Genomic DNA, 68,858 nt, shown 5'->3' on the forward strand with positions numbered 1-68,858 from the left:
TCAATTGGAATACGGAGAGGGGAGAAGCGGGAGATCGGATGAATTTGTACATCTGCACCGATCAATTAGTAGGCCGCTACAATTAGTTATTCAGAAGTTAATGCTGACTTGAGGTGCGCGAAGTGGGCTCTACAATCACCTAGTAAAGAAATCTCCCTCATGCCAGACCTGCAGTAGAGAAGTCAGTAACATGGTTCACTGTTACGTACGGTACGGCTCTTTGGGCTCGTCAAGCAGAGCCGGTCCTCAAGTAGCGAGGTCGTAGCGGTACTGCTAAAAGCTCTAGGATAGAGAGGTAGTGGCACACTTTTCCTTATTCAAAGTTTTTATACACTAGAGAATCCCTTGACTTTACCCGTAATGGATATGGGCTTTTACGATATCACCCTGATTCGGGAAGCGTCGGACTATGGGGTCTGTAGGCATGACATCCATCTACTTTGATCTCGCCTAATAAAAGGAACTCTTTGTTGGTACATACGTAAACAAAAAGGCTTCTCCGGAACCAGTAGGTACGACAGAAGCATTATGCAGTGAAGGACCCACTCACTTTCCTCTCTGACTGCCGCTTGATACTCTTGTGAGTCCTTACCTTCTACTAGCTCGGTGGCGTTGCCTTCTGCGTAGCCAACTATGAAATAAATTCCTAGCTTCCCATCTCGTTTGCTTCCAACGCAGAGCTCACCAGAATCCGTGCGAGTAAGTAAGTCGATTGGACAGAGGCGAGGCAATCCCTCGTTTGCGAGTATCTCGATTTTCGATTATCGACCACTCAATCTATCGTTTAAAATCAAAATAATACAACGACTTCTTCCCGACTCCAGGTCGGCAAAGGTTATGGGTCCCACCATTAGCTTTCTCACTGGGGCGGTGATCACAGGCCGTTTCGTCTATTGCTACTAAAGATGATGTCGTCCTTGATTTTGGCTAGAGCCGTCTCCTGGCCAGCCAAGCTATTCTGCACTTTCTGCACTTTCTGCACTTGCTGCACTTGCTGCACTTGCTGCACTTGCTGCGTAAGTGGGCGTGGAAAGAACCAAATCGGCGTCGGCACCACCAGGAGCAGCAGGAATTGATTTCATGTCTTCTCATACCAATCAGGGGGTATGCTGGCTTCATTTCAGGATTCTTGGAGTGCCAGTCGAGATGAGTGGGAAGCTTAACAATGCAATACCTAGGCACGTCTTGGGTTTGGAGACTGGAGGTGCAGTCTCCTCCGGCAGGTGCTGCTAGGGCCCGTTTGGTCCAACGTTGGTTTCGTAAAAATGGTCTGACTCAAATTGAAGAAGAATCGACATCTTTTTATCGACAGCTGCTTGGGAAGTGTCCATCCTTCCATTGCTAGAGTCTACGCATGTAGATAAATGCAATACTGCTACTTACAATATGCTGCATGCTTCATCCCCAACTTGAGTCAAGTTCCAGCCTGCTCTAGAGAGTCGCTTGATACCGGGCCCTGTGTTTTGGAAATCGATTGAAGCGTCATGGAGGCTAACCCATAGGGCACTCCGTCCATACGCTCCAGATAGGTAATAGTCTTTGGTAGAATGGTAGAAGAGAGGGTCTGTGCGCCTAGCTCACGCCTTGGTACAGTACTAGGTAACTGCTCATGCATAGAACCACTTTTCGTACCAAAACTAAGGGTCAACACTTCGAGAAAAAATCAACATCAGCCGGTACCTATTAATTCGATCTTCGGAGAAATACTTAGCTGAAACCGCCAAGCTTAATTCTGATTGTTTGATAGACCTAAATACAAAATATAAGGCTGAGACCCACGACAACCCTATTCTATCAATTCGAGGCTGGTGTTATCCTCAGAGACAACTCGACACTTAAAAGCTGCAGAAGCCGAAGATCAATCAATAGAAGGAGGGTATTTGAGAGATTGCTATCCAATCCAAGATCTCGAGTAATTATCGAGCGCAAGATAGCTACTGTTGAAAAAGTTTCCGACCTATACCACAGCACATATTACATATCGCATGATATCAGATGTAGACTTCTACAGCTACTCAATGGCCATGACATTTCTGAAAATGGATTGTTATGTACAAAAGTCGCTGAAATAATACTCATCGTTATAATAGGATGTGATTTCGGATAGTTGGCTGCTAGCGTGGCTGAGGATTACTACGCGTTAATCATCTGCAGGACCATGCAACATTCGCACCACGCACTCGCAATGGAAGACGAAACCAAGGATGATTGCGAGAGCTCTCAATGGGAGGAAATTGATCCTCTTGTCGCCGAGCTTTTAAGAAATAGGGGATGGGAAGGACGTCGCGAGCTCTATGAGAGTTCAGCCCCCGACGAGAAGCCACCAACGTGGGCACTGTTCCGCAACAATGCGCAAGAGAAGGGGAGGATTCAAAAACTAGCAGAGACGGCTACCTCATCGCCCTCGATCCTTGGGAAGAACGAGGACAGAGATCCAGCTGGTCCTCCTCTCTATGGATTAGACTCCTCGAGCAAGCAGCTTGTCTCATCCACTGCCCCCTCAGGGCCCGGTAGAACCTTCGGCAGCAAAGATGAAGATGGCAAGAAGGCGAAGAGCGATCCCTTCGGTCATCGTATCGGTCCTCCAGGCTCCACCAGTAGCCAGCGTGCTTCATCCAACATGGTATCAGGATCCCGCGCAAGTTCAGTTGGCAACGAGAGCTCATCCGGCAACCAGCATAACGCCTCGCAATTCCTCACACGATCCTTGGCATTCGGCAAAAACAAGACCATCTCCTCTGCCAGTCAGCGTATCTCGTCCCACAACGAACCGGAACAGGGTCCTAAGGCCAACGCCGATCCTACCCAGAAATCCCGACTTCGCGAACAACTCTCGCACGAGGGTAGTGCCGACGCAAGAAGAACTGATGATCTCAACGCGAGAATTGCCAAACAAAACGCAAAGGCTGCGGCGCGCATGTTGGCTTCTAGCAGCAGTGATGGAGAAAACGCTCTGAACAAGTTGATTGCCGAGCATAACGCTAGAACCGCGGCCAAAATTTTAGCTAAATCAAACACTCAATGACGGCTTTCGAGGGTAACCGGCTCGTGTCTTTCATCTGAAGACAACAGGAAAGTATGGGCTGATTCCTCCCTCCAGCTGCAGACCGGTTGCTGACTACCATGAGGCAGAACATTGATACATGCTTTGCAGAGATTTTGGGATCTGCTTGGATCGATTTACTTCCTGCTGAAGATGAAAGAACAGTAGTAACTCTACTCCCAAGCTTTGAGACTTGGGCTGACCGTTATACTGGAGAGACAGGCTTGCATAAACGAACCCTGGCAAAGTGTACAACAGAGAAAAAAACGGACAAAAAGGCTACAAGATCTGCGAATACAATAGTTCTGGTACAAACGAGAAAAAACAAGGGCGGTATGCAGTACGTAGACCAGGTCAGAAAAGATACAAATGCAACGCAGTACAGTCTCGCATCACCTTTCTTGTCGACTGTTTCCGCGCAGTCCTTTATTAAGACTATTCCCTCTCAAGGAGAGAGTAGCGGCGAAGATATCACTTGATAGGAGGTTCTTCTTCTGGCTTTATTATCGTCGTCTTATGTAGTGACGACATCTAAATCTACAGCTGAAAAAATTCCCGGAGGTTGTCATTTCGGCGGCGGTCGGAGAAACCAAAGCTCCGATATAAGATACGAGCTCCGATGGACTAGGTAGGTAGGTAGGTACCTACCTAGGTAGCTCACCACCTGAGAAATAAGTGGCCGATTGAGGCACGTAATGCAACCCACCAACTTCAAAAAAGTATTTCGGATTATTTTACTTCTAATCCTTAGTCGTTCGCCCCCCAAGTCGAATACAATCGTGCAATGTCTTCGTATACCAACAGAATTGATTATTAATCTTCTCTTGATCCGTGTCCTCACCGAATAGGTACCTTCCGAAAGCAAAGCTATTTGACGGGACTAAGCCCGTGCCTCAATCGCCCCTTTGTTTCTCCTGTGGAGAGACTAGGTAGTCAGTCAGCCTTTGAGGCTATAGTGGCCTCGTTAGTCTCAGGTATAGAGCTCTACAGGTGGTATCACAGGTAAAATTGAGGTCGAGTCTGGTCTGATTTGTAAACCCATAGGAAGAAGCTATCCATGATCAGGGTACTAACTAAATCATGATGACTGCATCCCATGAATCATCTCGCTAATACCACCCACCAAACTTAGCACCAAGTGGAAGGTGGGCAAAATCTCGATTTTGTATGCTATCAAGATCACGTCTCATCATTACTTCATGATAGCCACATCCCACTTCACTCTATCGCTCCCAGCCCATAACTCCGAGTGTAGCCTCATCGCCTCTACTTTTCCTTGAACTCCTGCGAAAAGATCTTATGCCAAACATCCAGCCATTTTTGCTGCTGTCCCGTAAGCTGCTTCCCAGGACTCTTGAACGACCTCGTCAAGATCTCACGCAGTTTCGCTCTTAAGGTCTTGATTACAAGCATTGTCTTCCAGTCAGAGACAGCAAATCGTGCGCGGTTACCATCGAGGATGAAGACGCCGGCGTACATCTGGTGTTGAATTAGTAATGAACTTCGTGAGAGGGATTGAACGGATTTACATCGCATCGAGCATCGCCACATAGGAGAACGATGGAAAATTCTTCGACTGCGGTTGTTTCGTGAGCGTTGTAGAACCTGTGTTGTATAAATAATATGTCTGAAGTACTACCGAGGCCAACTTACTGCTTTGCCTGCATGATATGGTAGTACGAAAGCCATTTAAGCTCATGGTGGCCTTTGTTGACAGAAGTGGGGTGCAGACTGATAGACTGATTGTTGGCCACGTTACGAAATCCTCGACCGTCTTTGATCAGCAGCTTTGGATAGAAACTCCATGCAATGACTGAGCTGGTTACGAGATCATTGTCGCTATTAGCATTTGCTCGTTGAGGTATATCGAAGAACTGACGGCGTCTATTGGAATACCGAGTTCTGATTCATGTTAGCGATTTCCAAAAATTAGCAGGTAGAACGCCGACCTATTCAATACAGCACGCTCCTCTCCCGTCAATGGTAAGAAGCCTGAGTCAACCAGACAAACCACGAGTTGGCCTTTGAGGTCCTCAATATTCAGTAACGTTTGCTGACTGAGGAAATTCTTTCGGCAGAATTGATACTCATTGTTTCCGGTGACACAAACTCGCTTCCAAGCTAAATACGCGTTGTAGACAGTGAGAAGATCTGAGTCGCCTCTGCGGAAGGCCAGTCGTACTGTATCGGCCTGAGCTCGGGCTCCGAACGGTGCAGAGAAGGGTGATTTCGAGGACAGTATAGCTGCGATGGTAATCGACGCATCGAGACACTTGAAAATGCTGCCGAAGAGAACCAACTTCCCAAGAAACACATCTAAGGGCAGTCTTGCGAGTTGAGTGCCTAGAGGTGTGAGATCCTCCCCCGGAGTCAGGGCTCTGACATCTATCAGAGCATCAACAGCCCGACGAATATTCTTAGAAGAGGGCGGGTCCAAGGCCTGAGACAGCGTCTCCTCAATGCCTCCAAGCTTACAAATCTTCACACGAATGGCAAGATCCTGCAGTGACAAGCGAAGAAGCTCTGGGGTCTGCTGGTCGGCCATGAGTTCGTCGTGTCGATACTTAGTGAAAAGATGAAAACACAGTCCCTCCTGCACTCGTCCAGCTCGTCCCCTTCTTTGCTTAGCGTTTGCTTTGCTGATGAATGTTTCCAGGAGTCTAGAGAGTTGCTTTCTCTCATCAAATCGCATCTCTCGGTGCTTTCCGGTATCAACAACACAAGTTACATCGGGAATAGTAATACCAGTCTCAGCGATATTGGTTGCGAGGACAATTTTTCTAGTACCTGGTGGAGGAACAAGAAAGGCAGCTTCCTGATCCTCACTCGCGATTGTTGAATGTAACGGATAGACATACCAGTTCGCAGCGAACACAGGATGGCCGATAAGCATATCGTTGAGGCTGCGAATCTCTCCAATACCTGGCAAAAAGACTAATATAGCCTTGCTGAAAATTTGCAGTTTGTCGTCCAAAGCAATTTTGGCGAGAAGTTGGGTGACCAATTCGAAGTCGATCTGATATTCGTCCAGCTGCGAGATTGTGTTTTTTGTTCTGCCACTGTAGCCCCTAAGAGCTTTCGTATGTTCTGCCTTATTCGCATCTGTGACGCTTGCCTCTATAGCATGAGCCTCGTCCTCGTCGTCTAGGTTCGTGAACTTTTCTTGATATGTGTTATCAAGGGTGTATCCAGTCAACTCTACAGCATCCTCGAGGTATTTGACTGTAACAGGAAATGTGCGCCCGGGGACAGTGAGTACCGGAGCACCATCCAAATACTTCGAGAAGCGTTCAGCATCAACTGTGGCCGACATCAGTACAACCTTGAGATCTCTACGCCTAACGAGGAGTTTTCGTAGAACAATCAACAGGAAGTCGCTGTCGATGGTACGCTCGTGGACTTCGTCGAGAACAATATGTGTGATATCCTTGAGATCATTGGACCCCTCAAGCATTCTCATAACAATACCCGTAGTTGCGTATACAAGTCGTGTTTCTTTTGAAGTGTTTGACTCAAGGCGGATCGCGTAGCCAACGAGAGATCGCGATGTTCCGAGATCATTCTTACGCTCTCCAAGCTCCTCGCTGACACGCCGAGCCAGGGAAATCGCCGATATACGTCTTGGTTCTGTGCAATAGATTTTGCAAGGCTTGCCTTGCGAAAGTTGGTGTTCTAATATGAAGGATGGCACCTGAGTACTCTTTCCGCATCCTGTCTCTCCGCAGATGATAACAACTTGCTCTCGATCGATAGCGGCAAGCACTTCATTCTTGAAGCCCCACATGGGTAGTTGCATACGCGAATTCTGAAGTACTGTTAGTGACGCCTCATCAATAGAGGAAAGGACTGACCAGCATAAATTGATAGCTCTGAGTGTTGCTCTTTTCGTACCAAATTCTTTTGTAAGCTTCTGGTTCGAACAGACTCTTGTTAGACTTGTCAGTACCAGAATCATCACTATTTTCAGGAGCCCGAGAAGCATTGCGGTTTCTGAACGCTCCCTGAATGAGAACACCATCTTCTAATTCCTGGTCTCTTTTCTCGCGGACCATGTCCCGAAAGACACGAATATTTGCCCGGTCTGTCTCGTCTGCTTTTTCCTTCTTTGTTTCTGCAAATTCTGTCCACAGATCTCTCCACGCAGGTGGTAAACGGAGAAAGACCTTATCCTCTTTCGCGGAAGAGCTGAACAGTAGGAACAATGCAACAGTAGCAATGTAGGCCTCGGACTGCTTGGAATCAGGAGTAGAAACAGAGATCATGGTGAAGGTTTGAGACTTCGGGGAAGAGGTGTAGTCCACAGGGGATGGTGCCACTGATGCTGGGATGTCCTGTGCCTTGGACCATATGATCCTGAGCGAATGTCGATTCGAGAAGCTTGAGTCAGAGATCAATGTAAAGTTTAATTTTACAGACGAATCGCTGTGAATGCATTAGTATTGAGGGACAACAATCTTCAGGAGGCAGGTAAAGTGGTACAAACATACCGAGCACGGCAAGCCTCTTCGAGCACTCTTGTCGGATTAATCCCAGACCATTTGCCAAATTCTCGAATAGTGACCTTGATACCATTTGGGCCGTTGACCACAGTAGTGCTCTTTCCAGTAAGAGGATCCACTTCATTGACTGGCAGGCTCGCAAACAGATCGGCTAGCACATCATCATCATCACTTCCGGCCTCTTCGAGCAATGCAGCTCCGATCTTCGCAGCTTCCTTACTGACTTCGTCATCGGAATCGACTAGAGTTTGTGACCCTTGGGAATTCGAATCATTGTTTTCCAAGCCAATTTCACCCAGTTTTCGAGCTGCCGCTGCTTCTTTCTCGAGCTCGATTCGCTTGGCCTCCCACTGCTGATCCGCAAGATATTTGTCGAATAAGACATCATCCTCGATCTTCTTGATCTTCCTCAACAACTTTACTGACTCAGGATCTGTGCTACCTGCAGCTGTCAGCGCACTTGCAACCTTGCTGCGAATTTTGCCGCGAGGAGTTTCTTTTCTGGGCGCGGATGGCTGGTTGAGAAACAACTTCGTCTTAGCATCTAGATAGGCCGGTAATAGGTCATCTGGATCGATATCACTGTCGTAATCCAACGCAGCCTGCTTCTTGGTGGGAGTGCGTTGGCTCTCTACTCTCAAAGTGCTGTTGTTAGGCCCGCCTATATGTCTCGTGTCAGGCTCAATACGAGGGGTAGTGGTCCCGGAGGGCAGAGGACTATCAGTGGGTGTTTCTAGGACACCGTTAGTTATTGGCATGGACAACATGTGCAGAAATTCTGACCTGCTTGCGATCGTGACAAAGCTCCTGCTTTTCGATGCCAATTATCATAATCTGGAAGCTGTTCTCTCGAGCACTCGCGCGCAAGCCAGTCTAAGGATTCCTCCATTCCCCAGATTGCGTCCTTGTTCCCTGTGCCTATCTTGTCCGATATATCCAAAACATGCCTTACAGCTTGGGATACCTTCTCCTCAATAAATCCTGCACCGGTGAGAGCTTGCTGTAAGGTCCATAGACGAATTATCAACTCCTCCTCTGATGCCTGCTTGACATTGCCCGAGTCGTTGGACTGTCCTGTGTAGCGCCCCTCCGCGTTAACCAAATCCATTATCTCCTCCATCAACTCGGTGGGCAGCCATTTTCTCGTATTGAGACTTTCGGCCTGACTCCTCAATACACGTCGATCGGTCTCCAGCCTGGTCTTCTGGCGGAGGGCATCTCTCTTGGATTTTTGAGAGTGTTTCTCGACCAGTATTTGGAGCTCTGAATCCTCGAGTTGTTTCTCGAATTCCTCCGCTGTCAAGGTCTTTTCTTGTACTACCGGAGCTTCTGTATGGTTCTCCGCGGCCAATATCTGATCCGTCTGTTGCGTCTCGAGAGTGTGCTCGGTGGCTGTCGTTTCCGACTCAGCAATTTCGGCTTTGGGCTTTGAAGCAACAGATGTAGTTGCGAAACCGCGCGCAGGATTTGTCGCGGGCTTCTTTTTCTTCTTTCCCCCAACCATAGCGCAAATCTTGATGTACCTACCGGTATGTCGTGAAAGCTCAGGTGCGGGGTGCTGTTGATGCGCGCGTTTACGTTTTGTAGTCGCTAAAATTCGCGTCAACGCGGACCCCGACTTTTACTGCACAATTCAATTATTCACTACAAGCACCTCCACCAGCATCCAACCACCACTCCTAAAATTTAAGCCCTTCTTCTCAACCCAGGTCATGACCATAGTCCCGAGACTTCAAAATGACTGAGGTGGAGGTAAACGGCATGAGCAGGGTCGATCTGGATCTCGGTGCCACAAAGGCAGCATTGACTTCCTCCTCTACTACCACTCGTCTGGGCAACCTGCATGCCCTTGAAGAAAGGCTCTCGAATAAGGGTAGGCCCTTTAGTATAAGTCACTGCTAAAGATCATATGCTGATTTTATTTGGTGCTAGAGATAAACCAGCAACTCTTTCTACCCTTACTGCAACTTCTATTCACTACATATCCCTTCTACCATGACAGAAATTCCCGGAGAGCTGTGCAGCAATGCCTACGGGCTGTTTTCAGTTCGGGATGTGCCCCCGAAGTACTGCTAGAATTTGTCAAGGCCGTCCAGATAGAGACTACAAAGCAGGGCCTTGCTCCCGGCAATGCATTTGTCCTGGTTGAATGGTGTAGCATTTTACTGCAAGAGAGTGCTGGCACAACATACTGGGAGAAATGGGGGCTACTGCTCATGGAAAGCAATGCCCGGGTACTTGAACTTTGTCTTGGCAAATCGATACGATCCAATCTGAAGCAGACGGCCCTCGTTATCACCAGACGCGGTTTGCGTAAGGTTTTCTCGAAGGGTGACGCTGGGACAAAAGCTATCGAAGAAGCTGTGCACATGCTATCTTCTAAAGGATCACAACCATCTGCCAACGCCGTCATGTTGGGAGTCGTTGCTGGGGTGTGTTCGAGGAAACCGGAGGCAAAGAAAGTACTGTCAACGAAGACATCCGAATATTATACTTTCTATATCCGAGAGATCATCGGGTCACGGACTCCATTGCCAGACTACATATCCAAGGCTATGGGGGACTTCTTTGAAGCTTTTACAACCTTAGAAGATGTGGAGAAATTGCTCGTTCCAGCTCTTGAGAAGGCCCTCCTTCGTGCACCTGAGGTTGTGCTGAATGATCTGCTCACTCCGCTTTTCAGTTCCATTCCGAACTCTGTTGACCTCTCGGGTGTCCTTCGAAACAGCCTTTTGAAGCCGCTACTGGCTAATACAAAGTCTACCAATGCTGCGGTACGCCAAGGCGCTTTCTCCGCTTTCAAAGCCGCGGTCCTCAAGTGCCATAACACGGATCTGATCACTCAGATTGCTCAAGAAGTCCTCAGTCCTCTGAAAGCTGGCAAATTGGCTTCGGCTGAACAGAGAGCTTATTACGCCGATATGCTCACCATTTTGCCTCCCTCGGAGGTTACAGTAACTCATGTCGCCCCTGCAATGGCTGTTATTGCCGGAAAAGAAGCCAACGAAGCTGCTCTTCACTCGGAGACTTTGACGCTTCTTCATTATGTTATCTGGGGACTCCTCAATGACCTAGATATTGACAAGCAAGTGATCGATGCCTTTGTCAAAGGGCTCTCCGATAAGAAGGTGCCTGTCAAAAAGCTCTGGGCTATCCGCCTTGGAGAACTATTTTGGTCTACCAGTGATGCAGATACCTGGAAGTTCAAGTTCTCTAAACTCGCAGAGTCAACAATACCAGCATTGATGACTACCTGGCAAGAGGTAACTGCGAATCCACTTGCAGCTGCACAATCGGGTCTAGTTACCAGTGCATACGTCCTCACAGCCATCTCGACTTCAAGACTCCATTTGTGCTCGAACGTAAAAGTAGAGACGGCACTTAAGAAGGCTCAAATTGAGCAGCATGCACTGACAGTGGAGCCGAAGCCATCATACTTACTAAATCAGCGTATCTATGCCAAGCTCTCCAGCGACGATGATTTCAAGTGGTTCATTCGAGCTCTATCCTCGGTATCGAAAGGTCTTGCTGGCGTTGAGTCAGATTCCGCAGTAGCAGCTGCCTGGTCTCAAGCTACGATATTCTGTGTTTGTTCATCTAGCATCAAACCCCGAACCCGAAAAGCTGCTTCGGGTATGTTGTCACAGCTCTATATCCGAGATCCCGCGCGCATTTCTTCGATAGTTGTTCATGGACTCTGGAAGTGGCGAAATTCCGTTGAATCGGGAGATAAAGACACAGCTGCCGCAGCTGCGAAGACCGACAATGAATATCTACATGTAGTCGTCAAGTCGATCTGCCTCTCAGCAGCAGATCTGACCATACTAGGTAGCCAAATTGTTTCCGAAGTTCGGAGACAACAAATGATATCTTTGTTGGTTCTTTCGCGGCCAGAATTATTACCGCAAGTTAGTTGGATTGAGCTTTGTCTGCGAGTCGACGTCGACCCTGGAGATTTGGCGCGAGAGTCAGGAGATGCTTTGCTGCAGCAGATTCTCGATTGCACCAGCTTCAGCGAATCGGTAAGTTAAGCTAGTAGCTTTCATGAAGCCTGTCAACTAATTGCCAAGCAGGAAAATCTTGAACGATCCGAGAAGGTCAAAATTGCAGCATTCAACGCAGCTGCTGAGTTGGCGTTCGTTGCACCCGACGTAATGACATCTCGGATTGTAAGCCTCATTGAACGTGATCTTGACCCATCCCAGTTAGCCAGCGTAGGCCCGACCGAGGCGGCTATCTTCCGGACCGAAGAGGGTACTGCTTTTGTTGATGTACTCGCTTCAAAGTCACAAAGTTATGTTCCGAATAAAAACACCAAAGACTACGATACCCTCAAGTGGGAAGAAGAGTTAAGGTCGCAGCTCGCGCAAAAGAAGGGCCAACAGAAAAAACTTACTCCGGAAGAAACTGCGAAGGTCAAGGCTCAACTGAAGAAGGAAGCCGACATCCGTCTCGAGATCGGATATGTTGTAGCGAAACTTTTGCGTGGGATTGGCATCATCAGGAGTTTGGCAATTGGTCCCCCAACAGAAGCAGGCCTGTGGATGGGTCCCGCAGTAAAAGCCCTGGTAAATATTATCACTGCCGGCGCTGGCTTGCTGACGGCAAATGCTGCTCCCGATGCGTACATTCTGTGTGCTGAACGATTACCAAGTCGAATTGGTGTGCTACGGCCCTTCATTGGTATTGCAACTCTGAGAGGATTAGATGTTCCCCACCTTCCAGAAAATCTCGTCCAAGAACCACTAGGTGCTCTCGTCACTCGAGTCCTATACCGCCTACGATTCTCTGGAGAACAACGTCCCTTTGATACCGTTTCCTTGACGTACATCCTTCCGCTAGTCTTTCTGGTGCTCCAGAAGGGTGGCTTTGGCGAAACTGACGATGCTGAAGCTCAGCTCGTACTCGCTCTAGAATTCCTCACATTTCATACGGATGCTTGCTCGGACATTCTCGTACCGCGTAAGGAAGTTCTGTCCAACCTGATATTCTCCATGCAAACCTACAATCAGCACTACAAGATCGTCAAGGATTGCTTGGCTGACCTTTGCCGTTGCCTGGCGCCAAATATCACCAACGAGGAGATCGCCATTCTTGCGCAAGGTGCCACTGTTCCCCAGGTTTCTGTTCGAACATCAGTCTTGCAGTCGATCAGCGCCGATATTGACATGAGCGAATTGGACTTCTCGGAGGAAATCTGGCTAGCATGCCACGACGATGTCCCTGAGAATGTTGAGATTGGGAAGGAGATATGGGACGAGAGTGACTTTGCAATATCGGATGACAAACCGTTCCGAATGCTGCGATATCTCGATAGTAAGGATAAACAACTCAGAAGGGCCGCAGCGCGATCTTTAACAGAGGCAGTCAAGATGCAACCATCGACATTCCGTGATGTTCTGTCAGGTTTAGAGTCTCGGTACCAGGATTTGGCAAAGCCCCGTGTTCCTCAGCTTGATGAGTATGGTATGCCCAAGAAAACGGATCTTTCAGACCCATGGGAGGCCAGAAATGGTATCGCTCTTTCTTTCAAGGAGCTTGCGTCAGTTTTTGAGGAGAGCCTGCTGGACGACTTCTTACGTTTCCTGATTGAACAAGGACCTCTAGGCGACCGAGACCCCAACGTGAGGGAAGAGATGGTCGAGGCTGCCGTTACCATCATCGCACTTCATGGCAAAGACAAGGTCGAAGCTCTCATGACGACCTTTGAGCATACTCTTGAAGCTCCGGACAAAGGTTCCGAATTCGCGGATCGAGTGAACGAAGCTGTCATTATTATGTATGGTGCCCTAGCTCGGCATTTGAAGTCAGGCGACCCTCGCGTCCCCAAGGTTGTCCAGAGGTTGTTAGATACACTGAGTACACCCTCCGAAGCTGTGCAGTATGCAGTTGCCGAATGCTTACCACCTCTCGTTCGAGCATCGAGCGACAATACCCACGAATACGTACAACACGTTCTCGACCGTCTATACAACTCTAAGAAGTATGCTGGTCGACGTGGTGCAGCATACGGTCTTGCTGGAATTGTGCATGGTAAAGGAATCTCTGCTCTAAGAGAATTCAGAGTCATGTCAACATTGAAGAGTGGCATCGAAAACAAGAAGGATGTCAATCATCGCGAGGGTGCCTTGCTTGCATATGAACTTCTATCAACTATCTTGGGGCGTATCTTTGAGCCCTACGTCATTCAAATCGTACCTCAACTGCTCCAGAGCTTTGGTGACGCCAGTGCCGACGTTCGGGATGGTTGTCTGGCAGCTGCCAAAGCTTGCTTTGCCAGCCTGAGCTCGTACGGCGTGAAGCGAATACTACCTACTTTACTGGACGGTCTTGATGACCAGCAGTGGAGAAGCAAGAAGGGTGCCTGCGATCTTCTCGGTGCCATGGCTTACCTCGACCCACAACAACTCGCCCAAAGTCTTCCCGTGATCATCCCGCCTTTGACTGGAGTTCTGAACGACAGTCACAAGGAAGTTCGACTTGCGGCAAATAGGAGTTTGAAACGCTTCGGTGAGGTTATCAATAACCCGGAAATCAAGGGCTTGGTCAGTGTTCTTCTTAAAGCTCTGAGTGATCCTACCAAGTACACCGATGATGCTTTGGACGCCCTTATCAAAGTGTCTTTTATTCATTACCTCGACGCTCCATCTCTTGCCCTTGTGGCTCGCATTTTAGAAAGAGGTTTGGGAGACCGCTCAGCGACGAAGCGAAAATCTGCGCAAGTCATTGGCAGTTTGGCACATCTAACCGAACGGAAAGACCTTATCGCCCATCTGCCAATATTGGTTGCAGGTCTCAAGATCGCTGTGGTTGACCCGGTTCCTACGACTCGCGCTACCGCGTCCAAAGCTTTGGGTTCTCTAATCGAGAAATTGGGCGAGGATGCGCTACCAGACCTGATTCCAGGTCTTATGCAGACTTTGAAGTCAGACACTGGTGCCGGAGACCGTCTTGGATCTGCCCAAGCTCTCAGTGAAGTACTCGCAGGTCTTGGAACTGGACGTCTTGAGGAGACACTGCCCACTATCCTTCAAAACGTTGCCTCCGCCAAGCCTTCCGTTCGCGAGGGATTCATGTCACTTTTCATCTTCTTGCCCGTCTGTTTCGGAAACAGCTTCGCCAGCTACCTGAGCAGAATTATTCCTCCTATTCTGTCTGGTCTTGCAGACGAAGTTGAGTCGATTCGCGACATCTCCCTCCGCGCCGGACGCCTGCTTGTCAAGAACTTTGCAACGAAATCCATCGATCTTCTACTTCCAGAACTTGAGCGTGGTCTTGCTGATGACAGCTACAGAATTCGTCTCAGTTCTGTCGAGCTGGTTGGTGATCTTCTATTCAATCTCACCGGCATTAGCGCCACGAATGAAGCTGAAGATATCGAAGAGGGTGCACAAGAAGCAGGAGTGTCACTCCTGGAAGTTCTCGGCGAAGAGAAGAGGAACAAGGTGCTCTCATCACTCTATGTCTGTCGCTGCGATACTTCTGGATTGGTCCGTACTGCTGCTGTGAACGTGTGGAAGGTTAGCATATTTCCCCTTTATTTTGTTGGTGTCTTGGTATCGGGATCGTGTCTTAGGATCATAATTTTGATACCTTTGAATCACTTGAAGCTAACACGCAGAATAGGCACTTGTTGCCAGTCCAAGAACACTGAAGGAACTTATCCCCACATTGTCACAACTCATCATCCGAAGACTGGGCAGTTCCAACATGGAGCAGAAGGTTATCGCGGGTAATGCACTTGGAGAGCTTATTCGAAAGGCTGGTGATGGTATCCTGTCAACCTTACTACCAACTCTGGAAGAGGGTCTGCAAAAATCCACCGATACAGACGCTAAGCAAGGTATCTGCATTGCTTTGCGCGAGTTGATCTCTTCGGCCTCCCCAGATGCATTAGAGGATCACGAAAAGACCCTCATCTCAGTCGTGCGAACGGCTTTGACCGATTCGGACGAGGATGTCCGAGAAGCAGCAGCTGAAGCTTTCGACTCGTTGCAACAAATCTTGGGCAAGCGTGCTGTGGACCAGGTCCTGCCTTATCTTTTGAACCTATTACGAACCGAAGACGAGGCCGACAACGCATTATCTGCTCTGTTGACGCTGCTCACGGAGACCACTCGATCCAACATAATCCTTCCAAACTTGATACCAACGCTCACCACATCCCCAATATCGTCCTTCAATGCCAAGGCGCTTGCTTCCCTATCTACCGTCGCTGGATCAGCTATGACACGACGCCTGTCAAGTATCCTGAATTCTCTCATGGACAACATCGTTTCTTGCAAAGACGAGGATCTCCTTGCAGACCTCAACGCATCGTTTGACACCGTTGTCCTATCTATTGACGAGTTTGATGGGTTAAATACTGCTATGAGTGTTTTACTTGCATTGGTGAAGCATGACGACCACCGACGCAGAGCTGCGACTGACTACCATCTTGCCAAGTTCTTCGCTTCCTCTACAGTGGACTACTCTCGCTACAATCAAGATATCATTCGGGCGCTGCTTATCTCGTTCGACGACAGCGATAATGAGGTTGTGAAGGCTGCTTGGACTGCTCTATCAGAGTTCACCAAACGCTTGAAGAAAGAGGAGATGGAGGCACTGGTCTATTCTACTCGGCAAATTCTGCAACACGTCGGTGTTGCAGGTGCTAATCTTCCCGGCTTCTCGTTACCGAAGGGTATCAACGCTATTCTGCCCATCTTCTTGCAAGGTCTGATGAATGGTACTCCCGAGCAAAGAACTCAGTCCGCTCTTGGTATCTCTGATATCGTTGATCGAACAAGTGGAGAAGCCCTAAAGCCATTTGTTACCCAGATCACTGGACCTCTCATTCGTGTTGTGTCTGAGCGTTCAGTCGATGTCAAGGCTGCAATTCTGCTGACCTTGAACAACCTGCTTGAAAAGATCCCGACGTTCCTTAAGCCTTTCTTGCCGCAACTTCAAAGAACGTTTGCCAAATCATTGGCTGATACATCGAGCGAGGTCTTGAGAACAAGAGCAGCGAAGGCCCTTGGTACTCTGATTACACTGACACCTCGTATTGATCCATTGATAGCCGAACTTGTCACCGGATCGAGAACTTCGGATATCGGAGTTCACAATGCTATGCTGAAAGCACTCTACGAAGTCATCAGCAAGGCAGGGGCTAATATGAGCGAGGCATCAAGAGGTGCGGTGCTCAGTCTTATTGATACGGACTCTGAGGACAGCGATGTTTCAATGAGCATCACCAACGCCAAGTTACTTGGTGCTCTGATCAAGAATGTGCCTGTAGAGAGTGCCACCAGTCTCATCAAGAATCGGGTATTGCCGAATCACTTCAATCAATCGTCTATTCTCGCTCTGAACGCTGTGCTTCTGGAAGCTCCGACCTCTCTGACCGAGACTGCCTTTGCAGATGACCTTCCTCCGGCCATCTGCCGAGGTATGACAAGCAGGAATGTAAGTCGTGCTCTATCTAATTGATTTCCACGACTAACGTGCATAGAATTTCATCTCCGACAACTGTGTTCTTGCAGCAGGCAAGTATCTTCTTTTGGACAGCCGCAGCACTGATTACGAGACCTTAAAACCATTGTTTGAAACATTAGCGACTCTGATCCAACCTGGCAACTCTGTAGACACACGCCGTCTCTCCCTGGTAGTCATTCGCACAATTTGTCGCCACCACATGGAGGTTATCCGACCACATTTGCCTCTACTGACGCTTCCTGTGTTCGCCAGTGTACGAGATCCTGTCATCCCCGTCAAGCTAGCTGCTGAGGCAGCATTCATGGCTCTCTTCAACGTTGTCGATGACGAGAGCAAAGTGTTCGAGAAGTACATTTCTACCCAAGACTTGCCTGCAAATCAAAAGAGAAGCATGCAGGATTACTTCAAGCGGGTGGCATTAAGACTTGGCAATACGGCACGAGAGCGGAAGGAGGCTGAGGGTGGACAGGGAGGACTGGGATTGTCAAATGACGAAGTGGATGATGAGAGAGAGATATGGAGTGTTGGAAAGGTTGATCTCGGGGAGAGAGCATTTGATGAGTGAAATGACTTTATGAGAAAAGTTTATTAGCAGAGCAAGAGCGGCTGTTGCATTGCATTGCGTGGCTACGAGGGTACATGTTGCATTCGGCGATTTGGTACGGCACTTTGAATGCCCATCAACAATTTCGGATTTAAAAGTGTCTTCTTGACAAGAGAACAGATAGACTATTCATCTTATGAGGCTGGATTGGATCATCGTTGGGCTGACTAGGAGACTTTTTCCTTAGATGATAAAACTCTGCAAAGATCAAATAAATTAGAAGCCCTATGCGTCTTTCTCTCCTCCTTTCTTCCCTTCCCAAGCTATGTACCTACACCTAATAGTGGGACTTGAAGTCGCAACTTTAAGGGCCCTTAAAGTAGGCGAAAACAATCATGTCCAGCGAGACAATTAGTAGTATGTCCCGCGTCAAATGCTACCAATATCAAGCGAAAATTTAATAAAATTTACGATTTCAATCGCGTGCATCTCAACGAATATTGAAGCTATAATAATACAAATAATAAAATAAAACCGAGACATTCATAAAGTGCCGATATCTAAGAGATTTATATTTTAACTTACGTTGTTGGCTTCGAAATAAAAGAAAATATAGATTTTCAAAAGGTTTATTGATCAATTTTTAAAGATTTAATCCGCTTGCATTTAGACAAATTTAAAGCTATAATAATAATAATTATATAACTAAATTAGCATACTCGTAGAGTATCGATACATCAAGATTTCATATGTTAATTTACACTGTTAAGCGTAGAATTGACAGAAATAAAAGTTTTAACGCTTTTTACCGATTTTAACGATACGAATCTAGCAAATCAAGCGAATCTTTTATCAAATAATAATATATTGGAATCCGAATAATACGATAACCAATGATATTAAAGTATTAAAAACTAAATCAATAGATCCGTATTATCGTAGTCTAACAGAACATCAATTTTTTGTTAAGAAGCTATCAATATGCATAAAGAAATAAATAATAATTTCATTTTCGATGCGGGACATAATTATTTCGCCCACTTTAGGGAAAGGCCCTTGAAGTTTGCGACGTCAAGTCCCACTATGACCTGTTGGTCACTTTTCGACTTCAGCTTGCTTACATAAGCTCGGGAGCTAGCACGTGATCATCACACAAATCGGGTTTCGGAAATTCAAGCGAGCGGAACGCTATAACTCCTCACGACAAAATATCCCTCGTCAACGACAACCACGACGACCATCCACCGACGACAACAACGCCACTGTCAAGATGTAAGCACATCCATCTCCGCGTATGCCATTACGAATCGGGGTCCTTTAGATACTCCAATGCCACGTCCCGCTCAATCTCGAGATGCGTCATAGACCCCTCAATAGCAGATGCTGACATTCTCTTCTTACGATAGGGTCAACCTCACCACCCAAAAGCGCCTGGCGGCCTCAGTCGTCGGCTGCGGAAAGCGCAAGATTTGGCTCGATCCCAATGAGACCAGCGAGATATCGAACGCCAACTCCCGCCAAACCATCCGCAAGCTCGTTGCAGATGGCCTTATCATCAAGAAACCCGTCACCATGCACTCCCGTTCCCGCGCGCGCGATCTCACAGCTGCCCGAAGAATCGGTAGACACCGTGGTTTCGGAAAAAGAAAGGGTACCGCGGACGCCCGCATGCCTAGGTATGCTGCAATCTTGGATGGAAGGATTGAGGGGCAACTTCTGATGTTCTCACAGCCAAGTTGTCTGGATGCGCCGTCTCCGAGTCCTCCGTCGTCTTCTCGTCAAGTACCGTGCCAGCGGCAAGATCGACAAGCACCTCTACCACGAGCTCTACCACTTGAGCAAGGGTAACACCTTCAAGCACAAGCGAGCATTGGTTGAGCACGTAAGTTGACATACTGGGAGGAGGGAATTGAGGTTCACAGGCTGACGATTCAACAGATCCACCGTGCCAAAGCTGAGAAGGCCCGCGAGAGAGTCCTGAAGGAGGAGATGGACGCCAAGCGTGCGAAGACCAAGGCTGCCCGTGAGCGTAAGATGGAGAGAGCTGAGGCCAAGCACCGTGCACAATTCGGCGACGAAGAGGAGACCGAGAAGAAATAAGGGATTGCTTTTCTGGTGGATGGTAGCATACGGAGTGTATCTGGCAGGCAGTGGCTTACTTCTCGGGCCGGCTGCTTTTACTAGTCTTTCTTGCATCTGCACGGAATGGAATCACGATCTTCACACAAGGATGGATACGATGGTGTGTGGCTCTCTACAAATGATGTGAAGCCAGGAATCTCCTTTATTGTCCTCTGCAAACGCACTCAGCAAAGGCCGATGTGATAAGTGTCAACACGTTTGAGTGGCCGCTTGGCCAGCTAAACGTCTGTTCACTGCAAAGTCCGTAGAATCCAATCCGCCCAAGTATCAGCCTCGTGGGTGAAATGGAACAATAAGAACGGAGATGGATACCCCTTAAATAAAGATGGATCGGATATGTAAACCCATATTCTCCCTGGAGAGACCCCTCCGATGTTGCTGTAGGGCGCCACCTGCGCTAGCCGATTGTTCACTTGGCGCATTTACGCGTGGCGGGGCAAGACTTTCAGTTGAAAAGTTTTGGGATCTGGCGGTGAATTCGACTTTGAACTCGAGAGCCCGTTCCAAGCACAGGAGAGGTGAGCACTCAATTTACATTATTTTTCACTATGTCGCTCTTCAGGGGAACTTCGAGGTCTTTCGTTAGAGTTGCTGCTCGCAGAACAGTGCCACTATGTGGTTCGAGGCGAGCTGCATCGTCTACGACCGCAGAGTCCCAGCAGAAGGTACGACCAGACTGCTCTTCGAAGCTTCTGTAGCTAAAAATCGCAACAGCTGCTCTCCGCGGACCTTGAACATGCCGACCCAGCTATCTACGATATCCTCCAGAAAGTACGCCTGCCCATGAGTTCAAAGTCTGGTGGCGGTTGATATTGATATTAAGCGCAGGAGAAAAAAAGGCAGAAGCACTTCATCAACCTCATTCCCTCCGAGAACTTCACCTCGCAGGCAGTGCTGGATGCTCTAGGAAGTGTTATGCAAAGTACGTTTTGGTTCGAAGCAGGGTAAACATAGTCTGACTATCAACAGACAAATACTCGGAGGGATACCCAGGCGCAAGATATTATGGCGGAAACGAATTTATCGACCAGGCAGAGCTTCTATGCCAATCGCGTGCCTTGCAGACGTTTGGAGTTAAGGATTCAGAATGGGGTGTTAACGTTCAACGTACATTCCCAAACTCTTCCCTCCCGTGTTGATCTGGACTAATTGCCATAGCTCTGTCCGGATCTCCTGCGAACCTCTACACATACTCCGCTCTCCTCAACACACATGACCGGATAATGGGCTTGGACTTACCGCACGGCGGACATCTCTCTCATGGATACCAAACCCCTACCAAGAAGATCTCAGCCATTTCTAAATACTTCGAAACCGTCCCCTACCGTCTGGACGAATCCACAGGTCTCATTGACTACACCAAGTTGGAGGAACTAGCCACCCTATACAGACCGAAGATTATCATCGCTGGTACATCTGCATACAGTAGACTTATTGAGTATGACCGTATGCGGGATATTGCCGACAAGGTTGGCGCATACTTATTGGCCGATATGGCCCATATCTCAGGTCTGGTAGCAGCCAAGGTCGTCCCATCTCCGTTCGAATACGCTGATGTCGTTACAACAACCACCCACAAGTCCCTCCGCGGCCCCAGGGGTGCAATGATCTTCTTCAGAAGAGGAGTGCGACGGGTCAATCCTAAGACCAAGGCACAAGAGATGTGGAATCTGGAGGACCCAATTAATGCTTCCGTATTTCCGGGACATCAAGGTGGGCCTCACAATCATACTATTACAGCGCTGGCAGTAGCTCTCAAACAAGCCCAAAGCCCCGAATTTAGAGCCTACCAGGAAACCGTCCTCCGTAACGCTCAAGCATTTGCCAAGCGCCTCGGCGATTCTAAAGACAAGGGCGGACTCGGCTACTCTATTGTCTCAGGTGGTACCGACAACCACCTAGTGCTCGTAGACCTCAAGCCTCAAGGCATAGACGGCGCGCGCGTCGAGCGAGTGCTTGAGCTCGTCGGCGTCGCCTCTAACAAGAACACTGTACCAGGTGACGTCTCCGCGCTCAAGCCGGGTGGCCTCCGTATGGGCACGCCCGCAATGACAACACGGGGGTTCCAGCCTGAGGATTTCGTGAGGGTGGCAGATGTGGTTAATAGAGCTGTGACGATCACGCAGCGGTTGGCCAAGACGGCAAAGGAGGCGGCGGAAGCCAAAGGGAGGAAGAATCCCGGGAGTGCGAAGGCCTTTTTGGAGTATCTTGGTGAGGGGGAGAACGAGAGAGAGATTGTTCAGTTACGGAGCGAGGTTGAGGAGTGGGTTGCGACCTTCTCGTTACCGTGGGAGAGCGATAGGTAGGTATAATATGACGGGTCAAATAACTCGAATGGATTTGGCGTTTGCTTCTTTTGGTGTCCTTGCAGTTGAATTTTCTGAAAACTTGGTATGATTTTCCCTGATTAAGATTTGCTGTAAGAGCTGCCATTTTGATGTTCATATTGCCTAGCTTTGTTGACATTGCCATGATGTTTTCCGAGTCCTGGCGCAACTCACGCGGGCGACATGGTGCCCTCAAGACCCGCGCGCGTCAACAGCCTACCTAGCATATTCAAGTAAGCAATTAAGGAACAGACCCCGTCATCTCATTGAAATGCATGCACATGATTACCATACAATATACCGGTACATACCTCCCTGCTTGAAAGTCAGTGACTGTCTGTTGTGTCTGTCTGTCTAGCTGATACTCCTCCTACCCCTTCCCTCTCCTCTCCTCTCCTCTCATATCCTCCCCTCCTTATCGAATTTTCTAATTCTATTCGATACCTTTTTTAGAATCGGTCAGTCAATTTTTTTGGGTAGGTTTTTTTTTTTTTTTGGAGAGAGGAGAGGGGGGGAGAGCTCCAGAGTTGGAGTGCATTCAGACAAAGCTTGATTAGGCTAGGCCAAGCGTATGTATGTATGGCTTCTTCTGAGACTCGTAGGCTACTGCGCTGGTACGGATGTAGCTGAGCCGACGACCGGTCGAGGGAGTACTGTAAAGTAAGTATCGGAATTTGTAGAGCTGGGGTTAATCATTGACTAATGTAATATTTCAGAATGCTGTTTATGGATGGGTGTGCGTGGTTGGTTGAGTATGTAGCTGTGGGTTTTCGATGGACTAGGTATGTATAGACAGGTATAGGCCTAGGGCTTTACATTTGTTCGCGAGAGGAGAATTGTAACCTACTTTTAAGAGGGGGGTTGTTGGATTTGAGACTTGAGGCTATCAGATAGGTGGCGGCGAGGTGGGTGGGGTGGTGACAAATCGGCCAGGATTGCATCGATGCCTTGCAGAAGATGACTATTGTAAATTGAGAAAGAGACACCTTTTTTTTTTTTCTTTTTTTTTTCCCCAAATCCGCAGGTGTTTCGAGTATCGTGCTATTTTATCTAGATAGCATTGAAGCTCTTGCTCTTTCACAGCTATGTGGTACGGCATGGGCGAGCTGTCATATCGCTAAAATGCCTACGCTATGTATATACATGCCCTCCTCCTCCCTCCGACCGCCAGTCGTCTGGCTAGTGATAGCGCTCGCTAAGAAGGGAAAGAAGGAAAGAAAAAAGTGCTCAGAGCCGTCAAGCCTGAGAGATTCAACCTGAAACTGGGAATGTAAACTTACCGATCGGTCTCTTATCTTGCTGTTTTTGTGTTTTCGTGCGTGTTTTTGGCTTTTCTAGGCTCCTTTTTTTTTTTTTTTTTTTTTTTTTTTTTTTTTCGTTACTCGCTTAGTTCTGTTCAGTTTTTTTTGTTTTCTTGCTTTTGATCGAAGGGAAGGGAAGGGAAGGGGGCAAGGGAGGGGTGAACCTATAACCAAAGAATATGAAAGGAGAGTAGAGGAAGCTTAAGAGACATTTTTTTTTTCCTTTTTCTCCGTGACGATAGCTGGGAGTTCGGAAAGCGCTATTGCACGAGTTGATCTGTGTATATTTATCATTTGTCAGTAGATGTTTTAAATTAGGAGAGGGCGAAGAGCTCCCTGGAGTCTGGGATGGGCTTGACGGCTCTGCTATAGAGGATTTTTTCTTCTTCTTGGTTATCTTGTTTTGAATTATTGGATTAGATATTGATAGATGGATGAGGATAGAAAAAGAGGAGACAAAGGAGGCAGGGCCTGAGATAATTCTCGTCTCGCTTAAGGGTTGGTCTTTGTTATATCGGTGTTGATACGCTTTAGTGGTTTGTAGGCCTCGTGGTTTGGCTTCAGCATTATATGTGATTCTGGTGATCTATATCTCACTTCAACTTCTGATCCATGGCCACGCGCCACTTCGGTCCAAACTTTCTCATGGAGTACACCACCCCAAAAGCGCTCAGCCAGCAGATAACTCCGAGACCCGTGAACAACCATCCATCGCCAATCGCGTTGATTATCGGTTCAGCAATGGCACCTCCAACGCAGCTCAAGAAGTTCCTGACGAAGTTGTTCACGGCGACGCCCGAACTACTGCGCTTGGGCATGAATTCAGTGAGCATGGTCGTCGCTATACCGAAGATAAGCATGCTCCCCACGCCAAAGAAGAAGTTGGCTATCATCGGGACTATCCATATGATGCCCTTGTCCGCAGTCCACCCGTACCAGACTAGAGCCCCTGGGAACACGACGGCGGAAATCCAAGCGTTCTCTTTCATCCGATCCTCGGGCTGGAATTCCAGCCTCCCATCGGCGTCGACGCGGCCGGCTGCTCGTGCCTCCCGATGCATGATGTAGTCCATCCATCTACCGCCTGCAAGAGACGCCAAGACAAAACCGAGAGAATTTGGTATGTACAAGAGACCGAGGATGATGACTGAGAAGTTGTAGGGAGACTCCGAGAAGGTCTGCTGGATAGAGATGTTGAGGACGTAAACTGAGCCGAAGGTAATACTCCCGAGATACACCGTAAGTGCAACGGCAGGAAAGCGGAGATATAGTATAACACTTAAGGGATCGATGATGCAGCGCTTGAAGACCGCGGCAGCCTTCTTAGTCTTCATGTGGATGGACTGGCGGGTCGAATCACGTGTGAGCTCTGGTCTTATTGTTGCTCTTTCATCCGTCTCGGGAAGCACCAGCGGTTGTTTCTTCGCCAATGTCTCCGGGAGACAGAACGTCAGCATGATGACTAGCATGCCACCGTATATCGCCTGAAACCACTGCGTACTTCTCCACCCCCAAGCCTGTGAGAGCGCACCGCCAATAATTGGTGCCAGCAATGGACCAAGAAGGGGCCCCAGAAAGAAGAACCCCATGGCTCGACCTCGTTCCCTAACTTCCCAGATGTCTGCAATTGTCCCAGCGCCTACAGCTTGTACTGAAGCTGCGGCGCCACCACCCAGAACTCGCATGACGATCAGCATGCCTATGGAAGTGCTGACTGCCGCACCGATGTTCCAGATGAAGAAAAGCACGAAGGAGGTCAGGTAAATAGAGCGGCGCCCTAGGGTCTCGGAGAATGAGGACCACCACAGGGGAGAGATGGACATGCTGAGCATGTACATGGCGACGGAGAGATTGGTGATTGTGGGCGTGGTATCTAGATCAGTCGCTAGTTCTGGCAGAGCGGCTATCTCAGAGCATCAATAACAATTTTCGGATTTGGAAAGCTGAGCTGTCCATCATGAATGACTCTAATGAGACCCAAACATCAGAGAAGCAAAACGAGTTGACTTACGAAGTATGATAGCGCTACCAATAGGTGCCGCAGCCGCAGCTATAGCAACCTGGAAAGTGATAAACCATTTCGTGCTATTCTTATACTCATACGGCCTTTCCACTTCGGGAACGAGAGTCAATCTGGCTAACAGCCCTCTTCTCTTTGCTCTCGTAACAAGCGTCAATGCTCTTGATCGAGTTGATGAGGCTTTGGATTTTGACCGGCTGTGAGAAGGATCTGAGGTGTTGGGAATAGCTTCTATACTACCCAGCAAGGAAGGTGAATGGGAGGGGATGGATTCCAAGTCTTTTTCTCTCGTCTCCCTGTCTTGGAGGGTGGAGACTCCCGGGTGCTGGATTGGCTCCGCGACATCGTGGCCTTCAGGCTCGGCTCCTTTAGCTGGATCTTGGAAGGCGTGGCCCATTGCTCTTGCGGCTCGAGGTCAAAGGAGTATACGAAAGTATAAATATATCAGACTTTGGGCAACTGGTCGTTGAGATGCGATTGCTGAAGGAAAAGATAGGTAGAAAGCTGATGGACAAGGAATGGCGCGGTCAGGTAGAGATCATCTCTCATCCATGGTCAGACTAGCAGTAGGACTGTTCTGCAGGAGAGGCGAAGAAGACAAGTATTTTATTGCCTCTTTCAGTACCGAGGGACTGAAACAAAAACGAATCAAGGAGCAAACTACTAAGCAGCAACAAACAGACGGAACTCTACTTTGAATAGGTACTATTACTCCCCTATCTTTCAATGCAGAGTTCTCCCAACGGTCCGGACGTCCGCGTGGATAACGGATTACCTTCTGTATCTGGCAGCTCGTCACGAGAACCATGCGGCGAAATGCCCGCAACACAAGTGAGCTGGGTACTAGTACCGGTACCTACGGTACTGTTGTTGTTCTGGCATGAAAAGTGGGTCGGTCCAAGCGACCCACTAAGTACCGGTATAAACGACGGGCATGGGTATGCGCTGCCTATGCATGATGGTACCGTAGAAAACCTTCAAATATTTGCCAGATTCCTGAAAACTTCCAAAATTCCTCGAAACCCGGCTTTAGCACACGCTGTATTCTTGCGAGTAAGAAGACGATAATACCTGCCCCGAGATATATCTCCAAGGTACTACGGCAGGTCATATAGCATCGTCATTCGTCCGAGTGCCACACCAGACCTTGCCCCCACTACGATCCTCCTCATGGAGTCCTTCGAGGATATGCAAAGTCGGCACCGCAGAGAACAGAAGGATCTGCAATCCCGAGTCACACAAAAGAAGAAGAACGCCACGAAAAAGACGCGCAAGGGAGTGAACAGCGAATGCGAGGAGCTAGAACGGCAACTGAAGGACAAGCAAAGCCAGGAACTTGCAGCTTTAAGTGGAGAGTCCGCAGACATCGAAGGCGTGCCCGACCTGGAGGAAGACACTGTGGAGGATATTGTTTCGAAAGATGTAAATGGCATCACGGAGTCTCTGGATAAGGCCACGATTTCGGAACAAGAGCCCTCGGAGGACGGCCAGCCTAAGAAGCGCAATCGCCAAAGAGAGCGGCTAGCTCGGCGGGCGGCTGAACAGCAAGCTGCGATTGAGGAAGCGAAGCGAGAAGCTGCAAATCAGCCAGACGAAAAGGCCGTCGAGAGGAAGAAGATGCAGGATCAATTTACCGCAAAGGGGCTGGTGGAGAAGAGTATCCGGCCCGACGGGCATTGTCTCTTTTCTGCTGTCGCAGATCAGCTATCACAAGTTGGGATTCCGCTGGGATCGGAGAGTGAGGGGGTAAAGGAAGGGGAGCGATATAAGGTCGTGCGGAACGCTGCGGCGGAATATATTGAAGGACACCCAGACGATTTCACGGCATGGTTAGATGAGCCATTGGATAGGTACGTGGAAAAAATCAGGGATACGGCGGAGTGGGGTGGGCATCTGGAGTTGATGGCGCTGGCGAAGACGTACAATGTGGAAATATGCGTGCTTCAGAACGGGGCGCAACAAAATATCGAGCCGGGTACAGAAGGGGGAAAGGGAGCAGAGAAGATTTGGCTGGCATACTATCGGCATGGGTTTGGCTTAGGAGAGCACTACAATTCTCTCCGAAAGCAGCCGTGAATACGATAAGACATACAAAAGTCTCGAATCGAGAACTGAATCTTGGCCTTTCAGCTTGGATGCGTCCACACGCTGACCCAGTCCGTCACTTTGCCTTCCGCATCGTACCCAATCTGATGCGTTCTTTTGGGCTGGAAATGCGCCATTCTCACTAAGCCATTCTTCTTCGGCTCTCCAAGCTTCGACTCCACGAGGTCTCCATCCTCTTCATACTTGAGTTCCTCTCCCGGTCTCGACAAATGAGCCAGGTAAACCTTCGGCGGCAACGCCCAAGGCGGACCCCCAGAAGAAGGCGGTTTGTACGTAGGAAATTCCACGCATACAACTCTGCCCTCGGGAGCTAGGAGCTCAACAAAGCGTTTAGACCAAGCGGGTCTCATCGTTGGCGGGAGAGCAGATAAGAACTACTTCATCAGCTTAAAGACTCCCAGGCTTGGTTGGAAGGAAGAAATAGACAATAAATACCGTGTAATCGTAAATCAGATCAAACTTCCCCTCCCCTTCCACACCCTCCAAAAACGCATCCTCAAAGAAGTCCCCCGCCAACCACGTAACATCCCCCTTCTCCACGCCCTCCCTCGTAGCATACACGTCCTTCCCAGCCACCTCCCCCTCCCACCTCCTCGCCTCCTCCAGCGCGGTGCCGGAAATCTCCAAGCCGTAGGCATCGTACCCAAACGCGCTCAGAAGCAGCACGTCGTACCCCTTTCCACAGCCCGGGACCAACGCTCTCTTCTTCTTCTTCTTCTTCTTCTCCTCCTCCTTCTCCTCCTTCTCCTCCTTCTCCATCTTCGTCATCGTCGTCGTCGTCGCCGTCTTCTTTTCTTGGCTAGTAGACGGCGAAAGGACGAGATCCTGGCGCTCGGCAAGGAGATCTACGAGCGCGGGGTTGGGAAAGCCCTTGTCCCAGGGGCGGAAGCCTGCGGCCCAGAGCTCGTCCCATTTTTGACCGTGGGCGGCTGGGCCAGTTGCGCCGGTGAAGTGGGCGAGGAGGCGGGCGCGGGCGTCGGTTGGCTGGTCGGTAGGGACGAGTGGTGGTGCTGGTGGTGGCGGTGGTGTGCTGGACATATTTTTTGCTCGCTTGCTCGCTTGCTTGCTTGGGTGTGTTGGGCGAGAGTTGGGTTTGTATCGTATGGTATCTGCTGTATGTCTCGTGAGCTGGGTGTTGTTGTCTCGGTCCAAAACTCCGGCACCGGGGTTGTTTGACGAAACCTTATTTAGACCCTACCAACAACAACACCCTTCTGAAACGCATTACCACTTACGCATCCCCCATTGATAATTTGTAGATTTGCATTATAGAAAATACTACTACTCTACTCACTTGTCTTCTCGCCCCATGCCCGACCAGAAATCTTGATTGGAGAAGAGATGCGAATGACGTAGTCTATTCCACAGATGATCGTATGCGGACAATCCCTTTCGAATATAAATTTAGCGACACAACTCATCCTCGTGTTAAAAAAACCAGCTTCCAGAACCCCAGTACAAAGGGCCAGCTATCAGCGCAACTCGACTGCGGTAGGACGGACGAACTTATAGCTTGTTTAGCTCCTTATACGAGGAGAGAAAAAAAAAATAAGGGGCTGGCTTAGCGAAACGACTCATCCTCAGATGAAGAATATCAGCTTCCAGAACTCCAGTGGAAAGACCCAGCTATCAGCGCACCTCGAATGCGATAGTACGGACGAAAGAGTAGCATGTCTAGCTCCTTAAATGACTAGAAAAAAAAGAAGGGGGCTGGCTGGTGGTACTTAAGAATCCAGGGCCTATCCGTAGACACCCGAGCTCAACATCCAAAATTTCGAAATACAAGTTGAGTGAATGAACCCATATACCCGACTATCCGCCGAGAATTTTCCCTTCCGTATAGTATCAGTTAAACGCCAACTTCCTATCAAATCCAATGGCCGAGTCGTCAAGTTCATTCATACTTGACCATTCAGAAGCGCAAGCATTAACTAACGTTGTATAGTGCCCCTTACTGCCATTACTGCCAGACCTCCTCTTCCATATGACTAATCTGATCGCGCCCATTTAGGTTGTTTACATGATGTGAAATTTGAGTTGATCGTGGTGATGTGATGTGATGTGATGTGACTGCGTGAAAACAGCCAGATTCCTCCAATGTTGTGGTACGTACAATTCCTTCCCCTACTTCTGACTTGACGGCTTGGCTTCTTTTTTTTTGCTTTTTTTTTTCTTTTTCTTTTTTCCTTTTCTGATTCGGCTTTCCGGCTCCATCTTGTAAATGAAATCGCTTGCTTATGCTTTGAATTGAATATGTAAACCTCAGACTCGGAACTACAGATCGCAGAATTTCATCTCTTGAGACTAGCAGCCAGTGACTGAGACAATCCCTGATCTATATATTTCTTATCTATATCTCCCGGGAGTTCCAGTTCATGATAAGTATAGCCATTCGATCTCTCCATTCCAATTGCTCCAGATATTCATTTAGATTTTTCATTATATGCGTACGGTATACTCCGGCTCCTTATTAGATCCCAGCTGAGATTAGAATCATAATGCGAGGTAGGGAAATATGAATGCGATCGATGATTAGATATTTAATTTGAAGCCGGCTTCTGGAAAGTTCCAGCATCGTTGATTATTACGCACAGCGCTTGGTTGGAGCCTGAATATCCTCAGTCCCTTGTACTCATAGCTTCAAAGTCCTTTCCGATCATACTGTGATATAAAAAATTCACCCCGAGGAAGAGGTCGGGTGATAAATAAAGGTGAAGTCACTAGGTAATATTGCTGTGCGGTTGTTGACTTTAAGCGAGCTCCGTGTTTAGAAATTTCCGCACAACACCTCCATAAAAAATATAGTGTGACATGTAGAAAATTGCGATCCGCGAAATCTCTATTGATTTAAACTAGAAGCTCAATGCAGCTTCGGAGAGACAGGCAGTTATTCTGCATCCAATACTACCAAGCTGGCCTCATCTACGCGGCTCGCCCATCCTAAACCCGCAACGGCACCTCCCATACGCCCAACTCCCGCAAGTGCGCCATCTCCCTCACCGTAAGATGCACATCCAATTCCAGCTTCTCCTCACTCTCTCCCTCGCGCTCCATCACCTCGCTCTTCCCCCACGGGTCCCCCCTCAGCTGCATCCTCGCACGGCCCGCGAAGCGGTTCCACCGGCCGTACCACTTGCGGTTGCGCCCGCGGTCGAAGCCCTCAGCCTCCTCCGGGCCGTTGATCAAGCACAGCGTGTCGGCCACGACGGCGTTGTACCCGTTGCAGATCATGCCCGGCATGTGCAGCACGTTGTTGATCTCGATCTTGTAGTAGTGCGACACGCTGTGGACGTCGTCGATCTGCGCGGCCAGCAGCTTCACCGAGCCGATGCCGAGGACGGGTCGGCCGCCGGCCGTGACGCCGCTGAGGGGCGTGTACGTCGCGAAGGAGGAGCGGTCTTTGGCGTAGTGGGTGGTGCCCGTGACGATCAGCCAGTCGTAGCAGCGCGACTTGTCGACGACGTCGAAGGGCTCCTCCGAGTCCTCTTCAGGTATCATGTTGTCGAGGTCGCAGTTCACGTCCTCGGTCCATTTTTCTGCGCCCTCCTCGTCTTCATGCTCGTCGTCGAAGCTATCGTCAGGCTGCTGTTCCGTATCGGCCTCCGCATTTCCGGCCCCCTTGTTATCGTCTTTCACGTCTCCTCTTCTCTCATCACCTCTCTCCCCAGCCAACTTCTCCTCCGCAATCTTCTCGCCGCTCACCTTCTCAGCCTCACCCCCTGCCTTCATACTCTTCATCACCAGAGAAACCTTACTCCCCGCTTTACGCAGCTGTACGGACATGTCAGCCACACATACATACACCCTGCAGCGCCGACACCCACCCACCCACTCACCTGGTAGATCTCTGCAGCTTTCTCCTCAATCTCATCATCCGTCATTATTAGATCATTTATCTTCGCATGATATGCCTGTCCTGTTGTTCAGCAATGAATGCCTCTTTTCCAAAAAAAAAACAAAAACTTTAGTGTAGATAGGTGCTTTCTTACCAGGCTCTGCGCGATGGTCTCCTGCGTAACTGAGCCAGTGTGCAAAGTCTGTGGATCCATTTTGCGATTTGCGAGGTGAATTGTAGCTGTCGGAAAGGCAAAGCAGGGCTGTCAAGAAAGAACGCGTTGTTGTTGCTATTGACTTGAGTAGAGTTGGCCTCGCTTATTTTTATAGAGAGACGCTAGCTAGTGCCTCACCCCTACCACGGAGTGGAATACCAGGTGAATGCGCCAATTCTTGAATCTTTCGGATCTAGAATTTGAGCTCTGCCACCGACGAACGTACTTTGTCTCCGCGGGCCCAAGTCATGTCCATCGAAACTTAGAGTGAAAAGTCAATTGTTTTCATTTTAATTCCCACTTTTTTGCTTTTTTTTTTTTGGCTTGACCTCAATACCTCTTCCCCAAAGAAACTCAAACCTCAGCCTCTCACTCGCCCCCAAATTCCAAACTCACAACAGATGGAACTACTGTATCCTATCCCACCCCTCCTCCCTTCACCTCCATCTCACACCTCGAGCAGCAGCAAGCAAGTTTCACCACCCAAAAGTCCGTGATGTACATACATACCATCCAACCATCCATCCATCCATCCCCTTTCATTCACGATCCAAACTGTTCATTTTTTTTCGTTTCTTCGAGACCGAGGAACAAAGAAGCCCTGCCGTCGTCGCGCTTGCCTTGCGAAACCGAAACCGGTGATTTCATAAGAAGCCTGATGATATGATATTATATAATATAACATAAATATCAACTATATTTATTTACATCTACTATCCGCATAAGAAGAAGAAGAAAAGGGCGAGAAAAGGATCCTATCCATATATTATATATATACAACCAACCCCCTCCCCCCGACACACTTCCAATGGGGGGGGAAAAAAACCTCCAAATCAATCCATCAACAAAAAGCCGCGAGAGAATTCCCCCCCCTTTCCCCCAAAAATAGGCACATGCAAAAGAAAAGAAAGTAGGTCTAAGTTTGGGTATCCGCAAATTCGCAAATTCGCAAATTTCAAGTTTCAAGAAACCCTCTCCTCTTCTCCTCCATCCTCCATCCCAACTCCCTTTCTCCTCCCCTCCCCCCTATCTAACGAAAAACAGCTCGCTCGCTAGCTACCAAGGATATACAAGCAAGGAAATCAGGCTGCAAAGAAAAAAAAAAAAAAAAAAAAAAGGGTGCCCCCCCCCCCCCCTCTCCCCCTGCTGCCCGGGGGGCTACGATTCTTTACCTGTACGAGGTGCCCCCTACGAACCTTCAGCTCTTTTTATTTCTTTCTCCTGCGGTAGAAAGAGAGATAAAGAGTCTGAAGAGCCGAAATTGAATCATCGACATGCGACGTCTCCTCGAAGAGATTTTCTTTTACCGGCGATTCCGAACCTCCCTCCTCTTTCTTCTCGAATACCACGCCGACTACGATCTATACCTGACGGGCATACCGACTGAAAAGACCAAGAGGATTTGCGATAGAGGGGGAACGTGTATAAGAGATGGGATGGGAAGGGCTTAGTTCGATTGATCGAAAACACGGTACTGCGCTTTCGAAAGAGCGTTTTACAAACACACCGGCTCTATTTAAGGGCTACGAACGCGAGCCTTCTTAGCTCTACGACGAAAGAGAACGATGTTTGTACTATACGAATCGAGGCCGCCCGTAGGGCCACACGTATTCGACAGTTGTCGAGAGAAAACTCGACGCACATCACTATGAATTGCTTTTAAAAGGTTTACAAGTGTCTAGCTATTTGACGAGAGGTTTTCCCCAACGTGGTTTTTACTTTCGATTAGATAGTACTTTGTATATAATTCCTTTACTTAGCACGTCGCCGTACCCCATGGGAGGTCCTTAAGGTCCAAGCATTGCGTTTTGGATACCCGCCCGACGTTAATAAATACAACAACAACAACAATCCCCCTGCTGCCCTTTCCCCCCGGCAAGCGTGGTTCACGTATACATATTTACATATTTACATATTTACATATTTACATATTTACATATTTACATATTTACATATTTACATATTTACATATTTACATATTTACATATTTACATATTTACATATTTACATATTTACATATTTACATATTTACATATTTACATATTTACATATTTACATATTTACATATTTACATATTTACATATTTACATATTTACATATTTACATATTTACACATATACATAGATACAACACAAGGACTATGTGGACTGTACAAGATTACCTTCCATCCCCACCGGTCCAAAGATAAGAAAGAGAGAGAGAGAGAAAGGGGGGCGGGCAGAAAAGACCAGGGGAAAAAAAAGAGGTGCTTGCTTGCTTGCTTACACTAACTACAAGAAAAAAAAAAAAGATAGAGGAAAAACGGAGGGATGAAGAAGCCTATCTGCCTGGCGTGAGCCCGTCTCGTAAGAAGAGACGCCGCGTGTAATTTTTTCACCAATTTTGACTGGTCTGGTCCTAAAGAGACGCTCGCTCGCTCGCTCTATGCGCTATGCACACACACACACTCTCTCTCTCCCTCTCTAGATCGGCAAACAAACAAACATGTTTCCCTTTCACTCAGAACCCTCGAAAGGGATCGATTCCAAACCCGCCATCAAAATGACCATAGTCCTCTTCCCCGGCCGTCTTGTGCCCGATCCCGCCACCGCCGCCGTCGAATTCGTCGCTCGGACGCCCCCCCTTGGCCGAGTAGATGCTATCCGTGTTCCTGCTCAACCGTCTCCGCCCCTTGATGTCGCTGCTGCGCCGGCGGCGGCGGCAGGGGATCGCCATGTCCATCTCGTCCTGCTCGTCGGGGAAGTCGTCGAAGCGGCTCAGCGCCATGGGGCTGATGAAGGCCTCCATGCGCATGGTGCCGACGGCGTCGAAGAAGTTGTTCACGACGGCGCCAGGTCGGCTGCTGGCGTCTGAGGTGCGGGCGGAAGAAGATCGGCCGCTGGCGCTCGTGTGGGCCTGGCCTCCGGCTAAGCTTGACGTCTGGGATGGGAAAATGTCGGCTGAGCCGGGTATGGCAACGCTCATGCTGGTTGTGATGGATTGAGCTTCGTGGCTGCTGGTTGGGCCCGAGAATCCCCGGAAGGAAAGGGGTGGTGGAATTCGACCACCAGTGTTGCTGCGCTTCCTACTGTGGGTCGGAACAGACGGGAAGTTGAATACTCCTCCTCCTCCTCCTCTTCCTTGTCCTCTTTCCGAGAAGCGAAGTACGACAGGTGGTTCAGCGGAGACCTCAGGTTGTATTGGGTCACTGTGTGAGTAGATGGACTCTGTTTCTCGGAAGCTGTTGTCGCGGTGAGACGAGTGCACGCTGGTTGGACCATACTGGGCGACCACTGTTTTCTTGCTTTTGGCGACCCGAATGGAGTCTCTGATTCCACCCTTGGTGAGCCTGTCGTTCTGCGCAGGCATCTCAGATTCGGGTCCAGCCGAGCGTGGAAGCGGAAGTGGCGATTGGACTATCTCGGGAATCGCTTGAGCAGAGTGAGCGAGGAAGGAGAGAGCCGTAAGCCAGATGTAGTGCCGTTCTGGTGTAGTTGCTGTGAACTTGAGGGCACGGGCTGGGGTCAAGATGAGGACAGATCTGTTAAACAGTGGCGCCGACCCCCTAGGTGGTGCGTTGTCATCTTTTACATCCAGGACGGATTGGATAGTCACTGGCGCAGTTAGTTATGTTTCTTCCGGAAATCGATGGTGGGCTTACGCTTTCGTCCAGTCTTGCCCATCAAGGCCGACCCAGAAGTAGGCTGCTTACTACTCCACATCACGGCTCTCTCGTAAGGAGCGAGCCAGACCCAGCGCTTGTGACGGACTCCAGTGGTATTTTCACCCTCAAAACCAGCTGGCTCGGATACACCAAACGACTTTCGCCGTCTAACGTATTTGAACATCCACTCGCCCACCATTGTCTGTGCAATCGCATCGACAACGCTTGTAGCGTTGCTTGTGGTGGCAACAGACGCAGTACAGGTGTTGATGGTATTAGTGGTTATGGCCGTGTTTATCGATGGCTGTTGTCTTCGATGAGCGCGTTGTCGACTGCTGCCCCTATCTCGCATGTACTGAGGGGTAGTGACATCGTTGCTCGGCATTGGGGGAAGACGAGGGCTTTCAGGAGCTTCCGTCGATGCCGACATTGGCGGAGATGATTGACTGTCTTGTCGTCGATGACTTCCACGACCTCCAGGGAGAGCAGCGGCAGATCTGACCTTTCGGATACTGTTCGCGCGATAATGACCTCCCCTGCTGGATCCAGATCCTCGCCCCCAAGTTGGACTTCTGCTCCCGTCACTGGGAGCACTGGTACTGATTGGAGTTCGCCTAGAACTCGCTCTAGTGGGAATTGGAAATGGTGGTGCTGTGATAGCTTCTTCAGGAAGACTTGGACTTCTAGAGCGCCCTTGATGAGCAAAGACACCACTTTGTATAAGGGCAGCTCGGCGCATTGTAGTTGACTTGTTGTTTGCGACTAAAGCTAGTGGCTTGTCAATTTGCCGCACCGAAGCCTTCGTGGTTCTTGACGGTAACTCCTGTACTTTTGGAAACGATGATTCGCCATCGCGTTCGTTTGCAATATGATGAGGGTCATTTCCTCTGAAGGGTCTAGAGACTTCTGCCTGATCTACAGTCTCAGACCCCGTCACAGTAGGTATGGACGAGACACGTTTGCTGAGTCTGTGGACACCCGCCTTGTGCCTTGGTGCAGACAAGGCGGTCCTGTAGTCATTGTCGCTTAAGTCGGCATCCGCGAATTCATCACCATCGTCAGAACTCACATTCTCGAATCCAGCGAACAAGCTACTGATCCGGCGTGGTCTTCTCATTGGCAGCGGCCCATCGTCATTATTCCCCGGATACACATCCCGAGTCTCTGCTGGGAGGGGTGGCGAGGATGGAATTTCCTGTTCCAAACTCGGACGACCCAGCTTGCGAAGAGGATTCCTGGGTGGGAGGTTCTCTGGGACAGAAGAGAAGCGATTCCTGGGAGAATCCTCATCTGGTTCAGGTGAAGGGGGATTTGAGGAGATTGAACATGGTTGGAGGTGAGTCGGCAGTAGATTCATGCGCCGTGCTACTCGGATTTCTTCTGTTTGCACCGAAATGGATCGGGTAGGGATGGGTACCTGCATAGCAACCTGGCACCCGGCATCCTTAGAGTGCTGAGGAAGCAGCGGTTCATGCGGTGTGCCAGGAGTTGAGTTCGGCGGATGCAACTGAATGGACGGGATTTCAATAGGTGGCAGCGGCGGGGAGGCACGTCTGAGGGACGGTGGTGATTGTATTTCGGGAACGTCTGTTTGTGTTGAGATGGAGGTCATTTCCCGTACCGGTACTACTACCGGCGGAGGTGGTGGTGCTCTGGTGGGTGATATAGGGGTCCGGGGAGGACTGAGAGGATGCTCCTGAGTTTGCGATGCTGAAGAAACCATTATAGTAGTTTCTGGAGTGTCAATCACCAATGCAGGAGTCGCATGAACACGCTTTCGTCTCTGATTCGCCTCAATCTCACATTCCCGAGGGACAGCCTCTGGCAATTGCTCGATCCTCACAGCTCCACTACCGTTTACTGGCAAGATTTCGGTGACAGACACAAGCTCAACCGCTGAAAGCTGGGGCGAAGGGGGAGGAGAGCATTGAACACTAGCGTCAGAATACTCCTTCTTAACAGGTACCAGTCCCGTTTCGTCATCTTCCATGATTCCACCTTCAAGTCTCTCTAGTACTGCTTGCTGAGCCAGGATTCTTTTGGCAACACTACCAGATCGCGCGAGGCTTTCCAAGCTCTGGTCCCGGCGGTGACCTTTGGACAAAATGCCCTCTCGACTGTGGTTCCTTTCATGTCTGAGTGAGAGGGCGCTTTCGCGGCCCTCATGATCTGTGTCATCGTCTTCCTCATCCAAGCCCAGCTCGTCAGCCAAGCTCACACCGTTGATTTTGGCACCTCCGTATCCGTTTGGCCCATTCAACATGGAGAAGCGGATGCTGTTCGTTATGCTCATCGTCCGGATGCTTGTAGCATCACTTCCATGGCCATTTACAGGATCCCTCGATCCCTCCTCACTTTCATGTTGAACATGGCCGATAATTTGAGCCTGGTACGTGGCGACTTCATCCAAGACAGTCTTCAGTCGCGTCTCGGCCACGTGAGCCTTGCGTTCCAGTGTTCTCCTTTCTTCCTCCCACATGTCTCTGTCCCTTGCCCATAGAGCATGCGCGCGGTCCGAGTCTTCCTTCTGGCTACGCATCTTCTTCTGCAAACTCTCGATTCGCCGCTTACTCTCAACACTTGACTCAACAGCGTTATCACGCTCCCTAGCGATATCTGTAATCGCTGTGGACGTCCCCCCTTCAAGCAAAGCCAACTCTCGTTTCAGAGCTCTGTTCTCCTTCGACGTTTCTGCCAGGCTCGCTTCCAATACTTCATGCTCGCCCCGGGCATTATGCAGGTCCGCCTCCAGATTTTCGACAATTCGGACATTCTCCTCCTGGTCCCTCCGCAGTGCTAGAATTTCGGAGACTAGATTGGCGTGAAGAGTCGGAGTAAATCGTCGCGGATCGAGTATCGAAATACTATGTCACCGTCAGTTGTGCATAGACAGACCATCTGTCGGAGAGCATTATCTACCTCTCATCATTGGTAACGTCATTGGATCCCTGCCGGTCGCCACTAGGCAGCGGAAGGGGAGACGATGATGGGCCTGGAGATTTTGATTTTTGGCGAGATGAGCGGCGCGATCCACGAGATGGCGTTCTGTAAGGTGTATCCGCCGGAGTAGGAAGGGACGCTTGAGCAGCGATAGCATACTCGTCCTCGGTCTCCCAGGCACTCATCTCTTGCTGATTCCCCCCGGAATACCTTTCAATCACCCTCATACAAAATTTTGTCGAAGCGTCGGCATAAATTGTAAGTGTCCGCAGCTGAAATCGGAATTGGTTTGAGATTAAGGATATGAGACTATCCTAAGATATGGCCCTTTTCTGACCGGAGTGGATATCAGAGAACTTTGATCTGAAATATGTCAGTTGGATAGGTTGAGAAACGACATAGTCCCATGAAAAGGAGTCGAGCTGCTCCGAGGAACGTACTTACGATAACAAACTTACAAAAAGAAACAGTGCAGTAAATAATCGCTCTGATCGCAAGTACAAAGGAAGGCGATCAGTTGAATTTGGCCGAGAAGCGGCGGGAAGAAGAAGTAGGGCCCTGCGTTATTGAGCATTGATCGGAAAGGCTCGTTGGCTTTGTGAACCCGACGTCTATGCCATAGAGATATCCCGACTCGGATTCCAGTCTCCTGTCTGCCAGTTATCGATACCCAGTCTCTCTGCTCTATACGCCCTCTTCACTCATGTCGACTGCTGGCTACGACACTGCAGAGATGGCGCCTTCAGATGTGTCTGGCGAGTGGTAGTTAAGAGCAGGATAAGTAATGCAGCCGGATACGTTGTGAAGGAAGTCGGGACCTCGTCCTCTGTCGTTACTACTATCCACGCCGATTATCAGCCATAGTGTCCGATGTAGAAACGCCTCGCCAGCCGTTGGGGACCGATCACTGTGGAATTCGACGCAGATTGTATAACTCAAAGAGAAGGTGTTTGAGGAAGAGCGAGGAGGACATACCGTCTTGCAGATTCACGACTCAAAAAGAAAAACGGACTTTTTTTTTTTTACAACGGAAGCGTGTCGACGGATGTTACTCGAGCTGAGCTGTTAGTTGGATGCCGAGTATCCAGGTTACGGATACTCCGTGTACTGTATGTAGCTGGACACAAATGCTTCAGTTGTTCGTAGTCGTCGTGGTACCTCACGCCGCGAAGGATAGACAGGAATTTGTTCTCAAATAGAGCAGCACACAACAGTAGAGCTGGACGAGGATAGCAGATCGGAGCAGATGAACGGAGATGAAGACTGGGTACCCCTCTCGACAAGTAGAGTAGTTGACGGTCGTCGGAGAGTTCCCTTTTGCGGTTAATAGATTTTCATATCGTAAAAATACCGGCTAGGGGCGGCTCCTCTGCGTATTATTAGAGTAATCGGTAGATACTGAAAATATATACATATATATGTATAGATACCGTACGAATGTAGTAGTAGTAGTTGTACCGATATAAGGGAAATTGGCGGGGGGAGGGGCAAGGGCTCTAGATAAGTACGGAGTTACCAGGGAGTTGGTTCAGGGGCAGAAAAGATTGCGGACCGTCTCTCGAGACTCCAGTCTCTCCCATCCCAGCACATACTACTACATCCCACCACATACTACTACAATTACAACCCACCACCACATCTTCTCATCACATCTTCCCATCACGTCTCGTCACGTCTCGTCACGTCTCGTCACATCTCGTCACATCTCGTCACATCACATCGTACCCCATCACTTCAACCGTCGTCCGGTAACGTCTGCTCTGTCAACCATTCAGCCAGCTAGTTGTACCAAGTACAACGAACCCAACCACCTTCCTTCTGACTGCCGTATAGTATCCGTATGTTGGCAAATGATCCTGCGAGTGGACTTGCAAGGCTTCGGATCAAAGCCGTCCGACCCTGCTGGCTCCAGTCCTGGCCTTTGGGCCCTGGACCCTGGACCCTGGATGGGAACGAACGCCGAACGGACGAACGGGCGAACGAACCCAAACCGGCCGATCTTCTCCACCAGGCGATATTGGCCACAGTATGATTTACTACGTACTAAGTAAATGTACGTAGTACTACTAGTATCGCGGCTGGCTGAGCTGCCTCGGCCGGGGTTATTATTGGATCTACTACGTAAACAATCAACAAAGCTTTGTTCAGCAAGAGATCCGTCCGGAGACCGACCGGCCTGCACCGGGGCGCATCCAATCGGAGAATTCTACGAAGGAAATAGTACTACTAGTACGTAGTAGTATCCAACAATGAATGGGTTGTGCCGAGAGCATAAAAATGTTGAATTTAGACGAAGGAGAGAGTGAGGAGGAGGAGGAGAATGCGAAGGATCAGCCAAGCAGGAATGAATACCTATCCAACATGGAGAATTGTCGCCGCTCCGTACAAAGTCCGCAGATGCAGCTTGAAGATCACGGCATCTGGATGTCCGGCATATGGTCGGACTGCTGAGTAATGGCATGCATTCCGAGTAAGCAATATGAAGAGAATTGCGGCCTCGCAACCAGCTTCCATGGATTCCTTGGGGCTGCATTAGTCCACCCGGGCCGAAGGTCCGATTCGAGTCAACGATCGGCGGTTGCGGTGCTTACCGGTACTTCATCGAGGGAGAGAAACTTCAGGTTCCTTCTCACCAGAGTACGCGACGGCTACGCAGGTTCGGTGATACAGCATATGCAGGTTGGTACCCTGTTGACACGCGTGCACTTTCACGCACGAAATTGTAAAACTATAATTTAGTTATACTTTACCAACCATTCGAGTCATGCGTACTACTACTACGTACCTACTACTACCACGGTACAGGCCTAAGTATTACCCCTCGAGGGTGCCTTAAAAGTTTAGTTTCCACTTTAAACCCCCTGTTTTCCATACCCTCGAGGGGTAATACTTACGCCTGCGACGTAGTATGTCCAGCCGCGAAGAGGCCGTCCCTCCTCTACGTAGGAAAAAGCCTTGATCAACGCTTATCAAACACCAAGTATTGTGCAAGCTGGCAGGGGACTCAACAAAGCAATATGAGATCGACCTAGAGTAATTCACAAGCACTCCAGATCCACTTCGACAACTACAAGTCAAACACGTCCGACGATTTAGCCGGGTCAGTGGGTGTTTTCCGCAGGGGAAGAATGATCGTACCGGTACTCCATAGGTGCCTCGTCTTGTCCCCTTCCTTGTCCGTTGGAGAGGTTCGAGGCCAACCATCGGGACGACCGCGTCAAAGCCCTTATCTCAAAAAAACCGCAAGAAAAACCTGCTGCCCCGGCTCACCGGCACCCTCTTTTCAGAAGGCTTCAAACATCCTCGATCCTCGATCCTCGATCCTCGATTCCTCGTACAATCGTACACTCTATTCTAATAACTTGACTACTGTATACTCATGCAGTCAACAACGCGGATCTCCTCGCGATTACCTTCTCATCCTTATATTGCAACTTTGGTTTGGACTTCAACATCTCGGAACCGACCTAGGAGATAGGAATTGCATCATACCCATCCTATCCCTACGGAAGAAAGAGGCTCACAATTCTACTACGTAGTATTTCTAAGGCTCTGTTGTGCCTCAACCTACGTAGTACTACCGTACATAGTACTGCTACCTTAATTTCACCGCCAAACCTAGCTCTAAGTTCAACTTATTAAAAAAAAAAGTGTCGCCCCGAACTTTAATGAGTATAGCCGGGCGCTCTTTAGTTTGTTTACCTTGTCTCATTGCATACCTTAAAGGACGATCCTCGTCATTACAGTAGTAATGAAATAGTAGGTCTTCGTACTACTTTGTACTATTACAAGAATATCAAGTATAGAAATTAATTTCAAGAGCATAGCGAAAACGTTTCCAATGCTCTATCTCCTAGCTTCCGTTTCCACGTTTTCCACGGACGGGCCGCGAGTTAGTTCTACTTAAACGAGAAGTCTGCTCCGACATTAGCATGAACCCAGCCGTTTTAGTTACAGTATCTACTTACAGTATCCTTTGCGATCACCAACCTTTTCAATTTCGGACTCTGGGCAAAGCTCAAAAGGCAGGCAACATTACACGACTCGGCTTATCTCAGCTTTGCGTATGGTTCATTTCGGATAAATAATCTCCCTGCAAGGTTAACAAGATTATTCTCTGTAAAACCTCCCCGGTATTACGCGTGCTGCTCTCCTCCGCCTCCGGCCACACGGAAAGTTATGGTAAACAAGCCTCGTAAGGCGTCGTTACTTCCATAGCGTACGCCTCGAGATGTGGATCGCCGCGTACCACAACTCAGTCTCCTGCTCGCGCCTGCTTGCCAACAAATTTACGGAGTTCGCTCGGTTGGGGAACCCAATCCAATTTCCGCCTTGACCATGTCGATTTTGTTTTCGCAAGCTGTTGCCATTGTTGCCATCGATCGTTGCCATCCCACGGAACTCTGATCCGGGCTTCGAGGTGCGGAGTGCAACCACGCGGCCTCAAGCTAACATGATACGTAGTAATTCGCAAATACAAGAGTGGGAAGGATGCATTGGAGTAGTTCAACAATCTTCTCTGTAAATACCAGGAGCTTAGTTGATACCGAACCTCCTAGCTAGCTCCAAGAAGCCGCCTTCGTCCTGCTTGACCCAGATATCAACCCACTCCTTGGCATCTTTATACTCCTCTGAATCATGGCTCCAAGCTTCCTCTTGAGGCCTGTCGACATAGATCGTCTTGAACCCCTCCTGCCTCGCGCCTTTGAGGTCGGCCAAATGCGCGGCGACCATTGCCACCTCGCTCGTCTGCAGCCCCATCGCCTTTGCAGCCCCCTGGTAGACCGAAGGATGCGGCTTGTAAGCCTTAAAGTCAGCCGAAGACTGCAACTTCTCGAACCTGAGGTCCCCATGCTCCCGCAAGTCCTTCAGAAGCGCCTGGTTGCCATTCGACAGCGTCGACGTGACGAACTTCGTCCCCAGCTTGCGCAACCCGGGAGACGAGTCTTCCCAGGGATCCAGGAAGTGCCAGACGCGGCTCAGCTCTTCCAGCTCGTCGGCGGTGTACAGGCCCTCGAGGCCCCATCTCTGCAGCAGCTCGATGAGGGCGAGGTGGTGGTGCGTGTCGATGTCTCGCCACCTGGTCTCCCCCGGCACGAACGCCTGCGTGAAGAGGTAGTATGACTTACGCCACTCCGCTGCGAATCGGGCCCAGTCGTCGTCGTCTAGTTCCGAGAGCCTCTTGCGGACTTCTGACGAGAGGTCTGCTGATCGGGACGACGAGGGGGAAGTCTTTGCCGCTGCGCTCTGGATGAGTTTGGATACTACGGTGTCTCTCCAGTTGACCTGGACTCACTCACTCTATCAGTATTCATATTCGGCTATTTCTCGTCGCTCGTGGGTGCAAGTCGTCACGGCATGGCTGGACTCCGTACCGTACGCACATTGATAGGTGTTTACATAGGCACCTGCTAGCTAACGGAATGAGTACTCACCACAGTCCCGAAAACATCGAAGGTCAACGCTTTGGGCGGCGATTGAAAGATGTCAGATTTGGAAGCCATGTTGGTCAAGATCACACCAGATTTTTTTTTTCTTTTTTTCCTTCTCTCTTTTCTTGTTCTTTTCAAGATTGTAAGAGGGAGAGGTGATGAGGGAGAATAAATGATCAACGGCCCTGCTTGCCCTTCCCGAGGTTCTCGATCCATCGAATTAGTAAGTCGGCACGGGGTCGAAAAGTTGAGAATTTCTTGGCAGTAAATCGTTTATCCGGCTCGCAGACTGCCTGCTGTTAGCCAGTTACGCTGTGCGTCATGTCAGTGACGTATCAACAAGAAGGGGGCAGCTATACACGAAGCAGTTATATCTCATCCGCCAAAAGAGATCGTCCTGCACATGAAGAATGATACGATTATATCGGTTGTTCGTGGTTTTTGAACTGTACCATTGGGTTTTTGATATTTTTTTTCTTTCATTTTATCTCAATTGTATTCGCAGAATCATCTGAGAGGAACCCAGGAGGGGGTTGGAATGTGGCTTGCTGTTTGCCGTTTGATGCTTGATGCTCGATTGATCTCAAGTGAGCGAGAGAAAGCAATGAATGGCATGGCGTGGTATAGAATAGCTTCAGCGAACCTTTCATATTTTTTTTTTTAAAAAAAACTTCAGCTTTGTATATATATATACATATATACATATATATGTAAGCCTACAGCTATACGAAGTAGTTAAGAGTCGTAGCGTACTCGTATATGAATCATCTTTCCATTCCTATTCCATTTTAGCACATGTGTGGAAGTGGAAACACAACGGACTTTTTTTTTTACGGGTGGGTTATTTACGTTGGATCTTGGTGCGTGGTGTGGTATGGTATAGTATGGTATGGTATGGTGTCTTATGTGGAGTATAGTATAGTATAGTATAGTATTCTTGGATCTTTTGCGGGCTTTGAAGAGAGGTAGGAGTGGATTTTGGAGCGATAGTTGGTTCTTCTTTTCGATTACTCAGTTTGGAAGAATATAAAAGATACTAATAATAGTTCAAGAGTCTTGAATAGATCGATACTCGATCGATGCATCATAATCACGGGTAGCGATATCAAGAAAGAAAGGGCAAACAAATGGGAATGAATGGAGGAGAGAAAGAAACGCTAGGTATATAAGAAGGAAGGAAGGAAGGAAAAATGCCTTTTAAATATTTATCTCCTTGACTGCACGGAGCTCTGTTTGCTTCGCTTGCTTTCCTTGCTTAGCCGAGCAGTGTATCTTGCATTAGAAAGCGGCATACGATTGAAGATGACAGCTGTAGCATTCATGCCGCATGGTGTGTTATACGAAGTAGCACATAGAGTGCTATCTACAACAATTGTTGAATATTATATGTATAAAAGGTGTCCGCGCGGCTTATCGGCTTTCACCATCCGTAGCAGAGAGAGACTCTGAGAGAGGTACGCACTTAGTCGCATGCATTAGCTTGGTAGCTAGCGTATGTATATATAGGTATATATACATACATATATGTATATGATAATCTAATCCCCAGATCCTCAAGTTAGTCATAGAAACCCGAATCAAACATCAAAACAGAATAGCATTACTATTCTCTTACCTAAGTATCCCTTACTTAAAAACATAAACTGATACCCAATTCATTTAATATACACCTGGCCATCTAATATCTTGTATCCATGACTTGACCGCTAAAAAGTAATCTAAATTAAAACTCCATTCCATTCCATCATAATATATATAAACCTCGCTTTAATCACAAGCCGGTCTTTCATATATATTCATATCTACTTAAGGTATAGTCATTAAAATTTTCTCATCTCGCGTACCTAGCTCAGCCTAGCTCCAATCTCCTTTCCCGCAACTAGGTAAACTGCCCTGCAAGACTACAAGTACCGGCATGTACCATTCGTATTAGAAGAGAGACTTTATAAGATTTAGGCACTTAGCAGCATGCATTAGCTATGTAGCTAGTGCATATGTATATATCTATATATACAATCCAATCCCCTAATCCCAAACTCAATCACAAAAACCCACATCCAAGATCAAGACAAACCAACATTTCCATTTTCTCTTACCTAAACTATCCCAAGCCTAATACCACAAACCTCATACCCAGTTAGTTCATTTAACACACAATCAGCCATCGAATATTTCTATATCCATAACTTGACCGCTAAAAAGTAGTCTAAGTTGATACTCCATTCCATTTCATTCCATTCCATTATAATATATATATAAACCTCGCTTTAATCACAACCCAGTCTTTCATACATATTCATATCTACCGGTACTTAGGTAGAGTCATAAGATTTTCTCATCTCGCCTACCTATCTCAGCCTAGCTCCAATCTTCTTGTTCCGCAGCTAAGATGCTCTCTGCAAGATTACAAGCCGAGATTTGATACCTCTCTCGATACTTTTTTTTTTTATCTTTTTTTTTATTTTTTTCTTTTTTTTTCTTTTTCTGTTCCCCTTACTCACTTACCTTTCGGGACAGGAAGGAAGTAACGAGTGGAAGTGGATTAGGGTATATACATGTATAGTATATAGTACAGAAAAAAAACCCCTTTTTTTTCATCGGAAGAAGAAATGGAATGAAAAGACCTTGCTTGTAACTATCCGCAAGAGCAAGAGTGATGGTGATAATGATGATAGCGGCGGCGGCGAAGATGTTGGTGTTATAAATGATTACGTGAACCTCGTATTTAAGAATAAATGGACGCAGCGTAGCTGAACTTGCGAAGTAGCTAGGTTAGGATAGGTTAAGTAGCTAGGTAGGTTAGCTTGGCTAGCTAGCTACCAATCCATTCATTCTACATCTCTTTATATCCAGTTTCCAAATGCCCCCCCATTCTCTCTTTACATATCAATCGAGAAGTCGAAAAATCGCTCCTAAAATCCGTACACAGAGAGGATATCAACTTGGGAGAAGAACACGGAGAAAAAAAAAAGAGGAAAAAAAGACATCAGAAAAAAAATGATTAAATAGGCTTGTCTGCAAGATGATGATGGCTGCGAAGATGATGTGACATGAATGACCATGTAAACCCCGTGAATGACCCCCCTTAACATACGCCAAAGCACTCAAGACCTCCTCCTCCCCCCTCCCCCCCCCCTCCCCGCTTTCAAAGGCGGCGACGAAGGCCTTCAAAAATTATCGTTAATTTTCTCTTTCGCCCTTTCCTGTCGAGACGGGAGTTCGATGTTGTGTGTTCGTTTCGGTCAATGTCCTCGTTACACATCCCCCCCTCCCCTCCTGGTTCCAGCCCCCATGGGAGAAAAGGATATTTACGCCGTATGCCGCTTCTCTTTTGGGACTCCATGCGCCGATTCAATACAACGCTGTACTAGAGGACTGGAGAAGGGTCGTGGTGGAACGAATGTCACATAGACAACAGGTAGGTAGGTCCGGCCTTGCCAAAACGGCCAGTTGCGCCTCGGGCGTAACCAAAAGGGAGGAAGGTGGCCCTCATAATATGGTGCATTTCCCGCGCTTCTTGTCGGGACGATAGATTCTATTGGAATCTCGGACTGGTCCTTCGCTGCCAGTCTGTGTCCGTTGCCCTCTGCCTGAGCCTTGGACTGCCTTCATGGTGGTTTGCATCCTTTGGCGGCGCAGCTGTCGTACTACATCGTAGAATGCCTTTTCCACATTGATGCAGTTCTTTGCTGATGCCTCGACAAACTCGCATGCCAGCTCCCGTGCTAGGGCGTGACCTTCTTGTGTTGAGACCTCCCGCTCCGTGACTCGGTCGCTCTTGTTTCCAACAAGCATTATAGGGACCGGTGCTGACGGCGCTACCGAACATATCGGGGATCCGGGATATGATGGGGAAGATGTCGAGGATTCTTTGACCCTTTGGATCTGGTTGTGAAAGCGTTGAATCCGTGTGAAGGATGACCTGGACGATATGCTGTAAACCAAAACAAAACCCTCCCCGTCGCGAATCCATTGATCTCTCAGCGCGGTATATTCCTCCTGCCCGGCCGTATCGAGTACCTCCAGCATACACGACTGCCCATCTATCACCACTTGTTTTCGGTAGGAGTCTTCGATGGTCGGATCATACTAGAGGGATGTAAGCATGTGTACCTCGAGGCAGCCAGGAGCATGTGTAAGTAAGTATGTATGTATATCTCTTGGCCCCTGGACCAGCAGCAAAATCTTACCGTCTCGACGAAATGTTGCAGCGTCAATTGTATGGTCAAGGCCGTCTTCCCAACGCCTCCGTCTCCCAGCACAACTAGCTTGTACAGCACCATCTTGCCCGCCATGATGTGGGCAGGGAGGCCTTTTATGCGGGCGAGCGGACGTTGAGGATATGGGGGGGGGGGGGGGGGGGGGAGGTGGGAGGTGGGAGGATGCGGTCGCGTATAGGGTTGCAGAGATGGTGCAGGAAGGTTGATTCAGGCCTATACGTGATGTGATGCCCACAGTCAAACGGTCGGTCGGTCAGTAAGTCAGTCAGTTAGTCAGTCCTATCTGGTGGAGCACTCGAGCTGTGGGTGAAGATGTCGAGATCGTTCTGGACCGCTGTTCTGGTCTGGTCTGGTTAAGAGAAGCTCGGACTTGAGGTGTAGTGTGGTCTCTGGTCTGGAGGTGGGAGGGTGTTACTGTAATAATTGTTGCGATAGGCCGGTGAGCGATAAGTACTGCTGCATCCAGAAATGTGCCCGACGTTCGCCTTTTCTCTAGAGGCCGTAGGCAAAGTCGTCCGCGAATAAAGGATGGCGGCGATCTTGATATTTGAGAAGAAAAGAATATATGATAGCGAATATTCTCACTCGATCTCTCTCTCTCTCTCTTTTTTCTTCCTCGCTTTTTTTCTGCTTGTCTTCAAGGTGGCGATATGGGGTAGATTGTTGTAGGTTTGGTGGCAATTCTCCGACCATGAGGCCCAGGGAGGCTGAAGGGGCAGTAGAACCTTCTTCCCTCTTCCCTCTTTGCGGAAGGCAAGGCCGACGACTCGACCACAGCAAGGAAAAAACTACTGGCTGGCTGGCTGGCTAGATAAGAATCAACTAGGTTTCTAGACGCCCAACGCGGAGGAGCAGATCCTAGGGTGGAATAGATTGGAATTTTGGAGCCGATAGATGAAAGCTGATGGGGCCTGCAGTCCCGTCGTCGCCAGGAGTCGTGACCGGGACCGGAAAGGGAAGTACAAAGACAGGTAGTAACAGTAAAGTATCAATTTGAGCTGGAGCTGGACGAGAGGTGGACGTGAGGTGCGGTGCGATACAACACGATACAATACGTAGGGAACGGTAGGATATTGGAAAAGGTAGGAAGGAGCATAACTACAGGTACCCAACAGGCAGCAGGCAGATAACAAGCAATAATACCTCGAAGTAATTTCTATACAAGGCGAGGTATATGATGGATATAAATAGGTAAGTAGACGGTCCCGACCAGGAGGGTGTGCACCGCACAGCAGCTCGAATAGGTACCTATCCGTAGAGAGGTAAGTATATTATATTATGTACCTATCTATCAACCGTTCTCTGCCTATCTTGTTGACCGAAAGAATCCTAATCAACGACTTAGTTATATACATACACTGTAGGTAAGTAAGGTGTATATACCCATCTGCCTTCTTATTTTATTTATAGTATCCCGCTTGCCCACTATCTATCTGTCTATCTGATACACACACACACACACAAACTTCCAACTTCCAACCGACGTACCCGACCAGCAATAAAGAATAAACTAGACAAGCAGCCAGGAAGGCACTGGGCAGGTGGGGGGCTTCTTGCTTGCTTGCTACTTGATCGGCTAGAAAGGGCGGAGAGAGAAAAAGAATTGTCCGTAGTGTTCTCTCCCAACCTTTTTTTTTTGCCTTAGAAGATATTGGGAGGGAGGAGGTAGATACTGAGAAGGGGTCTATTCTTCAAGAAAGGGGGAACTAATAGTTATAGACATCCATGTTTTAGGATTTGAAAGAACGTCTAGTTGAAGGTTGGCATGCAATCAAACAACTCTGATCGATGCAGCTCAGAGAGGCTCGAGGGGATTTGAACTGGAAAACCTCATGAAAAAATTGAAATGAGATAGGATAAATTCCCTTCCGATTCATAATCATTTAACCCTCGCAAGAATTACTTGCTTCCCCAGACAGTACCCTTCAACAGATGCAGACGGAATTTTACTGTTCCATGAAGTAGTATTTTTCCGTATAATCAATCATCTTCTAGTGAAGCCCACGATTGATCGATCAAATAGCCTCCATCCGTCCTGATGAACCCCCCTGAGGATATCGAATCCTATATGCGCCAGCCGAATCGCCTAAAAAGTGTCTGAGAATATTAACAAAAAAAATCTTATCCGTCGCGTCGAAGAAGCTGCCATCAAGTCATGGCTAGAACCTGCATGGTTTATCATCACCCAGCATTGATCATATCACTCTTTAACTTCGTTCTCATCTCCAAAAGGTGTACTAGCTCTGTTTGGCTCCGTCGCACCATCCGCTTTCTTCACGGTTGCTTCTTGAGAAGCGGCAGTGCGATTAGTATTGGTCGATTGACGGACAGCAGAAGAATCGCTAAAAGGGCCTTGACCGAGACTAGGGGTATCGTCGATGATCGTGATAGAGTTGGAATCTCGAGCCAGCGGGCTTCCACGTGGCTTATCAGGGCTCAGCATGGTAGCAGGTGGAGCCATTTTCTTCTGAGCGGTCACAACCCGGACGACTTGAGGTTTGACCGGCGTAGCTGTGTTGGCGTTGTTCAGAAAAGTAGATCCAACGCTGAATGCGGGACTTGGTGCTCTATCGTCTTTACCAAATCTAGTAAAGTCGACGCTGGGTACAGGTGGTGTCACATCACCGGGTTGGGTACCGTTCGACTTGACACTGACAACGGCAGCCTTGCCTCGAATCATCGTCTGGGCGGGGACAGGAGCTACAACAGCATTCTTCCCGTATATTGTTGACCCGATACTTGTTCTGGCATAGGACATCCGGTCACTGACGCCCGAATATGTCGAGTCTCTGAGGTCGCCGGGCATAAAGAAGTGTTCTTGCTCGTGTCGAGGGGTGCTGGCCTGCGATAGGGCAATGGGAATCGGAGGAACGGGAGGGACCAGGAGACCAGGCGTCGATGGAGCGGAACGATTGGTGACACCGGGAATGTACGCAATCTGAATGATGTTGGAAGCACGAGTGAGAACAGTAGATGCTATCGAAGCCACCGTGTGTGTTGAAGCTCGTGCCTCTCGTCTCCTCGCGAAGTCTTTCTCGGCTTCGGTCTGGTCGTCCGGATCTTCGCCCCAGTTCTCCTGCTCGTATTGTTGTCTCTTTGCCTTGATACAGAATTTCCAGACGAGGTAGGTGACGATAGCAATGAAAGCCAACCCTCCAATGACTCCACCGGCAATCGCTGAGACGTTAGGGCCGGAACTCGGTGCATCTGTGGATGTGCTGATAGTGGAAGGATTCGCAGCGTCTTCAACGCATATGGTTTTCTGACATTCTTCACAGGTCGGGGGAACGAGAGAGCAGACTTGGCCTTCAGGGCAGGTAGCTGGACAAGCAGGTGACTGGTTGCCGCATCCTACACATCGTCGGAAGATACCATCGAAAGAGACTGTGAAGTTATCAGTATGGCAGCGCAGCAGGCAGAAGATGAAGACGAACTTGAGCCATAGTAAGCCATATTGAATAGCTTTTCTTTTATATTTGATTATGAATGCAAGGTATACGGCCTGTAGGAATTGGGTGGGAGCAGGTTTTGGGTCGGCGTCGAGGTCGAGGTCGACTCGGAGGATGCGGGAAGGATCACGAAGTGTCCAGGCAACGACGCTGTATCACGGATATGGGGCCGCGGCTCTGATTCGTTACCGAACGATTCGAGCCGGGTGGTCAAGAAACGATTGTTCGCTGAGATGCGAGTTCCCGCGGGCTGAGGTTGAGGCAGAGATAGAGGTAGAGAAAGACCGGAGTGGATGTGGAGGTGGAGGTGGAGGTGGAGGTGGATGTGGATGCGGATATATAGGAAGAGCGGATAGCGAAAAGAACGTGAGAGAGAACGAGCTCTAGGGGTGAATGCGTCGAGCGCGACACGCCTACATTGACATTCGATGTCTCGAAGCACACACAGGAGCGACGACGACAACAACGATTGAGGACGAGGAAGTCGGTGGTCGGTGGTCGATAGCGGGTTTTTTCGTGGGGATGAGACAGGTGGTAGGGCAGGTTGGCTGGTGGTAGACGGGGTCTTGGAGATGGGATGGATGGTGGTGTGGTGGTTCCCAGGTGTGAGATATTGATGGGTTGACGGGGCTTGACCGGTTGACGGGGGTGGGAAGTTCGAGAAGGGATCGGCCGCCTGAAACGCACGCTAGTGTCGGCTACGCGGTATGTGACTGGCTAGATTGGCGGATTAGTGGGACGATGTGGGGTCTTACAATCTTACAGTGCAGTATTCTAGTGGGGCCTTTGGATTACTGAAGGGGCTGAGGGGGTTCGTGCGCTCGAGTTCAAGAACGAAGAAAATACGGAGATACGGAGCGGGCAAGTGACCGGTCCTCCCTCACGAGTCACGAGGGATCCCGGGATCTCTGACCATGGAGAAAGAAAAGTCACGTTTTCGTGACGTATTTCTGATTTCCATCCGAGGAATGGAACTGCCATCTTAGCCCTTGAACCTTAACTTATACAAGCTACTCACGCGCACTTGCTCTGTATACCGGCCGGTACCGGTACTCACTCACTACCGCAATAACCTGCGGAACTGACACTATCGGGAAGGATTTCGCTCCCATATATACAAGTATCTCGTCCGCCGTTGGTACTTACTTAGACACTTGTTAATGACATCCGTACCGGTAGATGGTCTATCGACTACTGCTAGCTTCGATCGTCAACCCGCCCTCCAAGAAGAAGAAGCTCAGCCGCCCGCCTAAGCCAGGCGGCTGAGCGACGGAGCGAAGCTGAGTTTTGAGCTGACTTGAGCTTGCGCGGAGTTGCCCTTTCTTTGTTCAGCTTGGCGAGTAGGTGGGTACCGCTAGTACTACATAAGTACCTACTATGTACATAGTACCAGGTCGGTACAAATATGACTGATTCTTCCTTCATTCTTTGTTGTGGGAAGGGAAGAGGTTGGAGTTGCTGAGATGCGGATATCATGTCTCTAGTGGACCCTACTCCCTGCCCTGTAGTACTAGTACTATTACTTCTCCTATTTACTCCTATTATTTAACCTTATCTACTTACTCCTTATTTACTTACTCCTCAAGTATTTACTTACCCCTTATTTACTTACTCCTGATTCTAAGCGCGTGCCCAGCGAGTGGGGGGTTTCTCCAACCTATAGACGCCGCGGGCTTGCCCCTTATTATGGCATGGCATGGCATCGTCGCAGCGCTTTGCATTGCATGATTTGCATTGCTGCTGCGTCTTCAAGCTGTGGCGGCTCGTTTTCGTTCCGGTTGAGGCGCAGTGGTCGGTACTTGGGCCAGTAAGTATACGTTGTAGAAGTAGCACAGCTGAATTGGAGGTACCAGGGAGGAGAAACGTCAGTAGAAATAAAAATAGAAATCGAAATCGAAATCAAAATAGAGTCAGATCTGTATCGGTATCTCGTCAGGGAAGGGTCCTTGCTCTGGTACACGCCAACCAGCACAACCTCATTCGATCCACTCCGCTCAGAAGCGAGAACGACTTCCCGACTTACCGACCACCTGAATTCACCTGCATCTGCGCCTCCACTGCTTCTCCTCCTCCATCCTCCTCGCCACGGCTACCTCCCCTATTATTTGCCGCCTCTTCCCCATCCTTTCCTACATCCTCAACCAACCTTCTCACCCACCCGGCATCCTCTTCCCCTTCCGCTGCAAATCTCTTGCAGATCGATCGACTGTCCGACGTGGACGTCATTGTTGATGCACCCCGACTCTTCCCATATCACCCTCCCAGCAGCACGACGATACCCACAAACACGAACCAAATCACCACGACCCCCCCCCCTCCTCCTCCCCCATCGCATCGATCTCTAGTGCCATCACAGGATAGACTCGCAAAACAAAATGGCGTATCAAGGCGGCGGAGGTGGAGGCTACAAGCCCCAGGAGCTTCAAGACCTTCCGCCTGGAGGCAGTGTAAGTTCTCTGTTCTCGACTCGGTGAGTTGACCGTTCGTCACGATCTGACTTGCCATTTCTAGTACCATCTACCCCCTCACGATGATGAAGAAGAAGCACCAGGACATCAACCTCTCCTGCACGCACAAAGTCCCGGCGGCCCCTTCACGAGTCCCTACGACAGCAACGACGGCTATCTTCGAACTGGCACCCCACCTGTCAGACCAACATCGACCTACAGTCTGACTGAATCATACGCTGTTCCCGGAGGAGGTGCGCCGGTGCCGTATACGAACAGCGACTACGGAGGAAGCGTAGGCTCGACGGCATATGGCCATACTCTCGAGGATACTCCGTACCCTCGATCCGAATCCCCATACTCCAGAGCCGATACGAACTCGACTGAAGCATGGCGCCAGCGACAGGCTCCAGCGGTTGGGCCAGGTGGAGGACTAAAGCGGTACGCAACCAGAAAGGTCAAGCTGGTCCAAGGCACTGTCCTGAGTGTCGACCATCCAGTGCCGTCCGCTATCAAGAACGCAGTCCAGGCCAAGTACAGGAACGACGTTGAGGGTGGCAATGAGGAGTTCTCGACTATGCGCTACACGGCTGCTACTTGTGATCCCGACGAGTTCACACTCAAGAATGGTTACAATCTACGTCCGGCAATGTACAATCGTCATACCGAACTTCTCATCGCAATCACCTACTACAACGAGGACAAACAGTTGACAGCTCGCACGCTCCACGGTGTCATGCAGAATATTCGTGACATTGTTAACCTCAAGAAATCCGACTTCTGGAACGTTGGTGGCCCAGCTTGGCAGAAGATCGTCGTTTGTCTTGTTTTTGACGGTATCGACCCCTGCGACAAGGATACGCTAGACGTACTAGCCACAATTGGGGTCTACCAGGATGGTGTCATGAAGAAGGACGTTGATGGAAAGGAAACTGCTGCCCATATCTTCGAATACACCACTCAACTGTCCGTGACGGCCAACCAGCAGTTGATCCGCCCTTCTGATGACAGTACAAACACGCTGCCCCCCGTGCAGATGATGTTCTGTCTGAAACAAAAGAATACCAAGAAAATCAACTCCCACAGATGGTTGTTCAACGCCTTCGGCCGTCTCCTGAATCCAGAAGTGTGTATTCTTCTCGATGCCGGAACCAAGCCCGGACCAAAATCGCTGCTCTCTCTTTGGGAAGGGTTCTACAATGACAAGGACTTGGGAGGGGCTTGTGGTGAAATCCATGCCATGTTGGGTCGAAACGGCCGTAAGCTGCTCAATCCTCTGGTTGCCGGACAAAATTTCGAGTACAAGATTTCCAACATTCTGGACAAGCCTTTGGAGAGTTCTTTCGGATATGTTAGTGTGTTGCCCGGAGCTTTCTCTGCCTATCGATTCCGGGCTATCATGGGTCGGCCTCTAGAGCAGTACTTCCACGGTGATCACACTCTATCGAAGAAGTATGGTAAGAAGGGTATTGAGGGGATGAATATCTTCAAGAAAAATATGTTCTTGGCCGAGGATCGGATTCTCTGTTTCGAGCTTGTGGCAAAGGCAGGGTCAAAATGGCACTTGACCTACATCAAGGCCGCCAAGGGAGAAACCGATGTTCCTGAAGGAGCTGCCGAGTTCATTGGACAACGTCGAAGATGGCTGAACGGTTCGTTTGCCGCCAGCATGTACTCAATTATGCACTTTGGCCGAATGTAGGTTGAAAACGATTGATGGTGGTGCCTCCAAAAAGCTAACATCAAACAGGTACAAGAGTGGTCACAATTTTGTCCGCATGTTCTTCCTCCATATCCAGTTGTTGTACAACACGTTCAACGTTATCCTGTCTTGGTTCATGCTGGCATCTTTCTGGCTTACCACCAGCGTTATCATGGATCTGGTTGGAACTCCCACCGCTGCATCCGAGACGAGCGCCGAGCATCACGCTTGGCCCTTCGGTGATACTGCAACTCCGATCATCAACACCATTCTGAAGTACATGTACCTCGCATTCCTACTTGTGCAGTTCATCCTTGCGCTCGGTAACCGACCAAAAGGTTCGAGAATTACCTACATAATCTCGTTCATAGTTTTCGGTGCTATCAACGCATACCTCATTGTCCTGTCCTTCTATCTGGCCATCAACGGTATCAGTGGATCTAGTATCGACACAACAGGCGCTGATGAATTCTTTGCAAGTTTCTTCGGGGATTCCGGTGGTGGTGGTGGTATCATCATTATCGCGATGGCGGCTACCTTTGGTCTCTACTTCGTCGCATCATTCTTGTACTGTGATCCATGGCACATGTTCACTTCTTTCGGGCAATACCTGCTCCTCATGTCTTCCTACATCAACATCCTCATGGTCTACTCATTTTCCAACTGGCACGATGTTTCATGGGGTACCAAGGGCTCCGACAAAGCTGACGCTCTTCCTTCTGCTAAAACTAAAAAGGAAGACGGAAAGGGGGCAGTCATCGAAGAAATAGACCGGCCTCAGGAAGACATTGACAGCCAGTTCGAATCCACAGTGAAACGCGCACTGAAGCCCTTCGTCCCCGAAGTGGAGGTCGAAGAGAAGACTCTTGAGGATTCGTACAAGTCCTTCAGAACGAAACTCTTGGTCTGCTGGATCTTCTCGAATGGACTATTGGCGGTCGTTATCACTAGTGACAGCGTCAATAAGTTCGGATTCGGAGTACGTACAATTCATCTGAACATATGCTACATACACATTGCTAACTCACATTCCAGAGCGTTAGTGCTGCCGAACGCACGCAAAAGTTCTTCGTCGTCCTGCTTTACGCCACCGCCATCCTGGCCCTTGTCCGTTTTATCGGATGTATGTATTTCCTGGGCCGCTCAGGAATCATGTGTTGCTTCACCAGACGTTAATCTCGGCCTCTGTGTCGCAGAAGAAGAGAAGCGGGATCTTGAGGGTTTTGCTACGGTCTGTCCTGGAAATTGGGATCGGGGGAGGATGAGGACGGGGGCCCCCTCTAAACACTATCTACAGCATGTGTGCCTGGCCTTCTGCATTTGCACATAGTGGCGTTCTTTTGCAGGATATTCTCTCTGCCTCTCCGCAGGTGAAGGGAAGAAATGTGACGGATGTGAGAGGGGGAGTCTGGCTCAGGTTCCATGTGTGTCGCTCTTCTCCCTCGTTGGTGGACTTGCGTTGGTTTGTCTGTGTCTTGAGCGAGAAAAATTGAATACCCGTCACGACTTTCGCTAAATGTCCAAATATTGTGCCAAGGGGTTGGTTTGTGAGACTGGGGTAAGATTGGTGAGATGGCCCGCTTTCCTCGTCAGTTATCTATCCTCGCTGAGTTTGTTTCGGGCTCGAGGCTGCAGCTATATCTGACTGCTTGAAGTTTTACGATGTGGGTAGGGAAGCAGGTACGTATCCTACCTGCCAACTCTGCCGCGCGAAGCTCCCTATCCCGAAGAAGAAGAAGCCCGGGAGGAAAAAAGCTCCCTTCGGACGCACCAGCTGGCTCGGCTCGCACGGGGCCAACTCTCGATCACGATGAGGCAAGTTCTCTCGCCTTTTTCTACTGTATCTTTCCTACTACTATAGTACCGGTATGCTCTTTCAGGTGTATTATGCACCTCTTGTTTTTGCTGATGTGCTGAGTAGTAGGCTTTGCTTGCTTGCTTGCTTGGCCTTGGTGGTAGCGGGGTTTGTAGCGGGGTTGGTAGCGGGGTTGGGATCGGGGTTGGTAGCGGGGTTGGGATCGGGATTGGGATCGGGATTGGTGTCGGGGTTGGGATCGGGGTTGGTATCGGGATTGTCATCCGAGTCGCTGTTGCTGGACCCCGACCACTCGTCGTCTTTCTTATCTCCTCTCGAGGCGAAGTTTGTAATTACTACAGTACTACAGTACGTCCCAGGCGTAAGTATTACCCCTCGAGGGTAGGGTAACCAGGGGGGGGTTTAAAGTGGAAACTAAACTTTTGAGGCACCCTCCAGGGGTACTACCGGTAGGTACTACTACGTACTACTACTTAGGCCTGTACCGTGGTACCGGTAGTTGACGTGTTTAAAAGCTACTGTAGGTTTACGCTCGCTGTTCGCGGCAATTGCCTGAACTACCGGTAGTGGAGGCTGGGCGGTGGATACTCGGGTTTGAGTATCTAGTCGGTAAGTTAGTCAGTTGCTTAGTTCGTAAGTTCGTAAGTTAGCTAGTTAGTAAGTTAGTAAGTAAGTACACTCACTGGGTGGGTGGGTAGCAAGCAGGTGCTGGCTCGTCGATGTCGTCGGGCACAAACAAAAGCAGAAGCGCACGCACAAGCAGCTCCCTTTTCTCTTCTCTTCTGGGTTCTCTGGTATGTTAACTTCGAGAGCGAGAGGGGGAGGGGGAGGACGGCTGCGGAGCAAGCTGATGTCCGCCTGAGTCCTGGGGAACTTGGGCTTCTGGTCTGAACGGAAGAACGATCGATCACATCTGTCTGCGAGGGAATCGTTATTACTTGCTACTTTTGAATTATTATTTTTTTGTCTGTCGATAGTGGCCTGAGATCTTCGCTGGGCTGGCTGGTGGGTGCCGTGGCTTTGGTGTGCTCCCTAGTTGTGGTCGGTATGCTAGGCGTGCTACAGGAACGAAATCGGACCTGTTTGACCTCGTCGGTGAGTGTGTAGGTATGGATGGAGCGCCACGGCTATCGTGGATCAGCCCTGCGGGCTGGAACTGAGAAGATGGCGTGCATCTGTCTTCGTGGAGAAAGCCGGCGGGGCATGGGCTTCTTGTATCTCGACGACGACGACGATGATGATGATGAGCTTCTCCCGGGTGATTTCCTTTACCGGCGCTGCGGACATGCATCTGTGTTATTGCAGATGGTTTGTGCGTCAGCAAGTGTTCCCGGAGCATAGAACGGACGGGCCGCTCGCTGGTGATCGCTGGAGAGAGAGAGAGAGAGAGGGAGGGAGAGCTATGCTGTAAATTTTTTTTTTTCTTTGTTTTTGTTTTTTCCCCCCCGGATATTGCCATTTCCCTCGCATGGTGAATTCACATGTTTTTTTTTTTGATGAGATGCTTTCGCTGATGTGTGATTTTTTTAGAGGTCATTTATCTTCCGGCTCTGGGTGCTTAAATCGTTACCCAAAACTTGCATTATCTTAACTAGCTTTAGATTGGTTCACTTGAAGTCTGCAGCGATTGGCAATGGATACATACGTATCATCGTTAGATAGATACGGCATATGGCTGGCTATTGCGAGACGCTCTGCATTTCCAACCTTGGTAGTGTTGATAATGAACCGGTCTTCAACGAACGAGACACGATGCGAAATCATGGCCATAGCCCTCCTCCCCACCTCGTTTATCATCGATCATTGCTGATTCTAGTACCCAACAATTGAAAACTAGGTCACGATTCCTTGTGTCATTGACAAACTTCTGCTATCTCGATAATTCTCTGAACGGAAGAAATACGGAAATTTTTAAGTGTAAACGCCGGTTGGGGGGTTATTTTTCCAGCTCGCTCTGGTGTGTGTATATTCACGATTTTATTTATTGCATTGCATTAGCTGATCTTGCGAGGTGAGGCTGAACGTTCAATTCAATTTAATGTGAAATTTAGCGCTTTGCGCTTGCATATTCAGAACCGAAGTAGGAGAGCTGCCCCCATGGGGTCGTGAAATGCTGGTATGTAAACATACTCATGTCACTAGTCTCGCTTAACTCGAGGACATGGAAAAATGTTTCGTGCAATGAATGCCCTGCTTGCAGGGATGGTCGCTACCAAAAGCTCTGAATCCGAATCAATCGGGCTCTTAAGCTTTTGGGCTCTGTTTAACAAGGCGTGAAATAGGATATGTATCTATTTATTGAGTGGGGAGGTAGGCGAAAGAGATGATATAAGGCTTTTTCGGATCCGATTCTCAGCCGAGGAGGGGATTCCATCTCGGAGAATTCGCCCAGAGCAAAAACCTGCCTTTGACATGGAAAAGCTGCGTTTATCGTGCCGACGACATAAAAGCATAACCAAAAGTTCCCGAACAGACAACCAAATCCACCTCGAGAATCCTAGAGTGGGTTAGCGTGCTGCGCCCCCTATATCCCCGTAAACCGGCCTATCAGAGCCGAGTACACCGGATGGTCCAGCCGAGCCCAGAGATATATGTCGACCGGGTGCAATCAGTTGTTCGTAGACGCTTCAATGTACGGTGGAGTATAAAACGTCTCTGGTACTGATTCCCCTTCTCGAAAGTCCGTGGTCTCCATATCCCGCTCAGCTCACGTCTACCACCGACCCAGTCTCGGCCAATATGGAGACGGCTAGTTTCAACCCCGACACCGATATCCCCTCCCTCAAAGACAAAGTCATTTTCATCACTGGAGGTTTGTCGCGGTACCTTCCCGTCTCTGTGAAGGCTTCTTTTCTAACGCCTCTCAGGTACGGCTGGGATAGGAGCCGCGTCGCTACAGGCTCTTGCCCGACACGAACCGGCCCACATCTACTTCGGCGGGCGGAACCAGCAGGCGGCCGCGTCTCTGATCTCCAAGATCCGAGAGACCACCCCCACGGCACCGCTCACCTTCGTCGGGATGGACCTCTCGTGCCTGGCCTCGGTCAAGGCCGCCTGCGAGCACTTGGCGCACGACCGGCTGGACGTCTTGATGTGCAACGCCGGGGTCATGGAGGTGCCGCCGGCCGTGAGCGCCGACGGCTACGAGATCCGCTTCGCGACGAACCACCTGGGCCACGCCATGCTGATCCGGCAGCTGCTGCCCGTCATGCTCAGCACGGCGCGGGCCCCTGGCGGGGATGTGCGGATCGTGATCCTGTCGTCGAGAGGGTGGGCGATGCATCCGAAGGGGGGGATCCAGTTCTCGAGGTTAAAGACCAAGTCGGATGGCTATGTCGAGAGGGGGTTCCTGTATTCGTGTGTTCTCTCTCTCTCTCTCTCTCCCCTTGCGTTGATTGAACCTACGGCGAAGAAAGAAAAAGAAGGAAGAAGAAGAAAAAAATTGATTCGTGCGCAGACAGAGTAAACTGGCCAACCTCGTCTACGCTGCCGAGCTGGCCAGGAGATACCCCAGCATCACTTCGGTGTCGATCCACCCGGGCGTGGTGGAGACTGGCATGAGTACTGGTATGGGTATGATTGCGAAGACTTTCGTCCAGCTCAAGAATCTGCTTCTGGGAGCCTCCTATGTAAAGGAGACGGAGGGGATGCTGAACCAGGTACGAATATATATCTATATCTATATCTATATCTATATATATCTACCCACCGTCGTCGTCTTCATCATCTTCTTCTTCTTCATCTCCCAGGCGAGCGGCATCTCACAGCGCCCACACACAAGCACCGGGAAATGACATGCTGCTACTGTAACTAACACTTCACAGCTGTGGGCCGCCACCCTTGCGAAGAAGTCCGAGCTGGTAAACGGAGGATACTACGAGCCCGTGGGCGTCTTGTATAACGGGAAGCTGGATGCCACGGCCACCGATCCGGATCTGGCTAGGAGGTTATGGGAGTTTACGGAGGAAGCCTTGGATAAGATCCTCTAGTCCTGTCCCGTCCCCGGAAGACGATAAATGAAAGAAGATTAGACTATCGAGCTGAAGATTATTGGCGGTGTAATAAGCCTGCCGTTTTTTTTGATTGATTTGACTTGATTTGAGGCCGAGGCCATAAGCCCTCATCACCCATCTCCATACTTATCGAACAAGCACATTTTATCTCAGGAGAAGGAGAGAGCAGATCTCCGGAAATATATTCCACGTCTTGCTCGGATCAACCCAAATGACGCCATGGTATTTGTATTTAACCATCTCGGTTCCCAGGGGCCAGAGGGGCAAGGTTTTGTATGATGCCGTTCTCTGGTCATCTCAGTCAACATCGCTTAAGTAAAGGGGTAAATTGAAATTGGAATGCAAGCCCTCCCTCCCAAGCCCCCCCCCCCCCCCCCCCCCCAAAAAATGGTATGGCCTCGACGTCACGACCGAGTTATCTCAAACTGATTTTCTCTAAAAATACTACGAGATTCGCTCGCTACCCTTATACAACCTTTCATTGCTATTATATCGAGTCGCGCAGTATTGTCAATTAGAGCGGGTTGTTTTTAGGAATGCGGATGGACTTCTTCTTCTTGTATCCCCATGCCCATCCATGTGTGTGTGTGTGTGATGGCGAACTGAAGAGCGGAAAAGGCATGGATGGTCGTGTACCTCTCTCATCTTGTGAGTCTGAGGGGAGGGGGCGGGCCTGGTTTTAGTTCTTACAGGGCTGTGAAAGAATGAGACACGCGCGCGCGCCGTAAATCAAAGTGATGTACACATATATATATATATGTGTGTGTGTGTGTGTGTGTGTGTGTGTAGTCGTGACCTAGCCCGCAGTTCCTTCCTTCTTCGTCTGGCGAACATACCGAACGACGATCGATCTCCGGCCGCAATACCGAAGTGAGAGAGAGAAAAAAAAAGGTGAATTTTATTCTACGGGCTATGTATCTGGCATGGTATCTGGCTTGGTATCTGCGTTAAAAACTGAATCCGGTTGAACGTTTTTGAATTTATATCCTCTGCTGAAACGGCGGGCATAATTGCTTTTGCCAGGAAGGAATGACTTTTGTAACATCTACTATAAATCAGACGTCTGTTGAAATCCCAGGGGCAAGACTTGCTAAAGCTGGGTTTGCTGGTTAAAGGTTGCAGATTATTAAAATTTACGATCGATACTTTGAAATGCACCTTGTGGGATCTGAACGAGAAGATCTCTGGTATAGACCTTTGGAAAATTTCATAACGCGGTGACTACTTATGTAATCCTCTTTGTGTACCTAGCTTTAAAGTAGTCATAGTATTACTCATTTATGTCGGCTGGGTATCCAAAACGCAATGCTTGGACCCTAGGACTTCTAACAAGGCACGGCCACGTGCTAAACAAAAGGTATTATGTATTATATATTGAATATTATTTAATCGAAAGTGAAAAGTACGTAAAAAAAAAGGGGGGTTCTTTCGGATAGCTTCGGGTCTCTGATCCCGCGGTATCGCAGACTCTTTATAAACTCTTTAAAAGCATTTCAAAAAAAAGAAAAGAAAAAAAAAAACCCTGTACCGAATTGTTTCTCGGTAATTATCGAATACGTGTGGCCTTACGAGCGGCTTCGATCTGTTTAAGTGTAGACATCGTTCTCGTTACCGTAAAGCTATAAAGGCTCGCGTTCGTGGCCCTTATATAAGCCGGTGCATTTGCAAAGCGCTCTTTCGAAAGCGCAACACCGTGTTTTCGATCCATCGAATTAAGCCACTTTTATCTGATCTCTTATATCCGTTCCTTTTTTGTCGCAAATCTTCTTGGTATTTCCAACCAGTAAGCCCGTTAGATATAGATCGTAATGGACGTAATATTTATGAAAAAAAAGAAAAAAAGAAAAAAAAGAAAAGGGAGGTTCGGAACCGCCGGTAAAAGAAAGTCTCTTCGAGGAGACGCCGCATGTCGATGATCTAATTTCGGCTCTCCAGACTCTTTTTACCGCAGGAGAGAGAGCTGACGGTTCGTAGAAGGCATCTGTACAGCCGAAGAATCGAGCCTCCCACGGAAATAGCTGACAAGTGACGAGTTTCGCATAATACCGGTAGTAATATAGTGCTAAGTGTACAGACCAACTCTTTTCCCTACTTTATTATAGCCGGAATGCTACCTTTTGCGACCCAAATAGTACGTACCTTCGACCCAACGATCACCAATTCCGCAAGGGTTTTCATCAGATCGCTGTTACGAAACCCAGAGTTTCCGAAAACCGGTTAGAGCAACATGGTTTAATGCAAATCGCGATTCCTGCGCTGGACCAGACGGGTCGTACTCCGTACGGGAGGCATACGCCAATACGCCAAAGGATAAAAAGAAGCCTACGTCTACCGGCCAATAGCCAGGGCTGAGTAAGAAAATCTCAAAGTGGTTGTCTTGATAATAGAAATGTAAAAAAAAAAAAAGTTTAGTCGTTGGAAAAAACTTTCCACGTTTAAACTCTAATCTAGAGTCTACGCCTTAACTGTATTACTGTACTACCACTACTTTCGCACCCAGTTCCTTCTCTATCTTTTCACGTTTCTTGAATTCGTTTACATGATCTGTTATCGCTGTAAAGCTGTGAAGTAGATATTATACTGCGTGCCTACATCTTAATGCTGCTTTGTAATTATCCTAGTAGTTTCGCTTATGCAGCCGCAGCTACGACTACCGATCTTGATACCTCATTACAGCCGTTACTATTACATACACCCTGAGGGGGTCCAGAAGCATAACCTCGCAAGCATAACCCGAGGGCTGGGTCATCGGAGGATTTACAGGAGATTTATGCTTTTGGACCCTGCCCTCCCCCGCCTGAATATAGGGCTGAGTCCCAAGGGTGGCAAGCACAGACTTTTGCCTTGTTTTGGCTCGCGCCACCCTCAGTATGCTGCCCTGTATTCAAAGGGCCTCTATTCAAAGGGCCTCTATTCAAAGGCGGGGGGGGGGGGGGTAGTACCTATGTCTGTAATAGACACCTTTAGCAGAAATATTCCGGACACTTCTGCAGTGAAAGTGGGCAGGTATTCGCTTGGTCAAGAGAGACCTCAGGCAGACGAAATAGAGTTGTTCCAGACTTGGAGACTCCAAGGATCAACCATGGACTAAGGTTATATAGACTTTCTGAAATATACTCCGGGAGAGACATCCTGTAGAGCTGCGACCTTGAGCAGCAGCGGGTGCTCAAGGTGACAGAGGTACAACGGTTACGTGTTGCACCGTAACCCTCGCCCGCTTTCCACAGCCACTTTTCCAACTTAGCCGGGCTGAGACGCAAGCGACAACCGACTGCCTGATAGGATATTTTGGATACCGAATCTTGAAGCGAGCCTTCATTTGAAAGCCATTTTCGAGCGCTGATCGAGAGTATGCCAGCTCGTTGTCAAGCCGTCTTAAGTGCAATCTACTACGTCCCAGGCGTAAGTATTACCCCTCGAGGGTAGAATAACCTGGGGGGTTCAAAGTGGAAACTAGACTTCTGAGGCACCCTTCGAGGGGTAGTAGTACTTACGCCTGTACCGTGGTACATACTACCAGTAATATCAATGCTATTAGTACCTTTCGACTAGATTAGAAAGTAGCTGTGGGGCGCGCGAAGGTGTTAATCTGTTTAAGTTCTAGCGAGGGTCTACATCAGAGAGTTTTCTGACCTGTAGGGCCTATTCTAAGTACGGTACTATGTGTTGATGAAAAAGCAAGGCAGGTAGGTGTATGCCACCACAGGCTCGGAAGCCTAGCGCTACCTGTTTGTGATTCAGCCCTGATCCAGCCATGGAGTAAAAGTGGTGCAGAGGATATCCGATGTAGCAACTCGGAGCCACCTAACTTGCCCCGGCAGGGCAAGTCGCGGCGTACAGTATTTCTTGAGCTGGCTACTACTACATTGACCACGACATGAAACCATCAACCGCGACCGAGAAGGCATAACCCATGGCTCTTCCTTGTTATAGTGGCTCCTATTTATAGCCACTACAGTCATAAGGAAGTTCGCGGTCAATATCCGGAAAGGGATATTGGATCAATGCACCGTGTACGGAAACTGGCTGTACTTACTTTCTAGGCCAAAGGAAGTAAGCAGAGTCATCACAATACAAGTAAGCTTAATTCGGCTCCTCTATAAAGATCCTACGATGCCTAACCGTTCCCTCGCCCTACCGTCACTCGTTACCTCACTCGTTACCTCACTCGTTACCTCACTCGTTACCTCACTCGTTACCTCACTCGTTACCTCACTCGTTACCTCACTCGTTACCTCGAAGAAAACCGAGCCAACATGAAATCCTTCTCGAAATTTCTCTCGCTGGGTCTTGTCAGCCTTCTCGGCCTAGTCCAGTCCTTGGACATGGCCGACTACTCGGAGGGGCCGGGAATCGATGCCGGCTTCAGAGAGTACCTTTCTGAGTAGGCTCCATCATCCCCAAACGAGAAACTTCGGCACCTAATCTGTTCGATGCAGGCTGTACCGTATGACAGAAGACCCAGCAACAACCACCGAGTTCACCAACTTCTTCACCCCCGATGGTGTGCTCATCGTGCGGAAAGTTGTAGCCACTGGCTCAGACGAGAGTACGTAGCGACAGAGAATCGTCCCAAGCAGTCTCTTCTCTCGCACTTGACTCGATGAAAATCGATGTTACATAGTAGAGAGAGAGTCCTGGCTTCTCCCGTTTCCGGGCTGTTCTGTTCAGGATCCCAACTCCACGATCCTTTTCGCCGTCCATTCAAATACTGACCCGTCTGCGCCCTACAGTCATCGCTCTGAAGCACAAACTTCTGCCAACGGCCGGCAACAAGCACTGGAACCATCGCCCGAATGTCACCACAGTCGAATCCGAGACGGACAAGCATAAAGTCTTCCATTCGCTTGGTGTTATCGAGGCGTCCTACGACGGCGGGAGCTGCTCGCAAGCTTAGTACGTACCACTGATCCCCGCACAGGTCATAGCGACTGGTGGCGACCGCTGACCGTTACTCCCTGCAGCTACTCTACCCGATTCACTATCAACAAAGGCGCGGACGGAGTGCTTTCGATGAAGCCGCACTCGGGAAATCTGGCGATCTATGATGATTACGTCGTGGAGCCCGCCGTCTCCCCGACCAATATTCCGTGCGGTACTCGCGGGTGATGGGTCTGCCACCATGGTGCGTGAGAGCTGAGCGGGGCGGGCTTTACTAGACAATCAATCTTAGGTGATTGGTTTTATACACTATAGTAGAATGAAAGAGAAGTTGAAAAGGGCAGACCGAAGATGAGATGAACTGTCCTCAATGGAGTCATGTTTGTGAGCCGCTGGTTGCAACGATCCCACACCACACATGCCGATGCCCGTTCAGTAGCGGCTGTCGAGTTCTATCCTCCTCTCGAGAGGAGGGAGGGGAGAGCCCACGACAAACTGGCACCGGACACTTACTCGTGCAGACGGGAGTAAAACGTAGATTCCAAGCTGCATTTGAGTTCCTGCTTGTCTGGGGATCCCTGGGTTCCCCAGATGAGAGATAGGCGTCCCTCCGCCAGCTTTGGAGAGCGAATCGTGGTCGCATGCTGGGTGCCAGAAACCCAATCCTAGACCTGGCCCCCATACGGACGAGAATCGTGTCGAGGAAGCGTTATCAGACGACGAGCGGTCAGGACTCGTTTTGGTCCGGCGCATGAATCGCGCTCTTCATGAAACCGAATAGGCCAGCCAGAACCGGTCTGCGGAATATTCGAGGGTTCGTAACAACGAGACGGTAGCAACCTTGCGAGATCGGTGGTCGTTTCGATCGAAGGGCTTTTCGGCTATGGCGAAGTAGGGGAAAGAGTGGGGTTGCTTCTAATCCGTGACTTGGTACTTGATTACTATCATGCGAAGCTCGTGACTTATCTGCAACAATACACTTAAATCGTACTTCAAATGTATAAAAAGTTCAGTTTGAGAGCTCACGATTTGACGGAAATACCATCAAGTGAAGCTTGCAAGGTGGTTTGGCTTCAAAGGGCAATCAATGGCTATCACTTAGCGCGAAAACCTTAACCCGGTCGTTGGAACCCAAGTCCGAACGAGGTTTTCTCCAAACCACTGCCTTCAGGCGAGGCGGCGAAAAGGTGTTCAGACCACCCCGTAGAGGTAGGTATCTGAATGTTGTTGTTTTTTTTTTTTTCTTTCCCTAACTAAATGTGCTGACCAGAGGCTGGATTTACCGAAACCCCCTCTCTCAGCGAGAACCGGCTTTTCGGAAGCCCGCGCCGCCGGAACAAACGAGCACCGAGTGTATCTTCCTGCATGCATACCGCGCGGTTGCTCGATCGACAGAGAAGAATGTTTCTGCCTGTGAATATTGAATCGCCAAATTTACATCTGTGATGAGCTGTGAGCGTCGTACCATATCTATCGAGAGGTCAATCCTGCAGGTTCCCAGCGATTTTTCGGAGTCTATCGCACATACTCCGAGACTCAGTCCAGCATCTCCCCCTCCCCCCTCACGGGATTCTCTGAAAAAGGAAGGAGGGAGGTCCCGACTCTCTCTGGTCAAACGTCGAGACTTGGCCTAGCACCACCTTGTTTCTATAGCAGCTTCAAGTTGGCACTAGTAACAGATGTTCACAACAGGGGATAGCATGATAGCAGCTGAAGCTATGTATTTGTACACTGATATTATTGTTATCGTTGTTGTATTTACCAACGTCGGACGGGTGGCAAGCTTTGCTCGCCGCCCAGGGACCTCTTCCAAGGCACGGCGACGCGTTAGGTGAAGAAATCATAGATCGAGTACTATTTCAATCGAGAGTGAGAAACCTACGCTAGAGAGAGAACTTTCTTCGAAATAGCCTCGAGAGTCTCTGATAATCCCGCGGTATCGCATGATTCTTGCAACTCTGGAGAGCATTCCAAGTTGGTATAGCGCGGCGGCTATCGATTATGCCTTTTTTTTTTTTTTTTTTTTTTTTTTTTACGAATGAGATAACTCGCTAAAGGAGAGATATTCTCGTCGAAGGAAGAACTCGAAGAGGAAATTACAACGTGAGTAACATGTATTCGGTATCGATTGTCGAGCCTTTTCGAAAGCGCAACATCGTATCTCGTCTTCAAACCCTTCTATTATCCTTTTTTTTTTAAAAAAAAAATATAGATATATTCGTCTTCTCGTCCTCGCCAATCTTTTTAGTATTTTTTTTCCCCCATCGGGACGCCCGTTGAGCACAGAGCGTAATCGACGCGGTAATCGAGATAGAAGCAAGGAGGCAGGCTCGTGTCGGAACGCAAAATCCTTTCTTCGAAAGGCAGCTGGGATCCGACCCCGGCTTTCCAACCTCTCCGGCCGCAGGAAAGAGAGCTGGAGGGTTCGGCAGAGGCACTTCGTACGGGGTGAAGAATCGTAGCCCCCCTCGTGTATTTGTACAGCCCCTTCTTCTTCACGATGGAAGATCGGGCGATCCCGCTTGCACTACCTCCGTAGACCAAGCCAAAAAAGTGAGCCCCCTCGTGATGAAACCATCACCGCTCCGCATCCTCGGAAATGTGTTCGGTTATGATGCTGCATGTAAGCAAGGACGGAAATACAAAAGCACACCCACACCCAGCCACCTACCCACACCCAGCCACCTACGTGCACCTTCCCCTTTCCCCTCACACAAAACAAAGCCAGCTCCTTCCCCGCTCGCAACGAGCGAAACCCCGCGCGGCAACGCGAATTCCACGCCCGTCGCGGCAGTCGCTAGCAGTGC

The 68,858-nt window shown here is 49.1% G+C and overlaps 16 protein-coding genes across 16 annotated transcripts; 8 read left to right on the plus strand and 8 right to left on the minus strand.

Annotated features, from left to right (window-relative positions):
* Positions 1-2,185: 2,185 nt before the first annotated feature.
* Positions 2,186-3,025, plus strand: L3040_005493 (uncharacterized protein; the record flags this gene model as incomplete). Its single annotated transcript, XM_007295922.1, has 1 exon — positions 2,186-3,025. One exon carries the CDS (start codon positions 2,186-2,188, stop codon positions 3,023-3,025), a length of 840 nt encoding a protein of 279 aa, XP_007295984.1.
* A 1,284-nt stretch (positions 3,026-4,309) lies between these two features.
* L3040_005494 (uncharacterized protein) lies at positions 4,310-9,046 on the minus strand (the record flags this gene model as incomplete). The annotated part of the gene is made up of 7 exons (XM_007295921.1): positions 4,310-4,522; positions 4,573-4,648; positions 4,697-4,945; positions 4,993-6,848; positions 6,895-7,465; positions 7,531-8,275; positions 8,326-9,046. The coding sequence occupies 7 exons, from the start codon at positions 9,044-9,046 to the stop codon at positions 4,310-4,312; spliced, it is 4,431 nt and encodes a 1,476-aa protein (XP_007295983.1).
* Positions 9,047-9,279: 233 nt separating this feature from the next.
* On the plus strand, positions 9,280-17,584 carry L3040_005495 (uncharacterized protein; the record flags this gene model as incomplete). The annotated part of the gene is made up of 5 exons (XM_007295920.1): positions 9,280-9,415; positions 9,475-11,564; positions 11,616-15,062; positions 15,169-16,989; positions 17,036-17,584. The coding sequence occupies 5 exons, from the start codon at positions 9,280-9,282 to the stop codon at positions 17,582-17,584; spliced, it is 8,043 nt and encodes a 2,680-aa protein (XP_007295982.1).
* Positions 17,585-18,646: 1,062 nt separating this feature from the next.
* L3040_005496 (60S ribosomal eL19 domain-containing protein) lies at positions 18,647-19,663 on the plus strand (the record flags this gene model as incomplete). The annotated part of the gene is made up of 5 exons (XM_007295919.2): positions 18,647-18,653; positions 18,745-18,835; positions 18,970-19,239; positions 19,295-19,445; positions 19,502-19,663. 5 exons carry the CDS (start codon positions 18,647-18,649, stop codon positions 19,661-19,663), a joined length of 681 nt encoding a protein of 226 aa, XP_007295981.2.
* A 590-nt stretch (positions 19,664-20,253) lies between these two features.
* Positions 20,254-22,011, plus strand: L3040_005497 (uncharacterized protein; the record flags this gene model as incomplete). Its single annotated transcript, XM_007295918.2, has 5 exons — positions 20,254-20,370; positions 20,420-20,476; positions 20,534-20,627; positions 20,675-20,812; positions 20,864-22,011. The coding sequence occupies 5 exons, from the start codon at positions 20,254-20,256 to the stop codon at positions 22,009-22,011; spliced, it is 1,554 nt and encodes a 517-aa protein (XP_007295980.2).
* A 1,915-nt stretch (positions 22,012-23,926) lies between these two features.
* On the minus strand, positions 23,927-25,750 carry L3040_005498 (uncharacterized protein; the record flags this gene model as incomplete). The annotated part of the gene is made up of 2 exons (XM_007295917.1): positions 23,927-25,236; positions 25,345-25,750. 2 exons carry the CDS (start codon positions 25,748-25,750, stop codon positions 23,927-23,929), a joined length of 1,716 nt encoding a protein of 571 aa, XP_007295979.1.
* A 773-nt stretch (positions 25,751-26,523) lies between these two features.
* Positions 26,524-27,429, plus strand: L3040_005499 (uncharacterized protein; the record flags this gene model as incomplete). Its single annotated transcript, XM_007295916.2, has 1 exon — positions 26,524-27,429. The coding sequence occupies one exon, from the start codon at positions 26,524-26,526 to the stop codon at positions 27,427-27,429; it is 906 nt and encodes a 301-aa protein (XP_007295978.2).
* Positions 27,430-27,479: 50 nt separating this feature from the next.
* Positions 27,480-28,497, minus strand: L3040_005500 (uncharacterized protein; the record flags this gene model as incomplete). The annotated part of the gene is made up of 2 exons (XM_007295915.1): positions 27,480-27,833; positions 27,895-28,497. 2 exons carry the CDS (start codon positions 28,495-28,497, stop codon positions 27,480-27,482), a joined length of 957 nt encoding a protein of 318 aa, XP_007295977.1.
* Positions 28,498-30,399: 1,902 nt separating this feature from the next.
* On the minus strand, positions 30,400-31,508 carry L3040_005501 (uncharacterized protein; the record flags this gene model as incomplete). Its single annotated transcript, XM_007295914.1, has 3 exons — positions 30,400-31,230; positions 31,296-31,370; positions 31,449-31,508. The coding sequence occupies 3 exons, from the start codon at positions 31,506-31,508 to the stop codon at positions 30,400-30,402; spliced, it is 966 nt and encodes a 321-aa protein (XP_007295976.1).
* A 2,499-nt stretch (positions 31,509-34,007) lies between these two features.
* L3040_005502 (uncharacterized protein) lies at positions 34,008-38,276 on the minus strand (the record flags this gene model as incomplete). Its single annotated transcript, XM_007295913.1, has 3 exons — positions 34,008-35,101; positions 35,149-38,015; positions 38,071-38,276. The coding sequence occupies 3 exons, from the start codon at positions 38,274-38,276 to the stop codon at positions 34,008-34,010; spliced, it is 4,167 nt and encodes a 1,388-aa protein (XP_007295975.1).
* A 4,351-nt stretch (positions 38,277-42,627) lies between these two features.
* On the minus strand, positions 42,628-43,595 carry L3040_005503 (uncharacterized protein; the record flags this gene model as incomplete). The annotated part of the gene is made up of 2 exons (XM_007295912.1): positions 42,628-43,377; positions 43,527-43,595. 2 exons carry the CDS (start codon positions 43,593-43,595, stop codon positions 42,628-42,630), a joined length of 819 nt encoding a protein of 272 aa, XP_007295974.1.
* A 3,417-nt stretch (positions 43,596-47,012) lies between these two features.
* L3040_005504 (uncharacterized protein) lies at positions 47,013-47,818 on the minus strand (the record flags this gene model as incomplete). Its single annotated transcript, XM_007295911.1, has 2 exons — positions 47,013-47,612; positions 47,714-47,818. The coding sequence occupies 2 exons, from the start codon at positions 47,816-47,818 to the stop codon at positions 47,013-47,015; spliced, it is 705 nt and encodes a 234-aa protein (XP_007295973.1).
* A 2,125-nt stretch (positions 47,819-49,943) lies between these two features.
* Positions 49,944-51,196, minus strand: L3040_005505 (uncharacterized protein; the record flags this gene model as incomplete). Its single annotated transcript, XM_007295910.1, has 2 exons — positions 49,944-51,127; positions 51,178-51,196. The coding sequence occupies 2 exons, from the start codon at positions 51,194-51,196 to the stop codon at positions 49,944-49,946; spliced, it is 1,203 nt and encodes a 400-aa protein (XP_007295972.1).
* Positions 51,197-53,567: 2,371 nt separating this feature from the next.
* L3040_005506 (uncharacterized protein) lies at positions 53,568-56,671 on the plus strand (the record flags this gene model as incomplete). The annotated part of the gene is made up of 5 exons (XM_007295908.1): positions 53,568-53,639; positions 53,704-55,337; positions 55,390-56,320; positions 56,377-56,464; positions 56,511-56,671. 5 exons carry the CDS (start codon positions 53,568-53,570, stop codon positions 56,669-56,671), a joined length of 2,886 nt encoding a protein of 961 aa, XP_007295970.1.
* A 3,225-nt stretch (positions 56,672-59,896) lies between these two features.
* L3040_005507 (uncharacterized protein) lies at positions 59,897-61,146 on the plus strand (the record flags this gene model as incomplete). Its single annotated transcript, XM_007295906.1, has 4 exons — positions 59,897-59,969; positions 60,025-60,514; positions 60,615-60,816; positions 60,982-61,146. The coding sequence occupies 4 exons, from the start codon at positions 59,897-59,899 to the stop codon at positions 61,144-61,146; spliced, it is 930 nt and encodes a 309-aa protein (XP_007295968.1).
* A 4,280-nt stretch (positions 61,147-65,426) lies between these two features.
* Positions 65,427-66,279, plus strand: L3040_005508 (uncharacterized protein; the record flags this gene model as incomplete). The annotated part of the gene is made up of 4 exons (XM_007295905.1): positions 65,427-65,554; positions 65,610-65,719; positions 65,904-66,066; positions 66,135-66,279. 4 exons carry the CDS (start codon positions 65,427-65,429, stop codon positions 66,277-66,279), a joined length of 546 nt encoding a protein of 181 aa, XP_007295967.1.
* Positions 66,280-68,858: the final 2,579 nt, after the last annotated feature.

This window comes from Drepanopeziza brunnea (assembly GCF_022702325.1).
Source record: "Drepanopeziza brunnea f. sp. 'multigermtubi' strain 214-2 chromosome Unknown ctg9, whole genome shotgun sequence".
Lineage (NCBI taxonomy): Eukaryota > Fungi > Ascomycota > Leotiomycetes > Helotiales > Drepanopezizaceae > Drepanopeziza > Drepanopeziza brunnea.